Raw genomic sequence first — 72,089 nt, 5'->3', positions numbered from 1 at the left:
ACACACACACACACACACACACACACACACACACACACACACACACACACACACACACACACACACACACACACACACACACACACACACACACACACACACACACACACGCACACGCACACGCACACACACACACATACACACACACACACACACACACACCTATTCCTCCTAAGCTCATTCTTGCTGTCAAACTAGTAAACAGTGCTTGAAGCTGTCAGTTCAGAATGTGTGTATCAGTCTGTATCGATCCATATCTTCATGTTGTCGCATTCTATCCAACAGAGTGCAGTTCTAGGGCCCATAATGGTGGCTTACATCCGTGCTGAGCACAGCTGAGTGCTATGTCTGTCTTAAATAGCCCAGTCTGATTCCTCTTATCGGCCCCTTTTGTTCAGATAAGTCCTGCTCAGGTTGACGTGTGGAGCAGATGGGTGTCTGGGGGAACTCAGAGAGAGCTTAGACAGACCTACAGGTGTAGGATCTTAATTTGATTACCCTGTTGCAGGGTAATCAAATTATAATCCACACAACCTTTCACATTTCCTGTTGATGCAAACTGGCTCAAATTAAGATCCTACATCTGTTTTACAACTACACTGGATGCAGGGAATTGACGTTAAAGGTACTGGCTACTTGGAAAATAATGCAGGATGCCAAACAGATCCCTACAATCCACTCACTGTCTTGGCTAAAGTTTGCTTTAGCCAGCCTCTGCATCACTGCCCAACACTCTCCTTCTCATTCAACTTTCTTAACAAACGTTGGCTGACCCTGGCTGCGTCTGTGGCGGGGGCTCAGTAGCTTCTGACAGGGTGTATGATTTCCTCAGAGCCACTCGGATATGCCTGAGCCCCTCCGGAGCGGAGGACAGGACCTAATTAGTTCACCTCCGTCCCCCCAACTGACTCTAAACACTTCTGAAGGACCCCATATGCTACCAGCCCTCGAGTGCACACCTTTCACTCAGCCATTTAGACGGATATCAAAATGCATTACCTCAGAGATCTGGAGACATGTGTGTGCACGTGTGTGTATGTTTGTGTGTGTCCGTGCACATATAAAGAGATTAACTCCGTCTGCTGACTCAGAGGAACCTGTACAGTTTCTGACTGGCAGAAAACAGAAAGGAAAGGGAAAGGGGGATACCTAGTCAGTTGTACAACTGAATGCATTCAACTGAAATGTGTCTTCCGCATTTAACCCAACCCCTCTGAATCAAGGGTTGTTATGTGTTTATCCTCCCAGGGTTATTGAGTACGGCCCGTAGAGAGGCCAGGTAACAGCAGGCTATAGTTATGATTAAAATATCCTATTGTATCAATCTCTATTTTCATCAACCTTTTGCCTATCTGTCTGTCTGCTGGCTTTTCAGATTGACATTCTTCATGTTTAGAAAAATAGATACAGTATATTCCTTCTAAAACATAAGTCCATAAGTTTCCATAAGTCACATTTACATAGATCTTCTTCTGATTTATAGCTAAATTGACCCATAGTGGTGCAGTTAGGACCTTGTTTCAAGTGCTACGTAATAGAACTCCCATATACTCTCTCCCTTCCTCTCTCTCTGTCCATCGTTCCTTTTTCCTCTAAATTAGGTAGAAATGCTGCATGGCTCCTCCGGTCCTGAGCTAACGTTGGGTAAATGTGGCCCTAATGACTTCACAGCGGGGGTCTCAACACTTTATTGAGAGAGATCTCCTTCTCCGCCATGATCAAATGAGTCTAATTAAATTTTCTCCCCGCAAACAACAAAGCACAGGGGGATTGTTCAAAGGCCCACAGAGAGAGACAGAGGAAATCAAAGAGAATAAAGAGAGATAAAGATCAACTTTAATCAGATTAGAACTTTCTTGAAGATAGAAACTTTTCATCGTGTCAACATTATCTACACGAAGCGCACATGCACGCAAACACACATACACGCACATACAGGCATACACTTAATGGGTTAAGATAACAACATAGTCATTAAACAGCAACTAGAAGAACACATATGTCATACATATGGAGGTATATGTTTCTATAGACAGGCAACACACAGTCAGTCCTGTCATTAGTTGAGCTGCTTGCTTCAGGAGTGGATACCATGGCGACCACTTCATAACCAACCCTGTGACCGCGTTGTGACCGCGGCGTCACCAGCTAGGAAAACACAACATGGGTGTCTGGACCGGAGGCGACCGCCTCGCGTGCCGGTGCAACCACATCCAGAGGCCACATGTGCCTTCTCAGAATGATGTCATCTATGGTGAGGAAGGATTACCACCTCCTCCCTCTCTCTTTTTCCTCTCCTCTCTCCCCACTCTTCATGTTGCTCCTCTCCTCTCTCCCCACTCTTCATGTTGCTCCTGTCAGTGCTGCTGTAGGTGGGTGTGGTGGTGGAATCAGGCGCAGGACGCAGAAGTACAGTCCAAAGACTTTAGTGAAATATCCACAAGAGAAATGCACAAACTAGCCCGAAGGCGAAACTCCACACGCAGGCGAAAACAAAACGTGCGCACTACACAGGTGCGACAAAACACTCCAACACAATGGAGAACAGCTCAACCGAGCAAACAGTAATACGTCCAGCAAAACGCACGACAGTAAAACAATCACACACAACACTAGACAAACACAACGAGAACTTATAGGACACTAATTACACTAAACGATAACAGGTGTAACAACAATCAGACAAAAGCAAACGAACATAGAAACATGCAACGGTGGCAGCTAGTATTCCGGAGACGACGAACGCCGAAGCCTGCCCGAGCAAGGAAGAGAGGCAGCCTCGGCCGAAACCGTGACAGTACCCCCCCATTGACGCGCGGCTCCAGACGTGCGCCGACTCCGGCCTCGGGGACGACCAGGAGGACGCGGAGCAGGGTGCGTCGGGTGCCCACGATGGAATTCCGTCAGGAGAGACGGGTCCAAAATGTCTCTCCTCGGCACCCAGCACCGTTCCTCCGGGCCGTACCCCTCCCACTCCACTAGATATTGGAGACCCCCCATCCGACGTCTCGAATCCAAGATGGACCGCACGGAGTACGCCGGTGCCCCCTCGATGTCCAATGGGGGCGGAGGAGTCTCCCTGATCTCACTTTCTTGGAGTGGGCCAGCTACCACCGGCCTGAGAAGAGACACATGGAATGAGGGGTTAATACTTTTATACTCAACAGGTAGTTGTAATTTGTAACACACCTCGTTCAATCTTCTCAGGACTTTAAATGGCCCTACAAACCGCCGACCCAGTTTCCGACAGGGCAGGCGGAGGGACAGGTTTCTGGTAGAGAGCCAGACTCGATCACCAGGTGCGTACACCGGTCCCTCACTGCGGTGGAGATCGGCGCTCGCCTTATGACGACGGAGGGCCCGCTGCAGGTGGACGTGTGCAGCGTTCCATGTCTCCTCCGAGCGCCGCACCCACTCATCCACCGCAGGAGCCTCGATCTGGCTCTGCTGCCAAGGTGCCAGAAACGGCTGGTAACCTAACACACATTGGAAAGGGGTTAGGTTAGTGGAGGAATGGCGTAGGGAATTCTGGGCCATTTCGGCCCAGGGAACGTACCTTGCCCACTCCTCCGGCCGGTCCTGGCAGTATGTTCTAAGAAACCTACCCACATCCTGGTTCACACGTTCCACCTGCCCATTACTCTCCGGGTGGTAACCCGAGGTGAGGCTCACCGAGACCCCCAACCGCTCCATAAAAGCTCTCCAGACTCTGGAGGTAAATTGGGGACCTCGATCAGACACAATATCCTCGGGTACCCCGTAGTGCCGGAACACATGGGTGAATAGTGCTTCGGCAGTTTGCAGGGCAGTAGGAAGGCCCGGCATAGGGAGCAAACGACAGGCCTTAGAAAACGACCAGTATAGTGGTATTCCCCTGTGAAGGAGGAAGGTCAGTGAGGAAATCCACCGAGAGGTGAGACCATGGTCGTTGTGGAACGGGCAGGGGTAGTAACTTACCCCTAGGCAGATGTCTAGGCGCCTTACACTGGGCGCTCACCGAGCAGGAGGAAACATAAACCCTCACATCCCTCGCCAACGTGGGCCACCAGTACTTGGCACTAAGACAGTGCACTGTCCGGCCGATACCAGGGTGTCCAGAGGAGGGTGACGTGTGAGCCCAATAGATCAATCGATCCCGAACCTCGAGCGGAACGTACTTCCGACCCTCCGGGCATTGAGGTGGACTAGGGTCGGTGCGTAACGCCCGCTCGAGTTCAGCATCGACCTCCCACACTACCGGTGCCACCAGACAAGACTCCGGCAGTATGGGAGTGGGCTCCACGGACCTCTCCTCCGTGTCATACCGCCGAGACAGTGCGTCTGCCTTACCGTTCTGTGACCCAGGGATGTACGTGATCTTAAATGTGAACCGGGTCAAAAACATATTCCACCTCGCCTGGCGAGGGTTCAGCCTCCTCGCTGCCCGGATGTACTCCAGGTTACGGTGGTCCGTCAAAATGAGGAAAGGGTGTTGAGCCCCTCAAGCCAGTGCCTCCACACCTTTAGGGCCTGTACCACGGCTAACAGCTCCCTGTCCCCTACGTCATAGTTTCGCTCCGCCGGACTGAGCTTCTTGGAATAAAAAGCACAGGGGCGGAGTTTAGGTGGCGCGCCGGACCGTTGCGAAAGCACGGCTCCTATACCGGCCTCTGACGCGTCCACCTCTACCTGAAATGGTAAAGAGGGATCCGGATGCGCCAGCACCGGGGCCGAGGTAAACAGGTCCTTCAGCCTCCCAAACGCCCTGTCCGCCTCGGCTGACCACTGCAGACGCACCGGACCCCCCTTCAAAAGAGACGTTATGGGAGCTGCCACCTGTCCAAAACCCCGGATAAACCTTCGGTAGTAATTCGCAAACCCCAAAAACTGCTGCACCTCCTTCACAGTGGTTGGCGTTTGCCAATTACGCACGGCTGACACCCGGTCTACCTCCATCTTCACCCCTGACGCAGACAACTGATAACCCAAAAAGGAGACCGACTCCTGGAAAAACAGACACTTCTCTGCCTTGACATACAGGTCGTGCTCCAACAGCCTCCGCAACACTCGGAGCACCAGGGCCACATGCTCGACTCGGGTAGGCGAGTACACGAGAATGTCATCTATGTACACGACCACCCCCTGCCCCTGCATGTCCCTGAAGATCTCATCCACGAATGATTGGAAAACTGAAGGAGCGTTCATCAACCCGTATGACATGACAAGATACTCGTAATGGCCCGAGGTGGTACTAAAGGCTGTCTTCCATTCATCGCCCCCCCTAATGCGCACCAAGTTGTACGCGCTCCTGAGATCTAATTTAGTGAAGAAACGCGCCCCGTGCAATGACTCCGTCATGGTCGCAATCAGCGGGAGTGGATAACTGTACTTCACCGTGATCTGATTGAGACCACGGTAATCAATGCACGGGCGTAACCCACCATCCTTTTTCTTCACAAAAAAGAAACTCAAGGACGCAGGGGAAGAGGAGGGCCGTATGTATCCTTGTCTCAGAGATTCGTCTATGTAAGTCTCCATAGCTCTCTTCTCCTCCTGAGACAGAGGATACACATGGCTCCGTGGGAGCGCAGCCTTATCTCCCTGCCTATGGGGAGGCAACTGCGTCGCCCTCGACTTACTGAACACAATAGCCAAATCCCCATACTCAGGGGGAACGTGCAATGCGGGCACCTGGTTTGGACTCTCCACCGAGGTAGCCCCTACGGAAACGCCTAAACATCGACCCACACACTGGGCAGACCACTCCATCAGAGCCCTCTCCTGCCACGAAATAGATGGGTTATGGGTACTCAACCAGGGCATGCACAGCACCACCGGATACGCAGGCGAGTCGATCAGAAATAGCTGGATCATCTCCTGATGACCCCCCTGCGCACACATCCTAAGTGGCGCCGTGACCTCCCTGATCAAGCCCGCACCCAACGGACGGCTATCTAGGGCATGAACGGGGAAGGGGACGTCAACAGGGAGAAGGGGAATCCCTAAGGCTAAACAAAATTTCTTATCAACAAAATTCCCAGCCGCACCTGAATCTACCAGCGCCTTATGCTGGGAATGAGGTGCTACCTGTGGAAAACGCACAGGTATACAGAAGTGTGCAACAGAGAGCTCTGGGTGAGTGGGGCGCCTACTCACCTGGAAGGACTCCCCAGTGCGGGACCTGTCGTCTTCTCCCCTAGGAGGCCATCCCCAGCACCTAGCCGCGGTGTGTCCTCCCCGCCCACAGTTGGTGCAGGAGATGGACCCCCTCGTAATCCGACCCCACCTCTCTCTAGCGCCAGCGCCCCCGAGCTCCATGGGGCACGGCTCGGAGGCGCTGGAGGGTGAAATGGACGGACCCCCCTCGGGACGTCCGCGGGTAGCTAGCAGGGTATCCAGCCTGATGGACATGTCGACCAACTGGTCGAACGAGAGGCTGGTGTCCCTACAGGCCAGCTCCCTACAGACGTCCTCACGTAGACTACATCGGTAGTGATCGATGAGGGCCCGCTCATTCCACCCTGCATCCGCCGCTAGAGTACGGAATTCCAAGGCGAACTCCTGGGCACTCCTCTTCCCCTGCCGGAGGCAGAACAGACGCTCCCCCGCCGCTTTCCCCTCCGGGGGATGGTCAAACACCGGCCTGAAGCGGCGGGAGAACTCGTCGTACGTGATGGTGGTAGCGTCTATTCTCCTCCACTCTGCGTTGGCCCATTCCAACGCCTTGCCGGAAAGGCAGGAGATCAGGGCGGACACGCTCCCGTGTCCCGAGGGCACCGGGTGCACGGTGGCCAGGTAAAGCTCCACCTGGAGAAGGAATCCCTGACACCCGGCAGCGGTCCCATCGTAGGCCCTCGGGAGCGAGAGTCGAACTCCTCTGGGTTCCGGAGCGGGAATGGGCTGACTTGCCGATGGTGAGGGCAGGGAAGATGGCGGTGGAGGTGTCCCTCGGGTCTCCCAGCCTCGGATGGTGGTGATCACCTCCTGCAGGGCGGACCCCATCCGCAGGATCTGGTCATTCTGCTTGCGGACCCTGTCCTCCAGCGTCGCCTGTGCTGCTGCGGCTCCTGCTGATTCCATTCGAGCTGGTGTGTGATTCTGTCAGTGCTGCTGTAGGTGGGTGTGGTGGTGGAATCAGGCGCAGGACGCAGAAGTACAGTCCAAAGACTTTAGTGAAATATCCACAAGAGAAACGCACAAACTAGCCCGAAGGCGAAACTCCGCACGCAGGCGAAAACAAAACGGGCGCACTACACAGGTGCGACAAAACACTCCAACACAATGGAGAACAGCTCAACCGAGCAAACAGTAATACGTCCAGCAAAAAAACAATCACACACAACACTAGACAAACACAACGAGAACTTATAGGACACTAATTACACTAAACGATAACAGGTGTAACAACAATCAGACAAAAGCAAACGAACATAGAAACATGCAACGGTGGCAGCTAGTATTCCGGAGACGACGAACGCCGAAAGCCTGCCCGAGCAAGGAAGAGAGGCAGCCTCGGCCGAAACCGTGACAGCTCCTCTCCTCTCTCCCCAAACTCTCTCTTTTTCTTCCTCTCTCCCCAGCCCTGAGGCGTATGTTACTCAATCACTCTCTTCTCTTCTTTCCCCTTTTCCTCTCATTCCCTTTCCAATTAACAGCTGACCACCTCCCACCTGTTCATCCCCACGGGATCTTGGTGAACTTTCATCTCTAAATCGAGGTGCATCTAACTGGAGGAGATTGCGCTTCCATCGGGCTATATGAGATCCACCCCTGATATGAGTTTTCAAAATCAGAACCTGCATGCTACTCCTCTTTCACAATGTTGCTCCTTCTTCTCTGCCCTGCATCCCTATTGCCTTGCTCTTTTACAGTGCCGTATGGAAAGAATTCAGACCCCTTGACTTTTTACACATTTTGTTATGTTACAGCCTTATTCTAAAATGGATTACATTATTTATTATTTTATCTACACACAATACCCCATAATGACAAAGCAAAAACAGGTTTTTAGAAATTTTAGCAAATATATTACAAATTAAAAACAGAAATACGTTATTTACATAAGTATTCAGACCCTTTGCTATGAGCCTCGAAATTGAGCTCAGGTGCATCCTGTTCCCATTGATCATCCTTGAGATGTTTCTATAACTTGATTGGAGTACACCTGTGGTAAATTCAATTGATTGAACATGATTTGGAAAGGCACACACCTGTCTATATAAGGTATCACAGTTGACAGTGCATGTCAGAGCAAAAACCAAGCCATGAGGTCGAAGGAATTGTCCGTAGAGCTCCGAGACAGGATTGTGTCGAGGCACAGATCTGGTGAAGGGTACCAAAGAAATGTGTGGCCTTCATCACTCTTGATTGGAAGAGTGTTTGGAACCACCAACACTCATCCTAGAGCTGGCTGCCTGGCCAAACTGAACAATCGGGGGATAAGGGCCTTGCTCAGGGAGGGGAGCAAGAACCCGATGGTCACTCTGACAGAGCTCTAGAGTTCCTCTGTGGAGATGGGAGAACCTTCCAGAAGGACAACCATCTCTGCAGCATTCCACCAATCAGGCCTTTATGGTAGAGTGGCCAGACGGAAACAACTCCTCAGTAAAAGGCACATGACAGCCTGCTTGGAGTTTGCCAAACGGCACTTGAAGACTCTCAGACCATGAGAAACCAGATTCTCTGGTCTGATGAAACCAAGATTGAACTCTTTGCCCTGAATGCCAAGCGTCACGTCTGGAGGAAACCTGGCACCATCCCTACGGTGAAGCATGCTGGTGGCAGCATCATGCTATGGGGATGTTTTTCAGCGTCAGGGACTGGGAGACTAGTCAGGATTGAGGCAAAGATGAACGGAGCAAAGTACAGAGAGATCCTTGATGAAAACCTGCTCCAGGGCACTCAGGACCTCTGACTGTGGCAAAGGTTTACCTTACAACAGGACAATGACCGTAAGCACACAGCCAAGACAACGCAGGAGTGGCTTCGGGACAAGTCTCTGAATGTTCTTGAGTGGCCCAGCCAGAGCCCGGACTTGAACCCGATCAAACATCTCTGGAGAGACCTAAAAATTGCTGTGCAGCAACACTCCCCATCCTACCTGACAGAGCTTGAGAGGATCTGCAGAGAGGAATGGGAGAAACTCCCCAAATACAGGTGTTCCAAGCATGTAGCGTCATACCCAAGAAGACTCGAGGCTGTAATCACTGCCAAAGGTGCTTCAACAAAGTACTGAGTGAAGGGTCTGAATACTTATGTAAATGTGATATTTCTGTTTTAATTTTGAATACATTTGCTAAAATAAAATAAAAAACTGTTTTAGCTTTGTCATTATGGTGTATTGTGTGTAGATTGATGACGGGAAAAAACAGTTTAATCAATTTTAGAATAAGGCTGTAACGTAACAAAATGTGGAAAAAGTCAAGGGGTCTAAATACTTTCCGATTGCACTGTATTGCCTCTCTCACTCTAACCATGCTCTCTTTATTTCCATCCCTCTCACTCTTAGAGGAAAAGGGCCATCAAACTGTGTGCCATCAAACATTATCACTGAGTGGTTTCGTTCCCAGTGAACAGAGGAAACAGACTTTAAGCAAAAATAAAAACAAATGTCGGCTGAATGATGGAATTGAACCATTTCCCTCTGTGTTTTTACCGCCCTTGCAACAGTCCCCTGGCTCCTAAAAATAAGCACATCCTTTGATGTAGTCTACCATTAACTAGAGACTAGAGGGAGACTGAGGCAGGCTAAGGCAGTCTAAAATATGTGTGGTTGCACTCCCCTGCGTAAAAGCCCATATGTGATAATTACAAACACAAACCCGTTGCATCGTAAATAATTTTATTACGCAAGTCTGTTGAGTCACTGCTGTGGGCTGGCGGGGAATGAGTCAAGTTGGCTTCTCTGAAAAATAATAGATGTGATTGTGTTTGTTCGCTTTCATATGCAAACATCAGTAGGCCTATACTTCAGGAAATGCTATGAGGAACATGTTCAGTGTGTTGTCTTTTCTATATGCAAAATGTATGTGTTGTAGTTCCTTGCTTTGGACAGGAAAAGTTAGACCTAGACCTACAGTCAGGTCCATAATTATTGGCACCCTGTATAAAATAAATGTACAAATACTGAGCTATATTGCATGAAATTGTATTATTTTATACTACAATAATTGCCTAGAGAAAGAGATTTTGTTTCATAAATTATATTAAACAAAAACAGGGGTCAGAATTATTGGCACCCCTGTTTTCAGTACTCCAGCATCCTTCCCTTGCGAGGATAACGCCACTGAGCCTTTTTCTAAAATGTTTCATGAGATTGGAGAACACTTTGGGAGGGATCTTCAAACATTCCCCCTTACAGAATCTTTCCAGATCTTTGGATATTTTCAAACCATAGGTTTTCAATGGGGTTGAGGTCCGGAGACTGATGGCCATTGCAAAATGTTGATTTTGTGGTCAATTAATAATTTATTTGTGGATTTTGATGTGTGCTGGTGTGCGTGGCCAAAGAGGTCTACTTTCATGTCATCTGACCCTAGCACTTGGATTGGAATCAGTGCTATGGTCAGATGACATGAAAATAGACCTCTTTGGCCATGCACACCAGTGGTGGATTTGGCATAAAAAAATGGAAGCATAAGCAGAACAGTACCTCATACCTATGGTAAAATATGGTGGCGGATCTTTAATGTTATGGGGCTATTTTGCTTCCACTGGTCCTGGGGCGTTTGTTAAGGTCAACGGAATTATTACCTTTACCAAGTACCAGGACATTTTAGCCCAAAACCTGGTTGCTTCTGGCATGAGACTGACACGTGTGGATCTTCCAGCAAGACAATAACCCCAAGCACACTTTAAAATCCAAAAAGAAATAGTTGATTTACTACAAAATCAACATTTTGCAATGGCCATCTCAGTCTCCGGACTTGAACCCCATTGAAAACCTGTGGATTGAATTGAAGAGGGCAGTCCATAAGACCAAAGGATATCAAGAATCTGGAAATAATATGTATGAAGGAATGGTGGTCTAAGATCCTTCCCAAAGTGTTCTCCAATCTCTTTTTTTATTGTTGAAAAAGACTCTTGCAAGGGGAGGGTGCTAGAGTATTGAAAATAGGGGTGCCAATACACTTGACCCCTAAAACCTCTTTCTCTGAGCAATTGTATTAGTATAAAATAATATAATAATTAGCATATAATATAGCTCAGCATTTGTATAATTTATTTGATACAGTCTTTTTTGCTCTTATGAACTTTATCAAGGGTGCCAATAATTATGGACCTGCCTGTAGGCTACATATAGGATCAAAGGCGAGATAAATAAATGTATGCATTGCTTTGAATTGCCTTCTTCAAATATCTTTAATCAAGGCACTTTTAGTCTGGGAAAATGTGCATGATATGACCACAACCTATGTGCAAACTGTAAGCTGCCTCATTATTCGTTTCCTTGCTGAGATAACTGAAGGCATTTTCTCAGTCAGTGTCAACCCTTCCCACCCCAAACAAGAAGGAACAGGAGCAGAGACAAGCATGCTGATAAAAAATAAAAAATAAATGTTATTTTCAGCACAGTAAAAGCCTGACTTCTCTGCTTATCCCCTCGACGCTGCCTTTATCTGCAGTTTTATATAGTCTACTCTGTGGTTGCGTTGTAGGAGGACGAGAGGCGGATTCAAAAGTTTCAACCCGAGTTGGGACCGCAGTGGAGGCTTTCATGACACCTGCTGGTGTGTTGCCCCGCTATCCCCGGCCTTCCCCGCTCTGCTTGCATTTCCCCCGCCATCCATCTAGCTGTCATCCCAACGATAAACGCGCCCAGCGCGCCGTGTCTGTCCGCATCCATTGGACGGATCCGCAGGCTTTTATATTCTCATCTTCCGCCTGCGTATTCCTTTGAAGACTGAAATAAAGCGCGGAAGAACTTTGAAACAATGTTACAGAAGATGAAGTAGCATACCTCTCACAGGTTAGATAAAGTATCAATGAAAACGTGTGATTGCACCAACACTTCCTGTTTATCGATTCGTAGCCGACTTGTTTCTTGTTACACATCTGAGAAAACAACTTCCACACCTGTTTCAAAACGCTAATCGAGAAAATACGCAATTCTTAGACTTTTTCCCCTCCTGGAATGGAGGTATTGTTTCTTGTAAACCTCCATTAAGATGGATTTAATCAAGTATGTACCTTAGTATGAAGCTTAGTAGTATGACGCTTAGTAATCAAACATATTAATAAAGTGCTGAGATAAAGTATAGGTCTACAACATCACTAGCACACACTGCTTATGTCCCATGTCCAAGCAAGGCTCTTTTTTTCTCTCATATATCCAAGGGCTCAGAAGCGAGGGAGCTAGAGAGGGAGAGGCAGAAGGTAGAAAGAAAGGGGGTAAACAAGAGACTATACCCTACTTGAATATAATGAGAGGGGCAGAGGAGAGTGTGTGTGCGTGCATGTGTGTGTGTGGAGGGGGCTGAGAGGGGGAGAGAGAGATCATTTTAATTTCGAATAAAATAATTTAAAAGCTGGATTACTTATTGCGGGGGGGGGGGGGGGGGGGGGTCCGCGGCTGAGCAAACACACAGGCGGGTTCCAGCTAGAATGTCAAACGCGTCCCTCCATCACTGCAGCCATTGATAGAAATGTCTGTTTCCAGTCTGTTGGCTAGGTGCATTTAGGTCGTTGGGCTCATAGCCTGCGTCGGTGCCTTGGAGACAGCCGCGCTACGCTCTACACTGCTCCGCTATTTCCCCTGACCCTGTGTAGGCTCTCGCGCTCAGTTAAGCAAACACTAGACTCACTGATCATCAGCTGCTCTTCAACAAATCAGTGTGCGATTCTGCAAGAGCGAGTGCACATCGTAGGCTATTCTTTCTCTGCACTCTCTCTCTCCAGGATGGATTTACCTTAATAGCGGAGACAGCTACCTCGTATCCCGAGTGAGGGGAGTCTTATCAATTGCCAAGTTTAGTCTATTCCTGGAGTTTTGAGTGGTGAAGCAAGCGTTTTTTCCTTCCTTGAACCTCACTCGTATTTCACCACCTTTGCTCGCATCAGCTGGAGCGAGAGCTGCCGCTTCACGATGGCAGGAGCGGGAATATTTCTGTGCATTCTGCTGTTACAGTGTTTTATCTCCACTGCGCTGTGCAACGCCGGGTTCGCCTTCACGGAGGAGCCCTCGGAGAGAGCTGGGAAGTCAGACGGGTATTGTAGTCGGATATTACGGGCTCAGGGAACTCGGAAGGAAGGCTACAATGAGTTTCGACTCCGAGTCGAGGGGGACCCAGAAAATTATCAGCCTGGGAGCACTTACAGAGGTAGTGTATTGCGTCCTTTTGCGCGCACATTGTCTGACACACAATAGGGTATTTTTTGCCTTTACACTATTTCTCTTTTGTGTTTAGCTCATGTGAAGACAAGGACCAGTATTGTGATCATTTATAAGGAAGTGATAGCCTAGAAGTCAGAGCTGGGTTATGACAAGTCACACTCTCTTGTGGAAAGAGGAGTTGGACACAGACCAGAATGCCCTCATACTGTAACTTCATAGGCGTCTGTTTAACTTTTGATGGTCTAACTTCATTTTTGGTAACTCTATCTGCAAACTCATTGGTCATTATAGATAACATTTTGATTAATTAGTCTAACAAAGTCTAATTTTGGCTCAATCACTCATCACATCACAGTTTTATTCAAACACATTATCTCAGGGAAGCTACTGTATATCAGTACAGTAATGATAATGACACTAATAAGGACAGCAATTGCCAGTTGTGTCACCAAGTGAAGCGCTAATTTCTCTTCTGATTGGTATAGCTTATAAAGATATAATTCATATGAGGAACTGAACGAATCCAGAAGGGTTAGTACTTTAGGATTTTGCATACCTTTATTAAACCTATCAATCTGTTTCCAATCAGTTTGTTTTCTTCACTGACTGTGTGTTTGTGATCCCCAGTGACTCTGTACGCATCCAGTCCCGCTTACTTCAGAGGCTTCACCCTCATCGCTCTGAGGGAGGGCAGGGAAGGAGACAAAGAAGAGGACTATGCTGGACATTTCCAGGTAAGACAACAAGGAGACTGCCCATTATACAGTTGAAGTCGGAAGTTTACATTCACCTTAGCCAAATACATTTAAACTCAGTTTTTCACAATTCCTGACATTAAATCCTAGTAAAAATTCCCTGTCTTAGGCCAGCTAGGATCACCACTTTATTTTAAGAATGTGAAATGTCCGAATAATAGTAGAGAGAATGATTTATTTCAGCTTTTATTTATTTCATCACATTCAAAGTGAGTCAGAAGTTTACATACACGCAATTAGTATTTGGTAGCATTGCCTTTAAATTGTTTAACTTGGGTCAAACGTTTCGGGTAGCCTTCCACAAGCTTCCCACAATAAGTTGGGTAAATTTTAGCCTATTCCTCCTGACAGAGCTGGTGTAACTGAGTCAGATTTTTAGGCCTCCTGCTCGCACACACTTTTTCAGTTCTGCCCACACATTTTCTATAGGATTGAAGTCAGGGCTTTGTGATGGCCACTCCAATACCTTGACTTTGTTGTCCTTAAGCCATTTTGCCATAACGTTGGAAGTATGCTTGGGTCATTGTCCATTTGGAAGACACATTTGCGACCAAGCTTTAACTTCCTGACTGATGTCTTGAGATGTTGCTTCAATATATCCACATAATTTTCCTTCCTCATGATGCCATCTATTTTGTGAAGTGCACCAGTCCCTTCTGCAGCAAAGCACCCCCACAGCATGATGCTGCCACCCCCGTGCTTGACGGTTGGGATGGTGTTCTTCGGCTTGCAATCTGCCCCCTTTTTCCTCCAAACATATCGATGTTCATTATGGCCAAACAGTTCTATTTTTGTTTCATCAGACCAGAGGACATTTCTCCAAAAAGTACGATATTTGTCCCCATGTGCAGTTGCAAACCGTAATCAGGCTTTTTTATGGCAGTTTTGGAGCAGTGGCTTCTTCCTTGCTGAGAGGCCTTTCAAGTTATGTCAATATAGGACTTGTTTTTGCTGTGGATATAGATACTTTGTACCTGTTTCCTCCAGCATCTTCACAAGGTCCTTTGCTTTTGTTCTGGGATTGATTTGCACTTTTCGCACCAAAGTACGTTCATCTCTAGGAGACAGAACGCATCTCCTTCCTGAGCGGTATGACGGCTGTGTGGTCCCATGGTGTTTATACTTGCGTACTATTGTTTGTACAGATGAACGTGGTACCTTCAGGCGTTTGTAAATTGCTCCCAAGGATGAACCAGACCTATGGAGGTATACAATTGTTTTTCTGAGGTCTTGGCTGGTCTTGGCATGATGTCAAGCAACGAGGCACTGAGATTGAAGGTAGGCCTTGAAATACATCACAGGTACACCTCCAATTGAGTCAAATGATGTCAATTAGCCTATCAGAAGCTTCTAATGCCATGACATAATTTTCTGGAATTTTCCAAGCTGTTTAAAGGCACAGTCAACTTAGTGTATGTGAACTTCTGACCCACTGGAATTGTGATACATTGAGTTATAAGTGAAATAATCTGTCTGTAAACAATTGCTGGAAAAATTACTTGTGTAATGCACAAAGTAGATGTCCTAACCGACTTGCCAAAACTATAGTTTGTTAACAAGAAATGTGTGGAGTGGTTAAAAAATGAGCTTTAATGACTCCAACCTAAGTGTATCTAAACTTCCGACTTCAACTGTATGTCATTGAAATGATACAACATGCAAATGTAGATATTACAACATTAATATTTTTTTATTTCTAAATCACCTTTGGTTATTCAGGTGAAAGTAACGTTCTTTTAAGATGCAGTCAGTCATATCAGAAGCTAGCAGATTCATTACTTACTGTACCAACAACAGCTGCAAATTCCAATAAAACTACATCACGTTTTTAAGTTCACTATCCTTGCTTTGTCTATCATGAATCTAGCAACAAGGTTTTGTAGGACAGATTGCAGTATTTATTTAGTTTCATAGCAAAAATAGTTTGTTAGAACATTTCTCACACTGGCTTTAGCCAGGTAGGGAGCAGGCCTGCCCAGGCAAGCGCAGGGGGGTTGCCTAGCAACATGTGCCTCAGAGGGAGACAATGTCTTCATAGTTCGGCAGATTCCCATGTTTTGTGAATCTGTTCGGACCGAACAGCTAGCCGACAGCTAAAATGTCTATGAAAAAATAAGATTTCAGCTAATAGAGAGAAGTATCTGACAAAGTAACTACATTATGGCATTCATTAATCATAAACTATTTACATATAATAGAAATGTGGGTACATTTGTGGACCAAATTCCTACTTACTTAACCTTTAATAACAGAATTTAAGTTTATCCACAGTGTAAGTCAATTACATTTTGAATATACTGTATTTCAAGTTTGCATGACACAGGAACAAAAGAAGGCTGCTCTCAAAATTCACAAAAGCAGAGTAGGTTTTTATACCCTATTCATATTATGGTGTCACGACCGTTTACGTACGAGACGGACCAAGGCGCAGCGTGATAAGCGTACATTTTATTTAAGTACTTAACACACGACAAAACAACAAACAAACGATACGTGAAGTCCTAGGTTACACAAAACAAACCTTTACAGAACAAGATCCCACACCGACTAGTGCCAAACAGGCTGCCTAAGTATGGTCCCCAATCAGAGACAACGAGCTACAGCTGCCTCTGATTGGGAACCACCCTGGCCAACATAGATCTACATGATCTAGAAAACACAACATAGAAAATATGACATAGAAACTCCACACCCTTGCTCAACATTTAAGAGTCCCCAGAGCCAGGGCGTGACATATGGAGTCAGTCAGTCAGCCAATCAGTCACTGGGGGCACAGCAGTGCCAGCGAATAGGGAGTGTATTGATGCAGACATATGATATACAGGTGCACGGATATCCTCTCTCCCAGAGCAGAGCAGAGCAGAGCAGAGCCAACACACTTAACCACACCTGGCAGAACAATTACATCAACACCATATGCTCCCTCTGGACTCCCGTATCCTGCACACTGCTGTGCCGGCTCTCACCCACTCCACTCTGTGTGTGTGTGTGAGAGAGAACTCCCAACATAATCTGTTCCCCTCTCAGACCCCTCCTACCAGAGTCGTTCTGTTTCACACACCATCTTGGAGGAAGCACGATTACTCTCACCTCACTTCCTCTAATACCTCTATTTACGGCCCTCCTCTCTATTCCTGTGTGTGTGTGTGTGTGTGTGTGTGTGTGTGTGTGTGTGTGTGTGTGTGTGTGTGTGTGAAAAAGAGAGTGTGTGTGAAAATGGGAAAAGGAGCCTTGTGCCAGTCAGGGAGAGCCCAGGTGTGTGAAATGTGGCAATGCATGCATGTACGGTGTGCACACACACACAAATCTGGCCAAGTTCAGTGCCAAGATCGTTCCCAGCCTACACAGATGGCTCCAACTGGACTGGAAAAGGGAGGGAGCGAGAGAGGGAGAAGGAGGGATCGAGGGAGTGTTTTCACACTTAGGTGTCAGGGGATATTGTAGTACATCTCCAGCTCTGATTAGGCACTCCAGGTTCTAGTGTGGTGTGAGATGGGCTGGGGGAGACAGAGGTTTCAGGCCAAGAACACACAGCAGGTGAATTGGCCAAGAAGATGTTGTTTATAGGTTTCATAACCAGATTGCTGGGCCAGAGGACTGATACTCCTCCCTTACAGACACTATTTTAACCAAACAATGTTATGAAGCCATTTGTTAAACTAGTCACGCACAACCTGACTGAAATCTTTGAGTGATATGAATAAATCAATGAATACTGAGCTCAGATAATGCTGAGGTGCAACTTTTGCAATTTATATTATATTTATGACCTTTATATAAATTATATTTGCACCTTGTAACAACGGTAAATGTAAAAACACCGGTAAATGTAATAACTTCCTATTTGTAATAATTTTTCCATTTTGGGGGGGTAATACACCCGTTAAATGTAATATCTTGCCGATAAACTTAATAAAATGTTGAACGGTAAATAATTTTCTGCAATATTTCGCTGCAAACAATAATTAATTGTTAGGATGTCACAAAATGGTCACCTAAAGTCGCCAGGATGTTGTGTCATGGTCCCCTAGAGGTTTTTTTCTAGTTTCCAGTTGGTCCCGGGGATGTTCGTGGGACATTGTGTCATGGTCCCCTGAAGATTTTTTCTAGTTCCCAGTTTGACCCGGAGACGTCCCAAAGGCCATTGTGTCATGGTCGCCTGGAGGTTTTGTCTAGTTCCCGGTTTGTCCCAAGGATGATTTTGTGACGTTGTGTCATGGTCTCCTGGAGGTTTTGTCTACTGATCCATTCACAGTTCTTTGTCTTTTGGCAATGCTAGTCACACACACACACACACACACACACACACACACACACACACACACACACACACACACACACACACACACACACACACACACACACACACACACACACACACACACACACACACACACACACACACACAAGATCAGCATGCCCCAAATCCAGAGGTTGTGAGTTTAAATCCCAGGTGGGGTCATATTGAAAAGTCAGTAATAATAATAATAATAATAATAATAATAATAATAATAATAATAATAATAATAATAATAATAATAATAATAATAATAATATGCCATTTAGCAGTACTGAAGTTATCATGTCAAATGTAATCATATTGTTATTGATTAAATATTTTTACACTGTTTTAGCTAAACAGAGTACCACTAACCTTAAAACCCCCATACTATTCCATTACTTTACTTATAACAGTTTGGGACACCTAGGACAATCACGTGACAAATACCTTCAAGAACGTCCAGGGTAGCTTCAGAGCACCATGACACATCATCGCAAGAACATCCTAAATACGTCCTCGGGGAAGACCCGGGACCAACTGGGAACTAGACAAATGCTCCAGGGGACCATCATATAACATCCCAAGAACATCCTAAAAACTTTATCAAGGACGTCCCTGGGACAAACCGAGAACTACACAAAACCTCCAGGGGACCATATCACAATGTCCCAAGAATGTTCTAGAAATGTCCTCGGTGACGTCCCCGGGACAAACCGGGAACTAGACAATACCTCCAGGTGACCATGACACAACCCCCCATGAACGTCCTAAAAACGTTTTAAAGGGTCCCCCAGAGAACTTTCCCTTGGGACCATCACGCGACGTCCTAAGCACCATTAAAATGAACGTCCCGAAAACATCATAAAAAGGTCCTGATATGGTCCTCAGTGACGTCCTGGAAACTTTCAGGGAACTAGACAAAGGTCCCCCAGAGAACGTTCTAAGAACTAGTAAAAATAAATTCCTGAGAATGTTCTAAAAAGGTCCTGACATGGTCCTGGGTACTTACAGGAAACAGAGAATGTTCCCTTGGGACCATCACGTGACGTTCTTAGAATGTTCTCGGAACATCAGAGCGATAACGTCACACCGAAACCCTTAAGGGACATAATGGGAACGCTGCCGAATGTCCTTTAGGACGTCCTCTGTTTGCTGGGTTACTGCTGTTCAACTTTCATCTCAACGAAGGCATGTATGTGCATGTATTTTTTTTTTGCTCTTTATAGTGTGCAGATTCGTAAATTCTTTGTCGATATATTTCACCGAATCATTTTCCGGGTATATGTAAATGTCTTTGCAAATAAAGATGATTCTGATTCTGAATGTTATTGAACAATATAACTTTTTTATTTAATGCTTACAGAGCTTGGACGTCAGCACATCAGAATATACAATTGTTTTATTCCATACTCCAAACAATGTATATAGCCTCAAGCATGGTTTACTGAACCACTTTTGTTACACTGCACCCCACATTTCACCTCCTCACAGATACCTATCCAGGTCACAGCACCAATGAGACAGACTGGTGTCTAACCTAGGTCTCATGCAGGCCACAAGACTGTGTTACCCTGCTAAGCTTCAATGTAGGCATTAGCGCACTGAGTTTACAAAAAGTCTCATTACAACTACCCGTAATTTTCGGGCCTTTTTTCCAATTTTTCGACCCTGCGGCTTATATAACGGTGCGGCTAATCTATGGATTTTTACAGCTAACGGCCACTAGAAGACCTCCTAAATCTATGGATTTTACAGGTTGTTACAGTCCACCAACTTTAACTCTATGGGCTCTATGACCGGTCCGCGCACCCCACCTTTAAGCGGCGGGCTCCAGCAGGAAAAGCTGGAGGCCAGAAAAGAGTGAGACAGGTAGCGCGCAAAAGTAAAAGTGGAACCGAGAGTGGTACGAGAGACAGAACGAGAGCAAGACAGACAAACATTACGAGAGCGAGACAGTTTGTGCAAAGGAAGTTTTCATGCACAAACCCTCATTATGGAAAACAAACGTAGAAATGCATGTGATGCAGCTTTTAAGTTAAAGGCAGTCAATCTGGCTGTCAAAACATCCACGATCATTAACGGGTTCTGAAAGGCTGGACTGCTGCGTGATGAAGAGGAGGACGCCGCCACAGCTGAGGCCCTTCAGTTGCTGTTCGATTCCGACAGTGACGAAGAGGAGTTCGTTGGTTTTGAGAGCGACAACGAAGGAGAGAGGAGAGTGGCTGACGAAGCCACCCTGAGCCTGTTCGTTTCCGACACTGAAGATGAGGACTTTGGTGGTTTTAGTACGCAGGAAGAAGACGGAGATGAGGATTAATGACTTGACTTTTCTGGTTACAGCTGTGTACTGCACCTTAGCCTAAAAGATGAAGACGAGGATTAATGACTTTTCTGGTAGGCTGATTACCGTATATTTTAAGCAGCCGTGTTGCTGCAACTTTAGGCTTACGCGCTTACTGTCGTGTTACAGGCACTTTATTTTGCACTTTAAAAAAAAACAAATTTAATTTAGCCATTGATATTGCCTCGTCAAGCGCTGTAAGCTTTGTTTTTTGTTATGGTACTACTGTAGGCTATAATGTAGATAAATATTCAAAGATGTGCACACTTTTTCAAGGTTTTTCAAAAATTAAGTTAAGTGGTTAAATCAGGGGTGTCAAACACATTTTAGCTCAGGGGCCACATGGAGGAAAATCTATTCCCAAGTGGGCCGGACCAGAAAAATCATGGTATATATAACTTAAAAACAACAACTTCAGATTGTTTTCTTTGTTTTAATACGATCAACATACAACATAAAGCTGGAGCCTGAGGACAGTGTGTCCAAAATAGTACAAGTACAACATCACTATTAATCATAAAACACGTCAAGTTTATTTGAAAATTCTAAAGAAAAAGAACACACAAACACACAATGCCTCAGTGATTCACAGAACTGTTTCACAGATCACAGAACTATATCAGGGTGTCATTTCTTAGGCAAAAATGTAGATACAAATAATGAAATCCTGTTCCCCAAACAAGTGCAAGAACCCAAGAGTCAAGAATAGGTTAAATATACAAATAAAATAAAATCAATTAAAAACAATAGCACATCAACATAAAAACATATAAACATAAAGCTGGAGCCTGAGGACAGTGTCCAAAAGCACAACATCACTATTAATCATAAAACACCTCAAGTTATTTGAAAGTTCTGAGGACAAAGAACACACAAACACACAATGCCTCAGTGATTCACAGAAGTATATCACAGATCACAGAACTATATCAGGGTGTCATTTCTCAGGCAGAAATGTAGATAAAAATAATGAAATCCTGTTCCCCAAACAAGTGCAAGAACCACAGAGTCAAGAATAGGTTAAATATACAAATAAAATAAAATCAATTAAAAACAATAGCACATCAACATAAAAACATATAAACATAAATCTGAAAGCGTTGCTCAAACTCCCGTAACAGTCCCGTTATTTTATCTTTGAACTGCTTCATGTCTGCCACATGTTGGGTCGCGCACACATTTTTCAGACAGGGGAAGTGAGCTGCATCACCACCGGCAAGTTGCTTCTCCCACAATGACAGCTTCAACTTGAAAGAACGTATGCTGTCATAATACTGCGTGACAACTTTGTTGCGCCCTTGCAGCTGTTTGTTCAAGTTATTCAGGTGCTCTGTAACATCCACCATAAATGCAAGGTCCTGCATCCATTCTGCGGAATGAAATTCTAACACTGGTTTGCCCTTTTCTTCCATGAACTGTTCAATTTCTTCTCGTAAATCAAAGAAACGCCTCAGCACAGCACCTCGGCTTAACCATCTTACCTCAGTGTGGTATGGCAGGCCATAGATGTGGTCTTTCTCTCTGAGAAGGCTGTCAAACTGATGGTGATTCAGGCTTCTGGATCGGATGAAATTAACAGTTTGGATGACCACCTTCATGACGTTATCCATCTTTAATGACTTGCAACACAAAGCCTCCTGGTGCAAAATACAGTGAAAAGTCAAAAAATCACGTCCTCCATTTGCAGATTGCACTTTCTCTCTGAACTTTGTCACAACGCCTGCTTTTTTCCCGATCATTGAGGGCGCACCATCTGTAGCCAGGCTGACAGCGCGGGACCAGTCCACTCCGACCCTGTCCAGCGCGCCGACGAGTGCGGTAAAAATATCAGCTGCTGTCGTTGTATCTGTCATCGGCACCAACTCCACGAACTCCTCGGTGACGGTCAATGTGTCATCAACTCCGCGGATGAAAATGGCCAGTTGTGCAACATCTGTAATGTCCGTGCTTTCATCAATTGCAACCGAAAACGCAATAAATGACTTTACTTTTTGCTTCAACTGGCTGTCCAAATCCACTGAAAGATCGGAAATCCTGTCTGCAACTGTGTTTCTTGTCAGGCTGATATTTGCAAAAGCCTGCCGCTTTTCAGGGCACACAATCTCCGCTGCCTTCATCATGCATGTTTTTACAAATTCACCCTCGCTAAATGGTTTTGAAGCCACTGCGATTTCATTAGCAATGAGGTAGCTAGCTTTCACTGCAGCGTCACTGATGTCTCGGCTGTGAGTAAACACAGACTGCTGTTTCTTCAGACCCGCCAACAGTTCATTCACCTTCTCTCATCTCCGCTGTCCTTGAAAGTTGTCATATTTGTCGGCATGAAGACTCACATAGTGGCGACGAAGGTTATATTCTTTCAGCACTGCAACATGCTCTGAACACACCAAACATACAGCTTTCCCATTCAATTCCGTGATTAAATAGGATGACCATTTTTCTTGGAACACTCTGCACTCTGCGTCCACTTTTCTCTTTTTTGACAGAGACATATTGGGGCAATGAGGGTGCCAAAGCACATAATGTTAAAAGTAGAAGCCGTAATAAATATCGCGGGCAAAACAAAGTAGCTCATTGGCTGCACGTGCTTGACCTACTTGCTCTGCCCCGGTATAAACAGTTTGCTTGCTTAACACAATTGCTATTGCGCCATCCAGTGGACGCAATTGGAACAGCAGTTTATTTTATAGAAAAATTGCAGCGCATTTTTATACTTTACAAAAATATATATATATATTTTTTTATATATATATATATTTTTTCAAAATCATCTCGCGGGCCGGATTAAACCCGTTTGCGGGCCTGATCCGGCCCGCGGGCCGTACGTTTGACACCCCTGGGTTAAATGATTGTGACACTTTTAACTAATTTTGCTGGGGAACCCCTAGCACTCCCTCAAGGACCACTGGTTGAAAACCACTGCTGTAGATCACTGCCGGTATGTGCGCTGGGAGCGCACTGTTTAAGTTTGAAAGTTGAAAAGTTTGTGTGTCTGAAACGCTATGTGATACAGTACAGTTTACACAGCACAGTATATGTTCTGTAGCTACTATTGCACTAAATGGTAACACTTGAATACGTTATGCAAAAATGCAACTTGTTTGTTGAAATGTTAATAAATGGGAGCTTCCTCAAGCAGCCATCTCTTTCCCGACAATCCCCTCTGTGCACGAACCTTACATATGGTAATTAAACATTAAAACACCTGCGGCTTATAATCCAGTGCGGCTTATATATGTACACATCATTCAATATCATTCAATTTAGCTGCTGCGGCTTATACTCCGGTGCGCCTTATAGTGCGGAAAATACGGTACATCACTTTTCAGGAGCTATCCCCTACTGCCTTGGTGGCCATGAGTAAGGCACTTTGCCCCCTGCTACGGGCAAGGGCAGGGCTGACCGTGTTATGCTCCAAGCCTGTTCTGTGTTTGGTGTGTCATAGTGTTGGGTACAGTGACAACAAAAATACATGTCTCCATTATACAATAGGCTTTTATTTTTAAATCAAATGTTGCCTGAATATGTGTGTTTGTGTGTTATTTTGAGCCTATGTGTTCCTGTGAGTGTGTGTGTACATGCGTTTGTTTGTAATACTACATACTAAATACTATAATAAATACAATAATAAAGGGGGTATACATATGCAATGATAACACCTTTATGAAATCATTCATAAGCCCTTCATGAATGTTGCAGTATTATTAATCAACCTTCATACCACATTAATCATCAGTCATATGTAATCTTCACAACAAAAGTAATGTATTCATTACAGTATTATAGTAGAAATATCTGGTTGGATTGAGCTTGAAGCGTACTGGTGCTACTGACTGGGTTAGTTCTGCACAGGACAAGACTTTGATAGCCTCTGCTGAAATGAAGCCAAGGTGTTAGCTTGTGGCGCTAATGCAAGTCTCCAGGTTTCAGGCACGTTTACTCAACATGTTAATTTGACACCAATTGCCATTGTGTCATCCAGATTTGAAATCATTCAAATTCTGTCTGGAGTGCCAGATTGATGGGTTTTGCACTTTTAGGACTATTCCATGTCCATCAAAGTAAGGGAAGTAATACATGAAGACATGGATGTTTGGATGTTATTACATGATCGGTTGAAGTTATTATGTTATTCATCAAAGAAGTTGCTACTGACCTGATAACTTAATAACCACGGGATAACATAATAGTCCCGTGTAGCTCAGTTGGTAGAGCATGGCGCTTGCAATGCCAGGGTTGTGGGTTCGATCCCCACGGGGGACCAGTATGAAAAAATCGATGCACTCACTAACTGTAAGTCGCTCTGGATAAGAGCGTCTGCTAAAATGTAATAATAAGCTTGATTAATAATAATCAAGTAAAATGTTACCCAATTATGTTTGTGTGTGTGTGTATGTACAGTTGAAGTCGGAAGTTTACATACATCTTAGCCAAATACATTTAAACTCAGGTTTTCACTATTCCTGACATTTAATCCTAGTAAAAATTCCCTGTTTTAGGTCAGTTAGGATCACCACTTTATTTTAAGAATGTGAAATGTCAGAATAATAGTAGAGAGAATGATTTATTTAAGCTTTTATTTATTTCATCACATTCCCAGTGGGTCAGAAGTTTACATACACTCAAATAGTATTTGGTAGCATTGCCTTTAAATTGTTTAACTTGGGTCAAACGTTTCGGGTAGCATACCACAAGCTTCCCACAATAAGTTGGGTGAATTTTGGCCCATTCCTCCTTACAGAGCTGGTGTAACTGAGTCAGGTTTGTAGGCATCCTTGCTCGCACACGCTTTTCCAGTTCTGCCCACACATTTTCTATAGGATTGAGGTCAGGGCATTGTGATGGCCACTCCAATACCTTAACTTTGTTGTCCTTAAGCTATTTTGCCACAACTTTGTAAGTATGCTTGGGGTCATTGTCCATTTGGAAGACACATTTGCGACCAAGCTTTAACTTCCTGACTGATGTCTTGAGATGTTGCTTCAATATATCCATATAATTTTCCTTCCTCATGATGCCATCTATTTTGTGAAGTGCACCAGTCCCTCCTGCAGCAAAGCACCCCCACAGCATGATGCTGCCACCCCCGTGCTTCACGGTTGGGATGGTGTCCTTCGGCTTGCAAGAACCCCCATTTTCCTCCAAACATAACGATGGTCATTATGGCCAAACAGTTATATTTTTGTTTCATCAGACCAGTGGACATTTCTCCAAAAAGTACTATATTTGTCCCCATGTGCAGTTTTTATGGCGGTTTTGGAGCAGTGGCTTCTTCCTGGCTGATTGGCCTTTCAGGTTATGTCGATATAGGACTCAATTTACTGTGGATATAGATACTTTTGTACTTGTTTCCTCCAGCATCTTCACAAGGTCCTTTGCTGTTGTTCTGGAATTGATTTGCACTTTTCGCACCAAAGTACTCTAGAAGACAGAACGCGTCTCCTTACTGAGCGGTATGACGGATGCGTGGTCCCATGGTGTTTATACTTGCGTACTATTGTTTGTACAGATGAACGTGGTACCTTCAGGCGTTTGTAAATTGCTCCCAAAGATGAACCAGACTTGTAGAGGTCTAAATATTTTTTTCTGAGGTCTTTGCTGATTTCTTTTGATTTTCCCATGATGTCAAGCAAAGAGGCACTGAGTTTGAAGGTAGGCCTTGAAATACATCCACAGGTACACCCCCAATTGACTCAAATGATGTCAATTAGCTTATCAGAAGCTTCTAAAGCCATGACACCATTTTCTGGAATTTTCCAAGCTGTATAAAGGCACAGTCAACTTAATGTATGTAAACTTCTGACCCACTGGAATTGTGATACAGTGAATTATAAGTGAAATAATCTGTCTGTAAACAATTGTTGGAAAAATTACTTGTGTCATGCACAAAGTAGATGTCCTAACCAACTTGCCAAAACTATAGTTTGTTAACAAGACATTTGTGGAGTGGTTGAAAAATAAGTTTTAATGACTCCAACCTAAGTGTATGTAAACTTCCGACTTCAACTGTATGTACATTTCAATGTGTGCTTGTGAGTGTCTCTATGTATGAGTATTCCTGTATGATGTGCATGAGTTTGTTTTTGTTGTAATTGGCAGTGGATGCTGGTATGTGCATTAAATTGAGGTACTTTATTTCATGATTGGTTGAATATTACATTATTCATAAATAAGTTGATACTCACCGGTTATTGTAATAACCAACTGTTAATGTAATAACTTTTTACATTCAGTGGAAAAAGTGATTATGTTTACCGTTCAACATTTTATTAGGTTTACTGGCAAGTTATTACATTTACCGGGTTTGTTAAATAAAACATCAAAAATGTATTACATTTAGAAAAGTGATTACATTTACCGGTGTTATTACATTTACCGTTGTTACAGACCTCTCCACCTTGCTCTGCTTCACAACACTTCCCTCTGGCACAGCATGTTCGTTCACGTCCCTCTTGACCCTCTTGTTTTTAGACCTTTGAAAAGAAGAGTGCAGTTAGTTCAACACATCTCCGTTCACTGGTTAAGTGATAAAGGATTAGTGGATGAAGGGCAATATCAGACTTCCTCAATGTGAAGGAAACTGGAGGGTGAGGAAATAGTCCTCTGTCCCTGATCCATCCCATTCAACTACTGCCAACCAACCTCGCTGTGAGACTCTCAGCAGTCAAGTCAATCGTCCCCTGCGCCTTTTGTTTACTGACGTATCTCCCCTTTTCACCTCCCAAACTTGCTTCTCTGTTTGCACACCAGTCTTGTCTCCCTGTATTTTCTTACCTTATGTCTCTTACCATCATCCTTTAGGGGAATATTATTCATTCTTCCGCTCAACCTCACTCCTTACCCTCATACCTCTGGCAGAGGTAGAATACAGTGATCCAATCAGCAAGGGGTAAATGTATGTGTACAAGCCAGACCTCATCAATGAGAGCCTGTTACATTGGTTTTAAGAGCAGCCATAACTGTAGCAGTACCAGACGCAACTCCCCTTTTCTGACTCTCATGAACCTGTTGGTTTCATTCCCTTTCCACATAAAGCTGAATGTTTTACAGTTTACCGTTTCTTGTGTTGAGGCGAGTTTTACAGTATAGCACTTCAGTTACTCACAGTTACTACTATGCCATGACCGAGCGCACAACCCCCGAAGGATGAAGGATAAAATAGGGAGGTTTTATTTATTTTCCTTCTCCTGCCACATCTCATTACCCGCTTTTGCTGCTGTAAGGATTGTATGTTTGGCTGCTTTATTTTTCCCTGCCATTGATCTCATGCTGTTGTTATTTAGTACCAGCCTTGAGGTTTCTCCTTATTCGAGGCGAGGGGGGTGGGTGAGGGGTGTGGTGGGTGGGTTAGTGGGCGCAGCACGGCGTGACAGAGCACGGTAAATGTCATTGGTTGAAAAAGGGAAACGCTGTATCATCCAGTCAGCGACAATCACTCAGCTCTACACACACTTCTTCCCATCCTCTCTTCCTCCCCCGCTCTAGAGGAGTTCCTTTCACTGTCAACCTCAATTACATGCAAACAATCCACACAGACAACATTTCACATTTTAGTAATTTAGCAGACGCTCTAATCCAGAGCATTTGGAGTTAAGTGTCTTGCTCAAGGGCACATCAAGATTTTTCAACTAGTCGGCTTGGGGATTCGAACCAGCGGCCTTTCAGTTGGCCCAACGCTCTTAACCACTAGGCTACCTGCTGCCACATGCACACACGCACGCACACACACACACACACAGAGAGAGAGAGAGATCTGGTATGTTAGAACTCCCTTCCTCAGTCAAAGCCCATTTCTATGTCTTTCTCTGTAGTGTCTTCCCATCATCAGCCAGTCCTATGGGAGGCATGACACACAGCCCCTTTCAAACACAACTATCTGGTCCAGCCTTAGGACAGAAACTGTATCAGATTCAACACTGATTCAATGTTCCACTGCAGTTCACAGTTCACCCAGCATAAACACTTCTATCTGCCTCCTCACTTTCCTGACCTACCCTGTTGTTTGGTCGTCTCGCCCTGCTGTGAAGTGATGTGTAGTCAGAAATCATTTTCCCTTGAAAGCATTGTTGGCAAGTCGTGCACACACACACACACACACACACACACACACAAACACACACACACACACACACTCACACACTGCCAGCTGACCTCCCAAGAGAGCTCAATAAAAAGCGCTTTCATCGAGTCGGGAGCTGTCCAGAGACGGCTGAGATGGAGCACACTTGCAGATTTCAAATGAGCTTTGCGTCAAATAGACCCTGTTGTTTGTGTGTGTGTGTGTAACGTGTAATCACCTTTCATATTGGCCCACGTTAGTTTGGGCAGAATGTTGTTGAATGTTATTGTTCAAGTCTGACCAGCTGTTGCAAAAAAACACACTCTCTCTCACAGACTCTACCTCAAACAGTCTTCCCCTTTCTCTGTTTCTCACATTTAGTCTCTGTCACTCGCTCTCTCAAACACACACACACACACAAACACACACACACACACACACACACACACACACACACACACACACACACACACACACACACACACACACACACACACACACACACACACACAGTCAGAGCCATAGGTCAGTTGAATGGCTGCTGCTTTTCAAAAATGGCGTTTAATGCATTCCCCTGGGATATCAGACTCCAGTCAGCTCAGTCCGCCCCCACCCCAGGTATGCCTGTCAGAAACCATGGGAACCCAGCAAGGCTTTTATGACCTCTGGGTGTGATTCAGAGGGCTGGATACAGACGCAGCCAGGCCAGTCAAGCCCAGAGCACTCTCTCACACATACACACACACACACACACACACACACACACACACACACACACACACACACACACACACACACACACACACACACACACACACACACACACACACACACACACACACACACACACACACACACACACACACATACATACACACACACACACACACACACACACAGTCCAGTCCAGAGTAAATTCATTCATAACATGGCATGACTGAAGGAATTCTCCGCTGACAGCTTTATTGAGTGAGAGAGTTCCGAGTATTTATCGCCCTGATGTCACTTCCTGTCAAATAGAACTGTGGTTTCTGGACAGAGAGAATGTTTTCACACACACGCACACGCACGCACACACACGCACACGCACACGCACACGCACACATACACTCAACAAAAGCACTTGGAGCTAAAATGCGCACACACACACTGAAAATGACCCTTCAAGGACGGCACTTAAGCCCTTCATTCATTTGCTAAGAATCGTGGCTGGCCACATACAGTATGTCTGTGAAATGCACTATTGATCCTACAGTATAATTACTGGTGCATGACAAAGAGGTTGTGAGCGTATGTGTGTGTGTGTGTTTGCGTGTGCGTGTGTGTGTGCTTGTGCGTGTGTGAAATAACCATTATATATTTGCGGTCCAGCTGTAAAGCTGTCAATTTGCCACTATAGGATAGACTTATGTATGTATTCAAACACAATATATTCAATTGCATACCAGCCAGATGTATCCAGATGGCTTTACTTCCACACTGAGTCATAGTGTAAATGACGCAAGGATCTTAAAATGGATCGAATTCATTTATAGCATTCATTTAATTGAAAATAATTTGTGAAATGCCTAAATGTACTAGTACTTTGCAATGAACAGATGTTGCTAATGAATTAGATAATGTCTAATTGAAGCGTTCTAATTAGGCCTGGTAATGAAAGCTAATGGCAGTTAAATGAAGTTGCACTTGAACTCACATTGAGAGGGAATCATATGACTATAGTAAATACATAGTAATGAAATAGATGGTATAATACAGAGAGAACATAAGGTACCAGGCAATCAGAATTACAGGATTTTTCCTCATTTGCTTGTCCATATTTAAATCAATTCTAATCCATGCCGTGTGTGTGTCTGTCCGTCTTTGTCTGTCCGTCTGTGTGTGTGTGTGTGTGTCTGTTTTTATGTGTTGTCCAGATCATTGATGAAGAGGACACCCAGTTCATGATCAACTGTCCCCCGGCGGTGACAGAGAGTACCCCTCGGAGACGCACCAGGATCCAGGTGTTCTGGACAGCCCCCCCCAGCGCCTCTGGTTGTGTCACCCTCAAGTAGGTACCTGTACTTGGGGCTCTCTGAAGAACCCTAAAGTAAGGATCTATATGGCTGCGTCCCCAATATCCACCCCTCTTCTGAAGTGTGCACTTGTCTTGCACACTCCCCGGTATGGATTCAACAACGGTGGAAACTCCCTCCAGCCAATGCTTACATCAATCCAATGTGCAAGTGCACACTTTGGGAGTAGTGTGGAGAATTGGGATGCAGGCATATGTGGTCACCACCCATGGTACTGGAGAGCTACTGTGTTTAGAGGCTTTTGTTCTAGACCAAAGGCAATATTATCTGATTCAACTAATCAATGTTTTGATGGCTTGGTGATTAGTTTATCCAGGTGTGTTAGTGCTGGGATGGAACAAAACATTCACAACCTTTAGCTTGTGTAGAGCGCCAGAGTTGGTGACCATACTATGACGCAAATCCAATTGAGCTGTGGCAGTGTGTGGTTGATTGTATACTGTGAATAAGGAGCTGTATGTGGACCCTACCCCTCAGGCATGATTAGAGACACTATGGTTCTCACATGTTCCCTATTACTGTACATGTAAAGTTATTACTGTAGTCCACTCCATCAAAACACCCCTCCTCCCAAACCCGGCCTAAAGGTTTCACACAGAATATAGTATCAATGTTTCATCCAGAATGTATGTTGCATAAATAATTCATAATCACAAGATTAGCTGCAATGGCTTGTGGTGAAGGTAATTGATTCCTTTGCCGTGTCGTGTGCCTCCAGGGCTTGTTTAGGTACAGTATGTGTTAGTTACCTGTACCAAACATAGATCACAGTACACTCCCATGCATTGAGGCGGGATCTTGTTAGAGAGAGAGAGAGAGAGAGAGAGAGAGAGAGAGAGAGAGAGAGAGAGAGAGAGAGAGAGAGAGAGAGAGAGAGAGAGAGAGAGAGAGAGAGAGAGAGAGAGAGAGAGAGAGAGAGAGAGAGAGAGAGAGAGAGAGAGAGAGAGAGAGAGAGAGAGAGAGAGAGAGAGAGAGAGAGAGAGAGAGAGAGAGAGAGAGAGAGAGAGAGAGAGAGAGAGAGAGAGAGAGAGAGAGAGAGAGAGAGAGAGGGTCACAGACGTCAATTCAGCATCTATTCCACGTTGGTTCAACACAATTTCATTGAATTTGACGTTGATTCAACCAGTGTGTGCTCAGTGGGGGGAGAAGAGAGAGAGATACAAAGAAGAGAGAGAGTAACAGAAACATAGGGGTTGTGCCCTACATGGCATGCTAATGTCTGCATTATTAAAGTTCAGTTGGCCTGTCACTTTCTCTCCTGCCCCGTTTAAATCTCTCCCTGTGCCGTCGTTATGTGTGTAGGGGCGTAAAAAAGGCTTGCATTTCTTATTAATGTGCGTTATTATGTGCCTGTCAAAGTGAGTGATGAGATTTCCTTGCCTTCGTCTCTGAACTCCCCCTTTCTTTGGCTTTCTTTCTCCCTCTTAACTCTCTCACTCACTCTTCTCTCTCCTGTTGGTTTCTCTCTCTACTTCACATCCATTTCATTCCTTCCCTCTCCTTTTCCTCTTCACTCGTTCTGCCTTTCTCAACCAGGGCGTAGGTGTGTTGTTCCCACAGCAGACTAACCAGGCAGGCAGGCATCTTCCCCTACTTTACCTCTCAGCTATCTTATACAGTGGGGGAAAAAAGTATTTAGTCAGCCACCAATTATGCAAGTTCTCCCACTAAAAAAGATGAGAGAGGGCTGTAATTTTCATCATAGGTACACGTCAACTATGACAGACAAATTGAGGAAAAAAATTCCAGAAAATCACATTGTAGGATTTTTAATGAATTTATTTACAAATTATGGTGGAAAATAAGTATTTGGTCACCTACAAACAAGCAAGATTTCTGGCTCTCACAGACCTGTAACTTCTTCTTTAAGAGGCTCCTCTGTCCTCCACTCGTTACCTGTATTAATGGTACCTGTTTGAAATTGTTATCAGTATAAAAGACACCTCTCCACAACCTCAAACAGTCACACTCCAAACTCCACTATGGCCAAGACCAAAGAGCTGTCAAAGGACACCAGAAACAAAATTGTAGACCTGCACCAGGCTGGGAAGACTGAATCTGCAATAGGTTAGCAGCTTGGTTTGAAGAAATCAACTGTGGGAGCAATTATTAGGAAATGGAAGACATACAAGACTACTGATAATCTCCCTCGATCTGGGGCTCCACGCAAGATCTCACCCTGTGGGGTCAAAATGATCACAAGAACGGTGAGCAAAAATCCCAGAACCACACGGGGGGACCTAGTGAATGACCTGCAGAGAGCTGGGACCAAAGTAACAAAGCCTACCATCAGTAACACACTACGCCGCCAGGGACTCAAATCCTGCAGTGCCAGACGTGTCCCCCTGCTTAAGCCAGTACATGTCCAGGCCCGTCTGAAGTTTGCTAGAGTGCATTTGGATGATCCAGAAGAGGATTGGGAGAATGTCATATGGTCAGATGAAACCAAAATATAACTTTTTGGTAAAAACTCAACTCGTCGTGTTTGGAGGACAAAGAATGCTGAGTTGCATCCAAAGAACACCATACCTACTGTGAAGCATGGGGGTGGAAACATCATGCTTTGGGGCTGTTTTTCTGCAAAGGGACCAGGACGACTGATCCGTGTAAAGGAAAGAATGAATGGGGCCATGTATCGTGAGATTTTGAGTGAAAACCTCCTTCCATCAGCAAGGGCATTGAAGATGAAACGTGGCTGGGTCTTTCAGCATGACAATGATCCCAAACACACCGCCCGGGCAACGAAGGAGTGGCTTCGTAAGAAGCATTTCAAGGTCCTGGAGTGGCCTAGCCAGTCTCCAGATCTCAACCCCATAGAAAATCTTTGGAGGGAGTTGAAAGTCTGTGTTGCCCAGCGACAGCCCCAAAACATCAATGCTCTAGAGGAGATATGCATGGAGAAATGGGCTAAAATACCAGCAACAGTGTGTGAAAACCTTGTGAAGACTTACAGAAAACGTTTGACCTTTGTCATTGCCATCAAAGGGTATATAACAAAGTATTGAGAAACTTTTGTTATTGACCAAATACTTATTTTCCACCATAATTTGCAAATAAATTCATTGAAAATCCTACAATGTGATTTTCTGGATTTTTCTTTCTCATTTTGTCTGTCATAGTTGATGTGTACCTATGATGAAAATTACAGGCCTCTCTCATCTTTTTAAGTGGGAGAACTTGCACAATTGGTGGCTGACTAAATACTTTTTTCCCCCACTGTATCTATTGGGAGAACGGAGGTGAGACAGAGAGCGGGGGACAGAGGCAGAGAAAGAGAATGAAGGAGAGAGATAATACAAGAGGAAAAGTGATCAGTATAGAACAGATGAATGGACAGAATTTGAAAGATAGTGGCTGCATGTGAGATGAGGAGAGAGCGAGATATGGTTACTTGTGGAGGTTGTGGAGTGGGGATGTGATACTCAAATCAAATCAAATCAAATCAAATTTTATTGGTCACATGCGCCGAATACAACAGGTGCAGACATTACAGTGAAATGCTTACTTACAGCCCTTAACCAACAGTGCATTTATTTTAAACAAAAAAGTAAGAATAAAACAACAACAAAAAAGTGTTGAGAAAAAAAGAGCAGAAGTAAAAAATAAAGTGACAGTAGGGAGGCTATATATACAATAGAATAAAGTGACAGTAGGGAGGCTATATATACAGGGGGGTACCGTTGCATAGTCAATGTGCGGGGGCACCGGCTAGTTGAGGTAGTTGAGGTAATATGTACATGTGGGTAGAGTTAAAGTGACTATGCATAAATACTTAACAGAGTAGCAGCAGCGTAAAAAGGATGGGGTGGGGGGGCAGTGCAAATAGTCCGGGTAGCCATGATTAGCTGTTCAGGAGTCTTATGGCTTGGGGGTAGAAGCTGTTGAGAAGTCTTTTGGACCTAGACTTGGCACTCCGGTACCGCTTGCCGTGCGGTAGCAGAGAGAACAGTCTATGACTAGGGTGACTGGAGTCTTTGACAATTTTGAGGGCCTTCCTCTGACACCGCCTGGTATAGAGGTCCTGGATGGCAGGGAGCTTTGCCCCAGTGATGTACTGGGCCGTACGCACTACCCTCTGTAGTGCCTTGCGGTCAGAGGCCAAGCAGTTGCCATACCAGGCGGTGATGCAACCAGTCAGGATGCTCTCGATGGTGCAGCTGTAGAATTTTTTGAGGATCTGAGGACCCATGCCAAATCTTTTTAGTCTCCTGAGGGGGAATAGGCTTTGTCGTGCCCTCTTCACGACTGTCTTGGTGTGTTTGGACCATGATAGTTCGTTGGTGATGTGGACACCAAGGAACTTGAAGCTCTCAACCTGTTCCACTACAGCCCCGTCGATGAGAATGGGGGCGTGCTCAGTCCTCTTTTTTTTCCTGTAGTCCACAATCATCTCCTTTGTCTTGGTCACGTTGAGGGAGAGGTTGTTGTCCTGGCACCACACGGCCAGATCTCTGACCTCCTCCCTATAGGCTGTCTCATCGTTGTCGGTGATCAGGCCTACCACTGTTGTGTCGTCGGCAAACTTAATGATGGTGTTGGAGTCGTGCCTGGCCATGCAGTCATGGGTGAACAGAGAGTACAGGAGGGGACTGAGCACGCACCCCTGAGGGGCCCCCGTGTTGAGGATCAGTGTGGCAGATGTGTTGTTACCTACCCTTACCACCTGGGGGCGGCCCGTCAGGAAGTCCAGGATCCAGTTGCAGAGGGAGGTGTTTATTCCCAGGATCCTTAGCTTAGTGATGAGCTTTGAGGGCACTATGGTGTTGAATGCTGAGCTGTAGTCAATGAATAGCATTCTCACGTAGGTGTTCCTCTTGTCCAGGTGGGAAAGGGCAGTGTGGAGTGCGATAGAGATTGCATCATCTGTGGATCTGTTGGGGCGGTATGCAAATTGGAGTGGGTCTAGGGTTTCTGGGATTATGCTGTTGATGTGAGCCATGACCAGTCTTTCAAAGCACTTCATGGCTACAGACGTCAGTGCCACGGGTCGGTAGTCATTTAGGCAGGTTATCTTAGCGTTCTTGGGCACGGGGACTATGGTGGTCTGCTTGAAACATGTTGGTATTACAGACTCAGTCAGGGACATGTTGAAAATGTCAGTGAAGACACTTGCCAGTTGGTCAGCACATGCTCGGAGTACACGTCCTGGTAATCCGTCTGGCCCTGCGGCCTTGTGAATGTTGACCTGCTTAAAAGTCTTACTCACATCGGCTACGGAGAGCGTGATCACATAGTCGTCCGGAACAGCTGGTGCTCTCATGCATGCTTCAGTGTTGCTTGCCTCGAAGCGAGCATAGAAGTGGTTTAGCTCGTCTGGTAGGCTTGTGTCACTGGGCAGCTCGCGGCTGTGCTTCCCTTTGTAGTCTGTAATAGTTTTCAAGCCCTGCCACATCCGACGAGCGTCAGAGCCAGTGTAGTATGATTCAATCTTAGACCTGTATTGACTCTTTGCCTGTTTGATGGTTCGTCGGAGGTCATAGCGGGATTTCTTATAAGCGTCCGGGTTAGAGTCCCGTTCCTTGAAAGCGGCAGCTCTACCCTTTAGCTCAGTGCGGATGTTTCCTGTAATCCATGGCTTCTGGTTGGGGTATGTACGTACGGTCACTGTGGGGACGACATCATCGATGCACTTATTGATGAAGCCAGTGACTGATGTGGTGTACTCCTCAATGCTGTCTGAAGAATCCCGGAACATGTTCCAGTCTGTGCTAGCAAAACAGTCCTGTAGCTTAGCATCTGCGTCATCTGACCACTTTTTTATTAGCCGAATCACTGGTGCTTCCTGCTTCAGTTTTTGCTTATAAGCAGGAATCAGGAGGATAGAGTTATGGTCAGATTTGCCAAATGGAGGGCGAGGGAGAGCTTTGTATGCGTCTCTGTGTGTGGAGTAAAGGTGGTCTAGAGTTTTTTCCCCTCTGGTTGCACATTTAACATGCTGGTAGAAATGAGGTAGAACGGATTTAAGTTTCCCTGCATTAAAGTCCCCTGCTACTAGGAGCGCTGCATCTGGATGAGCGTTTTCCTGTTGATTAATGGCCTTGTACAACTCATTCAGTGCAATCTTAATGCCAGCATTGGTTTGTGGTGGTAAATAGACAGCTATGAAAAGTATAGATGAAAACTCTCTTGGTAAATAGTGTGGTCTACAGCTTATCATAAGATACTCTACCTCAGGCGAGCAAAACCTTGAGACTTCCTTAGTATTTGATTTTGTGCACCAGCTGTTGTTTACAAAAATACAGAGACCGCCACCCCTCGTCTTACCCGAGTCTGCCGTTCTGTCCTGCCGATGTAGCGTATAGCCTGCTAGCTGAATGTTGTCATTGTTGTCATTCAGCCACGACTCCGTGAAACATAAGATATTACAGTTTTTAATGTCCCGTTGGTAGGATAACCGTAATCTTAAATCGTCCATTTTATTCTCCAAAGCTTGAACGTTGGCTAATAGGATTGATGGGAGAGGCAGTTTACTCGTTCGCCGTCGGATCCTTACAAGGCACCCCGACCTACGTCCACGAAATCTCCGTCTCTTCCTCACGCGAATGACGGGGATCTGGGCCTTGTCGGGTGTCTGTAGGATATCCTTCGCGAACGCCTCGTTGAAGAAAAAGTGTTCGTCCAACGCGAGGTGAGTAATCGCTGTCCTGATATCCAGAAGCTCTCTTTGGTTATAAGAGACGATGGCATAAACATTATGTACAAAATAAATTACAAATAACGCGGAAAAACACACATAATAGTACAATTGGTTAGAGGGCTGTAAAACGGCAGCCATCTTCTTCCGGCGCTGTTCTGTGGGGAAGGTTGTTTTTCACTGTAGAGTGATGACACCAGGCGAGGAGAGGTTCATTGTTGAAAGGGAAATGTCTTTGCAAACTCAGAAGTTTAATTACAGGGTGATCACTCTTATTAAAGTTTTGTCAGTGAAGTGGGGCGGGTGCACCCCCAAACGTCATACTGCCAGATTATTATTCAGAAGCTGTTGTATATCGCTACCTAGAGCCCAAGTAGCAACATCCTCTGTTCCCTCTCTTCCTAAACAAATGCAAACACATGTTAGTCATATACACACACACACAACACACACATTCCTGCACATATGCATGCACGCATGGACGCACACACACAGGCACACAGGAGCACACACACACACACACAGACACAGACACAGATACAGACACGCACGCAGGCAGCATTGAATATGAAATGGTTGATTATAGTGTGGCGTTTACGGGTTTCCCGAACTTGTGACTTTACTAGCTTAAATAACAAATGGACGGGGAGGGAAATACGGTTAATGCCACCAGGCATTTTAATGTTACACTACACGGGGTAATGGAGAACTGCATAAAACAATCAACCTTGCCTGAACTAGCTAGCCATAAATCACAGTACAGCAGGAGGTATCTCCCCACTAGTTATATCCCCACAAACCTATGAGCGGCTCCCCCCTTTTCTATTACCATGACAACCCCATAAACAATGAACGTGACTGGTGCTGCCAGCCTGGTGCTGCCAGCCCACCCTACCCCCTGAGGGTCGCTACAATAGTATTTGCTTCATCAGAGAGTGGGGGATTTCATTATTAATACAAGCAGAGGAATGTTTGTTTTTCATTTCAATGCTCTCAGCCTGCTTGTCTGCCTACTTGTCAAATAACCTGGTTAGCTTAGACAGCAACACCTCTGGCTATAACTATTATGGAAAAACAGACTGTGCATGTGTCTGGTGCCTGTGTGTGTGTCTGTGTGTGTTTACGTGTACGTGTGCATGTGCATGTGCATTTGTGTGAGTGTGTGAGTGTGTGTTATACAACGTAATGCAACATATGTAGATGTGTACTGTATGTGTATTACCGTGTATATTGTCATCATTGCCCAGTGTGCCTGTGTGGAACGTGATCAGTTGAGGGCAACATCAGAGTTTTTGAGAGCTCCTCTAGTGCTGTGGGTAGAGAGGCAGTGGTGTGACGGCCTCTCTTCCCTGATGGTTAGCTGTAATTGAGGAGTAGCTGCTGTCTCCTGGTGGCTGGAAACAGTGAGTGTGGTGGTTTGGTCTGGCTCACCATGATTATGGGGGTCAAAAAGGGATGGACGTTTGTCTGATTTCTGGACCACACTCTCTGTAGAATCTTTATATTTTTGTTCATTTATACAGAAAAAGTTTTTTTTTCAGGCTCAAACACACACACACACACACACACACACACACACACACACACACACGTGCACGCACACACACATACATGCATGCATGCACACACACACGGACACAAAAGCGTGCGCACACACACATGCACACACACACACACACACACACACACACACACACACACACACACCTACCCACCACACACACCGGAGCGCTTTTGAGGCGATAACCATCGGCGGTGTGGAGCCAGGAAAGTGAATCTGGCTTTAATAGCATATCATTGATAGAATTTAAATTGGATGTTAAATAAGCATTACTGTGCCTGATTGTCTGGCCGGCCCCAGAAGGTGGGCAGCCAGTAAGGCAGTGTGTGAGCGGCTCGCTCAGGGAGAGATATCTGAAATTGGGGTGAGATTGAATTAAAGTGTGAACAATTAGAGATATGCTGGCGGTGCGTTTAGGAGCGCCTGGGGTGGGGTACCCCTGTTACCTCTGTACCTCTAGGTACACCCCTTAGACAGGGTTCTTCCTGTCCAGCTACTATCCCTTCCAAACCCATTCCTCGTTTTCGGATGGGATCTGTTGTGTTTATGCTTTGTGAAATAGAAGATTTGGGACAAAAGCTTTTCATTTTCTTCTCTTCTTTTTTATCTCTCTATTCTCTCTCTCTCTCCTCTCTCTTTTCTCTCTTTCTCTGTCTCTGTCTCACTGTGTGCCTTGGTGAGTAAAAGTAGCAAAAAAAACAAAAGCGAGAGAGGGTGAGAAAAATATAGATGGAGAGAGAGTTGTGTTATGTTAATAGGGGCATATAGCTGTCACTCCCTGTCACTGTAGAGATACTGTCCCTTCTCTGTCCGGCCTGCCTGACAAAGCCTGTAAAAAAGCCTCCTCTGCCACTGGTCCAGCCCTTAGATCATCAAACATAATCCCCCTGACAGCCTGCTCTGGAGACGGGCTGGAGAAAGACAGGAGCGTGGTAGGAGGTTTGCTTGGAGAATAGGTTGAAATCAAATCAGAATTGAGAGATAATGTAGTGTTCCAAAGCAGTGTCCTTCAAGGATAAGCAGGACCATAACAAATGAATGATTTGTCTTCTTTGTGTCTCTCTTTCTTCGTGCCATTTCTCCTCCTCACTACCACTGCTTCCTGAGATGAGCATATACTATACCTCTCTGTCTTTATTTCATTTTTAACCCCTTTTTCTCCACAATTGGTAGTTACAGTCTTGTCCCATCGCTGCAACTCCCCTACGGACTCGGGAAAGGCGAAGGTCGAGAGAAACACGACCCTGCCAAGCCGCACTGCTTCTTGACACACTACTCGCTTAACCCGGAAGCCAGCTGCACCAATGTGTCGGAGGAAACACTGTCCAGCTGGTGACCGAAGTCAGCTTGCAGGCGCACAGCCCGCCACAAGGAGTCGCTAGAGCGTGATGGGATGAGAAAATCCCGGCCGGCCAAACCCTCCCCTAACCCGGACAACGCTGGGCCAATTGTGCACCACCTCATGGGTCTCCCGGTCCCGGCAGGCTGTGACACAGCCTGGGATCGAACCCGGGTCTGTAGTGATGCCTCAAGCACTGCGATGCAGTGCCTTAGACCGCCGCGCCACTCGGGAGGCCCAACCTCTCTGTCTTATACATCTCCTCTTTCTCTTCTCCCTCCCTCCCTCTCTCTCTCTCTCTCTCTCTTTATTTTTGTGACTGTGGGAGAGGACAATGACAGCAGTGGGCTCGGCCCAGCTCGGACTCCTGCTCCATAAATAGTCCAGCTGGACAGGAACCACCTGGACCAGAACCAGACAGTCCAGAGCCTAGAACCTAGCACCCTGCTGCTACCCTCTGCCCACTATCACCATGGAAACCTGCAGCCTGTTGTGGGTAGCCAGGTCTGTTGTAATGCATGGCACCTGAACGGAGTTTGTTAGTGACAGCTTTTGGGACCTGAAAGTAATTTGTTTGCGATCGTTTCTGGCCCGCACGCCGGCCCACTTCTGGCCCTTGAATGGGTTTGTTTGTGTCTGATTTGCATGTCAAGGCCCCACTAAGACCTGTGTCCCCCCAGAACTCATTGGCTCTGCCCTCAGACAGCTCTATCAGAACAGTCTCTCTGCCAGGACCAGGAGCAGGACTTTAGCTCTGGGAAACTTCACTGTTGGCCTGTCACTCAGTCTTATCTCTGACACACTGTGGTTCCTCTCGCCTGAGTGTGTGTGTGTGTGTGTGTGTGTGTGTGTGTGTGTGTATGTGTGTGTGTGTTCTCTCTCACTCTTGATCGTTTCTCAAAAGGGAGGCTTACTTTCTGTATTTTTTCACTCCTTTTTCTCTTTCTCTCTAGGTTTTCAATCTCTTTTCCGATCTTTATGTTAATAAATACTTTCTGTAAGAGCTAGCAAATCCCTCCGGTCTGAGAGTGCTTGTGATTCAGCTCCCCTGTGTGCTCTAGTAGCTGATCTCAGACCTGTCTGTAAGCATAGGAACATGTTGATGAATAACACAGCATCTGCTCTAGTAGCTGATCTCAGACCTGTCTGGAAGCACAGGAACATGTTGATGAATAACACAGCACCTGCTCTAGTAGCTGATCTCAAACCTGTCTGGAAGCACAGGAACATGTTGATGAATAACACAGCACCTGCTCTAGTAGCTGATCTCAGACCTGTCTGGAAGCACAGGAACATGTTGATGAATAACACAGCACCTGCTCTAGTAGCTGATCTCAGACCTGTCTGGAAGCACAGGAACATGTTGATGAATAACACAGCACCTGCTCTAGTAGCTGATCTCAGACCTGTCTGGAATCACGTTAACATGTTGATGAATAACACAGAACCTGCTCTAGTTGCTGATCTCAGACCTGTCTGGAATCACATTAACATATTGATGAATAACACAGCACCTGCTCTAGTAGCTGACCTCAGACATGTCTGGGAGACCTGTCTGGAAGCACAAGAACACTTCCTCCCAAGGTTTTATTAATTCAGACACTCAACATTCATCCTGAGTTCACCATTACTCCCAATGCTCCCTGGTGACTCCCTGTGCTAAAAGTACTGTATGAGTGTTTAACTCTATTCTCTTCTTCTCATCTCCTGCTTCTTTCCTCCCTTATTCCACCTGATCTCCACTTTATCCTCATCTTTTCATCTCCTTTCTCTTACCCTGAAACTCCCTCTTTTCCTCTCACCTCATCCCCTCATCCTCCCCTCCTTCCCCCTTCCTCCTCCCCCCTCCTTCTTTCTCTGCAGGGCCAGCATTGTCCAGAAGAGGATCATCTACTTCCAGGATGAAGGCTCTCTCACCAAGAGGATGTGTGAAAAAGGTATGTCCTCCATTACTGATATGCAATAAAAAGGGCGCTACATATCTTCCACTCCTCTCTCTCCCTTACTATATCTCAATATCTCCTGTCTTACTCTCTCTTCCCTTACTAGGTCTGGATCTTTACGCTTGTGCTGTATCTCCCAAGCTGTGCCTGACATTGGATAGCGAACTTACGGAGACTGATCAAAAGAACAGCTTTACACCTCCCTCCTGCCATCCCTCCCACCCTCCCTCACCCCTACCCCTCCCTCACTCACCTCTCCCCCTACCATCCCTCCCTCCCTCCCTTCCTCTATCTCTTCACCACATCATCATATAAATAACCAGGCAAAATCAGGAGCCTATATCCATCCTCTCCTCTCCATCTGAGCCAACCACACAGTTGTGGAAGAAATTGGACATCTAAGGCAACTGCACTTCTCATATTTCTCAACTCAGTGACCTTCTCATAGCTCTGTAGCATGTATTTATTTTCAAAAGACAGCTCAATATGAAAGCCCAATATATCTTGTTTCCCCTCATTCTGTTGCTTCAAACCACAGTAAATAAGCCCATATCCTCTCCTCTCCTGTGTCCCCTACCTATAACAACCCTATACCTCTCTCTGCTGTCAAACTCTCTCTCCTCCATTAACCTCTATCTCTCTCTCTCTCTCTCTCTCTCACTCTCTCTTCTCTCCCTTCTCAGAGTCGTTGTATGGGGAGACCACAGAGAGGCCTCTGCTGGATTGCTGTGCCTGTGGAACGGCCAAGTACAGAGTCACCTTCTACGGCAACTGGTCAGAGAAGGTGCACCCCAAAGACTACCCTCGTAAGTACCCCATAACAACTTCCAAATTACCCAGGTACATACCCCATTTAATCCCTGAAAGACTACTTTAGTAGTGTCCTATTTCACCCCAGTGCTTCCCTAGTTGGTGCCTCCATTGCCTCAAAAATACCCCTTTACAAAAAAAGTTGCCCTACTGTTCAAGTACCCAGCATCACAGTCTACTGAGGATACTACAACCTCCATGGCCACCCCAGGATACCCTCTCCCCAGGGTGGTGTGCCCCTGTCTCATTCCTCCCCCAGCTTGGCCCTGGGCCTTGGTCTGTGGTGCTGCACTGTATAACCTTGAGCCTGACTCCCTGGCAGGCAGGGTGTGAATGGAGATGGGGATTACTGGTCTCTGCCCTTCTTCTAAGATGCTCCTCTCTCGCTCGCTCGCTCGCTCTCTCTCTCTCTCTCTCTCTCTCTCTCTCTCTCTCTCTCGCTCTCTCACAGCCCAGATCAATATACTGATTAGAATGGAATCCCACAGTAAGATAAACCTGCAGATCGAGCGACACCCTAATTTATTGGCTTAGGAGAGTCAGGAGTGTCTGTGTGTGTGTGTGTGGGGGGGGGCAAAAAGCCCCACACACTCACAGGGAGATAGGGTTAGCCAGCGCTGCATGCATGAACAGCGTTTCCACCCGGTTTTGTGGTTTTTAGAATTGACTTCTCCTCACCACCACAAAGTCATAGCCAAGGTAACCATCCCTGGTTGACATACATACAGCAGATCACCATCTACAACTGCCTCCCCAAGCATCATTAGTATCTGGTAATTGTTCGTTAATTGCGCCTGTGTTTTTTCTATAACAACCGTCAATCAAACACAGATAGAACCATTGCTAAAAGAGGTTTTAGCAATGGCTTTCACACTCCATCCACGGTCATGATGGTCTGTGAGTCTGCTTCTTCATTGCTAGCGGCAGGAGTGAGAGAGAGAAGAGAGAGGGAGAGAGAGAGATACAGCACAATGTCTGCTATTTTTACAAGGCGTCCATTGAGGCACACGTGAAGTGGCGATGACATACATTCTAATGTTGAAGGTTACTCTAAAAAAGGCTAACAGGTTTTTTATTGTCCTCGCTCCCTCCATGGTCACATGCACAGCTTTATTTCCCTCTATGTGTGCCTATAGTAAGTAATACACCACTGAGAAGCTATTCAACCATTATCTGTGTACTGCTTACCTGAACCTATTCAGACAGACTTAGGAAAGAGACAGGTAGAGAGAGCCCAGTCAACATAGCCGTGACTGGTACTCAGGTGGCTAAGTGTACCAGAGAATTGTCCTGTGGTTTGGATGGATCTGATGTACATCCAGGGATTCACAGCTCAAGTGTCATTTCATGTCTACTGTGGGTATGGATTCTCAATAGCATTTCTATCAGACTCACACAAAGCTGAAATATAAGCAATATGAGCAATCACATTGCTGTTAGGATAGGACACAGACTAGACCAGAATTTCAGCAATACTGTTATTAGACTGAGAGAAAGAGAAAGAGATGGAAGAATAGAGAAAGAGATGGAAGGAGTTTGCAGAGAATATGAAAATAGGCTGTGGAACATCAGAGTTTATGACTGAGATTGGATACAGTTCTGATGAAAATAGGCTGTGGCACATCAGAGTATATGACTGAGATTGGATACAGTTCTGATGAAAATAGGCTGTGGAACATCAGAGTATATGACTGAGATTGGATACAGTTCTGACGAAAATAGGCTGTGGAACATCAGAGTATATGACTGAGATTGGATACAGTTCTGACAAAAATAGGCTGTGGAACATCAGAGTATATGACTGAGATTGGATACAGTTCTGATGGATATAGAGGGATTAACCTTAGTGAGTTAGTGGTGACCCCTTCCCCTATTTGTGTGTGTACACCCCATCATGCCAGAGTAGTGTTATAAACTGCAAAAGGAAATGAGACAGGAGGGATTTGAGTGGTTAGATAGAGAGCCTCCCTTTGCTGAACAAAGACTTTCCGATAATATGTGAGTTGGATTTGAGTTTATTTTGTAGCAATAAAGAATACAATTATCCACTCTGAGGTCTTTGACCTTGGGAAGTGAAGAGAGGACAATACATTGCATCAGCAGGCCAAAGTTTGACTTTATAGTTGGAATCTCTAGCATGCTATTTCAAGTTTCAAGTTTCAAGTTTTTAATGTCACCTGAACAAGTACAGTGAATTGCCTTTCTTGCAAGCTCTAAACTCAACAATGTAGTAATCAATAACAATGTAATACTACAAATAACAAGGTAGAACAAAACACACGAGAAATAGAAATAAGAAGAACAGGAGAAAGTAAGTCAGCATACTATATACAGGGTCAGTCAGTTCCACTACCATATTTACAATGTGCAGGGATACTGGAGTGATGGAGGTAGATATGTATAGGGGTAAGGTGACTGGGTATCAGGATATATGATAAACAGAGTAGCAGCAGTGTATATTATGATTGTATGTGAGTGGGTGTGCGTGTGTGTAGAGTCAGGATAAATGTACAGTGGGGAAAAAAGTATTTAGTCAGCCACCAATTGTGCAAGTTCTCCCACTTAAAAAGATGAGAGAGGCCTGTAATTTTCATCATAGGTACACGTCAACTATGACAGACAAAGTGAGAAAAAAAAATAAAAAATTTATGAATTTATTTGCAAATTATGGTGGAAAATAAGTATTTGGTCACCTACAAACAAGCAAGATTTCTGGCTCTCACAGACCTGTAGCTTCTTCTTTAAGAGGCTCCTCTGTCCTCCACTCGAGCTCTGGCGCCTCTCTTGTTCAATAAATATTAAATATGAAAATATTGTTTAGCAGTTTTACCTCTAGTAAAAATCTTCCTCTGTTTCAGTTTCACACCATATTTCAATGTCTTCGCATGTCTTTTGCACTCTCTCCCACTCCCTCTGTTTCTTGTCCTTTTTCCATCTACAGTGGGGAAAAAAAGTATCTAGTCAGCCACCAATTGTGCAAGTTCTCCCACTTAAAAAGATGAGAGAGGCCTGTAATTTTCATCATAGGTACACGTCAACTATGACAGAAAACCACATTGTAGGATTTTTTATGAATTTATTTGCAAATTATGGTGGAAAATAAGTATTTGGTCACCTACAAACAAGCAAGATTTCTGGCTCTCACAGACCTGCAACTTCTTCTTTAAGAGGCTCATCTGTCCTCCACTTTTTACCTGTATTAATGGCACCTGTTTGAACTTGTTATCAGTATAAAAGACACCTGTCCACAACCTCAAACAGTCACACTCCAAACTCTACTATGGCCAAGACCAAAGAGCTGTCAAAGGACACCAGAAACAAAATTGTAGACCTGCACCAGGCTGGGAAGACTGAATCTGCAATAGGTAAGCAGCTTTGTTTGAAGAAATCAACTGTGGGAGCAATTATTAGGAAATGGAAGACATACAAGACCACTGATAATCTCCCTCAATCTGGGGCTCCACGCAAGATCTCACCCTGTTGGGGTCAAAATGATCACAAGAACGGTGAGCAAAAATCCCAGAACCACACGGGGGGACCTAGTGAATGACCTGCAGAGAGCTGGGACCAAAGTAACAAAGCCTACCATCAGTAACACACTACGCCGCCAGGGACTCAAATCCTGCAGTGCCAGACGTGTCCCCCTGCTTAAGCCAGTACATGTCCAGGCCCGTCTGAAGTTTGCTAGAGTGCATTTGGATGATCCAGAAGAGGATTGGGAGAATGTCATATGGTCAGATGAAACCAAAATATAACTTTTTGGTAAAAACTCAACTCGTCGTGTTTGGAGGACAAAGAATGCTGAGTTGCATCCAAAGAACACCATACCTACTGTGAAGCATGAGGGTGGAAACATCATGCTTTGGGGCTGTTTTTCTGCAAAGGGACCAGGACGACTGATCCGTGTAAAGGAAAGAATGAAAGGGGCCATGTATCGTGAGATTTTTAGTGAAAACCTCCGTCCATCAGCAAGGGCATTGAAGATGAAACATGGCTGGGTCTTTCAGCATGACAATGATCCCAAACACACCGCCCGGGCAACAAAGGAGTGGCTTCGTAAGAAGCATTTCAAGGTCCTGGAGTGGCCTAGCCAGTCTCCAGATCTCAACCCCATAGAAAATCTTTGGAGGGAGTTGAAAGTCTGTGTTGCCCAGCGACAGCCCCAAAACATCACTACTCTAGAGGAGATCTGCATGGAGGAATGGGCCAAAATACCAGCAACAGTGTGTGAAAACGTTGTGAAGACTTAAAGAAAACGTTTGACCTGTGTCATTGCCAACAAAGGGTATATAACAAAGTATTGAGAAACTTTTGTTATTGACCAAATACTTATTTTCAACCATAATTTGCTAATAAATTCTCATCTTTTTAAGTGGGAGAACTTGCACAATTGGTGGCTGACTAAATACTTTTTTTCCCCACTGTATGTGCATATTATGTGTTTGTGAGCAAATGATAAAGTGAGTGTTTGTGTGTGTGTTGGAGTGTCAGTGCGCGTGAGTGTGTAGGGAGGGCGCTGTGAGTGTGCAAAAATAAAATATAACACAAGGGTCAACTCAGATAGTCAGTGTAGCCATTTAGTTAGCTATTTAGCTAGCTATTTAGCAGTCTTATGGCTTGGGGATAGAAGCTGTTCAGGAGCCTGTTGGTGTCAGACTTGATGCACCGGTACCGCTTGCCGTACGGAAGCAGAGAGAACAGTTTATGGCTTGACTGACAGGAGACTTTAACCATTTTCCAGGCCTTCCTTTCACACTGCCTGATATAGAGGTCCTGGATGGCAGGGAGCTCGGCCCCGATGATGTACTGGGCTGTCCGCATCACCATCTGTAGTGCCATGCGCTCGCGGGCGGTGCTATTGCCATACCTAGCAGTGATGGAGCCAGTCAAGATGCTCTCAATGGTACAGCTGTATAACTTTTTGAGGAGTTGAGGGCCCATGCCAAACATTTTCAACCTCCTGAGGTGTGTGTGGACCATTTTAAGTCCTTAGTGATTTAGACACTGAGGCATTTGAAGCTGGGTCTAGGGTGTCTGGGATGATGGAGTCGATGTGTGCCATAACCAGTCTCTCAAAGCACCTCATGATTACAGATGTTAGTGCTGCAGGGCGGTAGTCATTGTGGCATGAAGCCTTAGAGTTCTTGGGAACAGGAATGATGGTATCCCAGACATGTCTGAGGTCAGCTACTAGAGCAGCCTGCCAGCTGTTCTTCGCATGCTCTTAGAATGCGCCATAGAATACCATCAGACCCCGCGGCCTTGTGGGTGTTGAGCTGATTAAAGACCTTACTAACGTTGGCCTAAGAGAGCGATGGTGGCGGCACTCACAGCCGGCACAATGTTGTTATTGAAAAAACGTGCATAAAATGCATGGAGTTCGTCTGGTAGAGAGGCATCATTGGGCAGATCATGGCTGGGTCTTCCTTTGTAATCCGTACTGGACTGTAGCCCCTGCCAAATGTGTCGAGCGTCGGAGCCTGTGTAATATGATTCCACTATATTCCTATATTGTCCTTTTGCTCATTTTATTACTCTGCGGAGGTCATAGCAGGATTTCTTATATTTTTTCCGGTCCTCAGCTGTAGCCTCAGGGTTTTCTGCAATATCCCTGTCTGAGGTAGCCCTGTCCTCTAGTTTAGCACCAACCTTGGTGTTAATCCAGGGCTTTTGATTGGGGAAGCAGCGAACCTTCACTGTGGGGACAACGTCGCAGATGCATTTCCTAATGAAGCTGGTGACGGAGGTGGTTAGCTTGTTGATTTTATCGGCGAAGTCTCGAAACACATTCCAATCAGCGCTAGCAAAGCAGTCCTGTAGCATAGTATCTGATTCTGGTGACCATTTCTCAATGGAGCGAGTCATGGGTACTTCCTGTTTGAGCTTCTGCTTGTAAACAGGAAGCAGGTGTATGGAGTCATGATCTGATTTGCTGAATGGCGGACGAGACAGGGCCTTGTATGCTTGCTTGTGGGTAGAACAGTGGTCTAGGACTTTATCGCCCCTAGTGGCGAAGGAGACTCGTTGATGGAAGTTGGGCATCGCGTGTCTTAATGACGCAGAATTAAAATCGCCGGCAACTAGAAAAGCAGGCTCCGGATATAAGTTTTCCTGCTTGTTTATAGTCTTGTACACATCATTATTGTTTCTCACTGAACATTGCAATAGACTGTATGGGCCAATTGCAATCATTGAAAGTCACCAGATTATTGCCATTTTATCTCTCGTTAAACCATCAATACACGCTAAAGTCACCCGCACAACTGATCTCAATTGCAACCAACATTGGCCAGCGATTTACCGCTCCCTAACGTAGATGTCAAGGTTATCTTTTAGTCTTGATTGCAGCCAACATTTTTCAAGACTATTTCGCCCACTGGTTGGTATTATCATCAGAACAACTTAGTCCAAGTTTATGAGCAGACTAACGGCAATTTATCTATTTGACAATAATTCTGTACAACTGAAATAAAGTATTTCCTCGTTTACCACTGCAAATCTACTGTCTACTGTTTAACTGACATGTTGTATGAATAGAAAACCTACGTTGATGGTCTACCCTAATATTCTTATACTCAAATAAGTATTTATTTTTACATTCATCAGCCTTACAGTTTTCCGATGCTACTGATAGGTCGATATTTCATTGGGGGCAGGAGTAGAGAATCTAGACTGGTATCATAATCACTTGACACGGTAACGGAGATCAACTGATCTGATGGTTTATCCTTGTGGGTTTTCATTGCAATGAAGCTTAGTTTAGCCCGCAGTTGCATTTAATCTCCCGTTAGTAGTGGTAACCTGTAGGAGCGTGTTAAGATCTACCTGTTCATTTCAATCGAGCCTAAAGGTCTACAGAGATTTACTGAGAGTTAGGTACTGAGCCACTGATGTAAAAAAATCTGTGATATAATAATATAATTACTGTGTCACGATCTGATATGTAGAGTACTTCCATATGAATCATTATCTGTAATTTTCAAAGTGAATAAGAAACAGAACATTTCGTAACCTTAAATTCATCTTAATTACACTTTTTCACACATACCATTAACTTTTACTTATATACAGTTGAAGTCGGAAATTTACATACACTTAGGTTGGAGTCATTAAAACTAGTTTTTCAACCACTCCACAAATTTCACCTGAATAACCAAAGGTGATTTAGAAATAAAAAAAGATTATTGTTGGAATATCTACATTTGCATGTTGTATCATTTCAATGACATACAGTTGAAGTCGGAAGTTTAGATACACTTAGGTTGGAGTCATTAAAGCTCGTTTTTTAACCACTCCACACATTTCTTGTTAACAAAATATTATATTATATTAAAAAACAAACTATAGTTTTGGCAAGTCGGTTAGGACATCTACTTTGTGCATTACACAAGTAATTATTCCAACAATTGTTTACAGACAGATTATTTCACTTATAATTCACTGTATCACAATTCCAGTGGGTCAGAAGTTTACATACACTAAGTTGACTGTGCCTTTAAACAGCTTGGAAAATTCCAGAAAATTATGTCATGGCATTAGAAGCTTCTGATAGGCTAATTGACATCATTTGAGTCAATTAGAGGTGTACCTGTGGATGTATTTCAAGGCCTACCTTCAATCTCAGTGCCTCGTTGCTTGACATCATGGGAAAATCGAAAGAAATCAGCCAAGACCTCAGAAAAAAAACAATTGTAGACCTCCATAGGTCTGGTTCATCCTTGGGAGCAATTTACAAACGCCTGAAGGCACCACGTTCATCTGTACAAACAATAGTACGCAAGTATAAACACCATGGGCCATGCAGCCGTCATACCGCTCAGGAAGGAGACGTGTTCTGTCTCCTAGAGATGAACATACTTTGGTGTGAAAAGTGCAAATCAATCCCAGAACAACAGCAAAGGACCTTGTAAAGATGCTGGAGGAAACAGGTACAAAAGTATCTATATCCACAGTAAAACGAGTCCTATATCGACATAACCTGAAATGCCGCTCAGCAAGGAAGAAGACACTGCTCCAAAACCGCCATAAAAAAGCCAGACTACGGTTTGCAACTGCACATGGGGACAAAGATCGTACTTTTTGGTGAAATGTTCTCTGGTCTGATTAAACAAAAATAGAACCGTTTGGCCATAATGACCATCGTTATGTTTGGAGGAAAAAGGGGGAAGATTGCAAGCCGAAGGACACCATCCCAACCGTGAAGCACGGGGGTGGCAGCATCATGCTGTGGGGCTGCTTTGCTGCAGGAGGGACTGGTGCACATCACAAAATAGATGGCATCATGAGGAAGGAAAATTATGTGGATATATTGAAGCAACATCTCAAGACATCAGTCAGGAAGTTAAAGCTTGGTTGCAAATGGGTCTTCCAAATGGACAATGACCCCAAGCATACTTCCAAAGTTGTGGCAAAATAACTTAAGGACAACAAAGTCAAGGTATTGGAGTGGCCATCACAAAGCCCTAACCTCAATCCTATAGAAAATGTGTGGGCAGAACTGAAAAAGCATTTATGAGCAAGGAGGCCTACAAACCTGACTCAGTTACACCAGCTCTGTCAGGAGGAATGGGCCAAAATTCACCCAACTTATTGTGGGAAGCTTGTAGAAGGCTACCCGAAATGTTTGACCCAAGATAAACAATTTAAAGGCAATGCTACCAAATACTAATTGAGTGTATGTAAACTTCTGACCCACTGGGAATGTGATGAAATAAAAGCTGAAATAAATAATTCTCTCTACTATTACTCTGACATTTCACATTCTTAAAATAAAATGGCTAAGGTGTATGTACACTTCCGACTTCAACTGTACATATAATTTGCCTTGCGGAATGGGAATAGGTGCAAACCTTTCACTGGAACAAATGTTTGGCCAACCTGCCTCCTGGATAGTAAGAGATTATGATAATTCTGTTGTTGTTTTGTTTCTTAATCTCACCAGGGCGTGCTAACCACTGGTCGGCCATCATCGGAGCGTCCCACTCTAAGAACTATGTGCTGTGGGAGTATGGTGGCTACGCCAGCGAGGGCATCAAGAAGGTGGCCGAGCTGGGATCACCTGTCTCCATGGAGGAAGAGATCAGGCAGAAGGTAAGACTTGGCATGGCCTTATGTACATACACCTGCTATTGATATTGCAGCACGTTTGAGAGTCCAGCGATTGACAAGCCAACACCTTATCCGTTACGCCAAGAGATCTGCATCCCTTGCTGATGTTGCTGGGTGTTGGGTTAAGGCCCCTACATTTGTCACTTTTTATCTGACCAAGATGATCGGATCACTCTCCAATTATGCTTCACTGCGTCTTCACATGGAGTCCTGACGAGCTTTTATTCTGAGTGGGGATGCAATGTTGTTCAAATGTGGTTGAGAGCTTGAGAATCCATTATAAACATGTTGGTAGTGCTATTGCTACTGCAGTGGAGGATCTATTAGTCTTTTAGGGATGGCAAGGATGGCAAGCCCATAAAAATAATTTTAATCACCAACCCCATTCAAGTCATTGTTCAACTTGCCATGGTTTGAGGGGCTTTTCCCATTCTAGTAATTATATCTATATGGGCCAGCCAGTGGCTCTACTCTCTGGATAATCCAGGTGGCTGTGATATCACTACAGTAAGTAATGGCGTTTACATATCTCAGTAGGCATTCTGATCGATCCTTGAGCTACAGAGTACTGTAATTAAATACATACAGTAAGTCTCTCAACCTGCCCCTTTATGTGGTTTTATACTTCACAGCTGTGAAATGCATGGTGGACACTGTTGCATTATCTACGTCCTTTGGATATTCACAGTAGATAGTGTCTGCTTCATATTTACAGTATAAAGCCATGGAATTGGAACATGGAATGTTTTCCAAAGTGTGGTGAAGCATTCAATACTTTTTGCATAATGATTTCCACAAGCGATTACCTAAATGAGAGACAAACATCTGTACTCTAAGTATCAATGCAAATTTTGTTTAATGGTCAGCTAAATGGTCTGTGTCCCTTGCAAAAGATGATGACCTCAAATCCTAGGAAATTCACATTCATGCAAGGTTAATAGATACATTCATGTTGGTAGGTATGAGAGCTCTGGCGCCTCTCTTGTTCAATAAATATTAAATATGAAAATATTGTTTAGCAGTTTTACCTCTAGTAAAAATCTTCCTCTGTTTCAGTTTCACACCATATTTCAATGTCTTCGCATGTCTTTTGCACTCTCTCCCACTCCCTCTGTTTCTTGTCCTTTTTCCATCTACAGTGGGGAAAAAAAGTATTTAGTCAGCCACCAATTGTGCAAGTTCTCCCACTTAAAAAGATGAGAGAGGCCTGTAATTTTCATCATAGGTACACGTCAACTATGCCAGAAAACCACATTGTAGGATTTTTTATGAATTTATTTGCAAATTATGGTGGAAAATAAGTATTTGGTCACCTACAAACAAGCAAGATTTCTGGCTCTCACAGACCTGTAACTTCTTCTTTAAGAGGCTCATCTGTCCTCCACTTGTTACCTGTATTAATGGCACCTGTTTGAACCTTTTATCAGTATAAAAGACACCTGTCCACAACCTCAAACAGTCACACTCCAAACTCTACTATGGCCAAGACCAAAGAGCTGTCAAAGGACACCAGAAACAAAATTGTAGACCTGCACCAGGCTGGGAAGACTGAATCTGCAATAGGTAAGCAGCTTGGTTTGAAGAAATCAACTGTGGGAGCAATTATTAGGAAATGGAAGACATACAAGACATCTGATAATCTCCCTCGATCTGGGGCTCCACGCAAGATATCACCCTGTGGGGTCAAAATGATCACAAGAACGGTGAGCAAAAATCCCAGAACCACACGGGGGGACCTAGTGGATGACCTGCAGAGAGCTGGGACCAAAGTAACAAAGCCTACCATCAGTAACACACTACGCCGCCAGGGACTCAAATCCTGCAGTGCCAGACGTGTCCCCCTGCTTAAGCCAGTACATGTCCAGGCCCGTCTGAAGTTTGCTAGAGTGCATTTGGATGATCCAGAAGAGGATTGGGAGAATGTCATATGGTCAGATGAAACCAAAATAGAACTTTTTGGTAAAAACTCAACTCGTCGTGTTTGGAGGACAAAGAATGCTGAGTTGCATCCAAAGAACACCATACCTACTGTGAAGCATGGGGGTGGAAACATCATGCTTTGGGGCAGTTTTTCTGCAAAGGGACCAGGACGACTGATCTGTGTAAAGGAAAGAATGAATGGGGCCATGTATCATGAGATTTTGAGTGAAAACCTCCTTCCATCAGCAAGGGCATTGAAGATGAAACGTGGCTGGGTCTTTCAGCATGACAATGATCCCAAACACACCGCCCGGGCAACGAAGGAGTGGCTTCGTAAGAAGCATTTCAAGGTCCTGGAGTGGCCTAGCCAGTCTCCAGATCTCAACCCCATAGAAAATCTTTGGAGGGAGTTGAAAGTCCGTGATGCCCAGCGACAGCCCCAAAACATCACTGCTCTAGAGGAGATCTGCATGGAGGAATGGGCCAAAATACCAGCAACAGTGTGTGAAAACCTTGTGAAGACTTACAGAAAACGTTTGACCTGTGTCATTGCCAACAAAGGGTATATAACAAAGTATTGAGAAACTTTTGTTATTGACCAAATACTTATTTTCCACCATAATTTTCAAATAAATTCATAGAAAATCCTACAATGTGATTTTCTGGATTTTTCTTTCTCATTTTGTCTGTCATAGTTGATGTGTACCTATGATGAAAATTACAGGCCTCTCTCATCTTTTTAAGTGGGAGAACTTGCACAATTGGTGGCTGACTAAATACTTATTTTCCCCACTGTATCTCTCTCCCGCTCTCTTCTCCAAACCTTTCCCCTCTCTCTCCTTCTCCTCTTTCTGTACAATCTCTCTCTCTCTCTCTCTCTCTCTCTCTCTCTCTCTCTCTCTCTCTCTCTCTCTCTCTCTCTCTCTCTCTCTCTCTCTGTCTCTCTCCCTCTCTCTCTCTCTCTCTCTCTCTCTCTCTCTCTCTCTCTCTCTCCTTCTCCTCTTTCTGTACAATATCTCTCTCTGTCTCTTCTTTTCTTCCTGTACAAAATCTCTCTCTGTCTCTCTGTCTCTCTCTCGCTGTCTCTCTCTCTCTGTCATTCTTTAAATAGCCTGTGGTAGTTTGTAGCAGATGGGCACATAGTGTATTTATTATTGTAGGGTAATATTGAAGACCTGGAGTCACAGCACATAATGAGAGCACACTGTGAGAGCTGGGCAGTGTGCGTCATCACCACCACCTATCCACAAGGCTGTATTATCCTCAATACTGTCTGCTATAGTATCTGTATCAGTCCTCCTGGACCGTATCCAAACGATTAGAGCAAATAGAGGATTTATGGAGAGACGGACGCAAAGCATGGTTGGTGTCAACCCTACAGTGCAGAGTAGTTACAGTACTGTTGAGTGACAAGATAATTTATGACATAAAAATGGTTGATAGTTCTATTCACCCACTTGTGTTAGCTATTACAGTAGGCTTCCATTGCTATTCTAGGTAGCTCTCTTTAGCATATTCTCCCAGTGGGGGGTGGTAAACGATTGTCACGAGAATTTATATCTCTAATTAATCAAACGTAATGCTCTGAATAATTCCCAGAGGGTGTAAATTCTCTGGTTTAATCATGAATTAAACAAAGGTCCGCAACCAGCAAGAATGATCTGTATTTTTAATCATGGAGAGCTCTGGCGCCAAAAAATACATACACAGCCTTTATACCCCCTGACACACAAAGGCACTTTGCTCCGCCCACCTTTAAACAGCTTCTCAGTCCCCTTCACCCTGGAATGCTTTCTCAGCAGTTTCTAACTCCTCCCCCTCTGTTAGTGGGTTGACACTACATTATAACTCTAACACCGTTCACACATTTATATTGTATTTGGGGTGAAATCCTTTAGTCATTATTCTTAAAATACAAATGAATCTATCAACGATCCAATCCCCCCCACCCACTGAACAGACCTCAATTTAAACCAGGTAGAAAGCAACAGGATCAAACCATTACCTTCTCCCGAAGGAGGTGTGAAAATCTTACATGGAATATTGCACAGTACTCTACATGGCAGAGGAGAGAGCAATGCGATTTATGTATCCTGTGGTGTTCAGTCGAGATCGCTGAGAAAAGTAAATATGATTGGCTGTCACCAGATCCCATGGTGATAATGGCCGCCACTTAAGCTTTGTTCACACTGCAGGCCTTAATGCAGGACTGTAATACATGCACTGACCGGCTGGCAAGTGTCTTCATTGACATTTTCAACCTCCCTGACCCAGTCTGTAATACCTATGTTTAAAGCAGACCACCATAGTCCTTGTGCCCGAGAATGCCAAGGTAACCTGTCTAAATGACTATCGCCCTGTAGCACTCACATCTGTAGCCATGAAATGCTTTGAAAGGCTGGTCATGGCTCACATCAACACCATCATCCAAGACACCCTGGACCCACTATAGATTGTACTCGACATTGACCTTTCCCACCTGGACAAAAGGAACACCTACGTGAGAATGCTGTTCATTGACTACAGCGCAGCATTCAACACCATAGTGCCCTCCAAGCTCATCACTAAGATAAGGACCCTGGTACTGAACACCTTCCTCTACAACTCGATCCTGGACTTCCTGACGGGCCGCCCCCAGGTGGTGAGGGTAGGCAACAACACATCCACCATGCTGACCCTCAACACTGGAGCCCTGCAGGGTGCGTGCTTAGTCCCCTCCTGTACTCCCTGTTCACCCACAACTGTGTGGCTGTGCACGACTCCAACAACATCATTAAGTACTGATCACCGACGATGATGATAGTGTGATGCCAGGACAACAACCTCTCCCTCAACGTCAGCAAGACAAAGGAGCTGATCGTGGATTACAGGAAACATGCCCTCATTCACATCGACGGGGCTGTAGTGGAGCGGGTCGAGAGCTTCAAGTTCCTCGTGACCACATCTCTAAAGACCTACGATGGTCCAAACACACCAACACAGTCGTGAAGAGGGTACGACAACGCCTCTTCCCCCTCAGGAGGCTGAAAAGATTTTACATGGGCCCTCAGATCCTCAAAATGTTATACAGATACACCATTGAGAGCATCATGACTGGTTGCATCACTACTTGGTATGGCAACTGCTTGGCATACGATTGCAAGGCGCTACAGAGGGTAGTGCGTACGGCCCAGTACATCACTGGGGCCGAGCTCCCTGCCATCCAGGACCTCTATACGAGGCGGTGTCAGAGGAAAGCACTAACAATTGTCAAAGACTCCAAATCATAGACTGTTCTCTCTGCTCCTGCATGGCAAGTGGTACCGGAGCGCCAAGTCTGGGACCAAAAGGCTCCTGAACAGCCATAATACTGCTGAACAGTTAATCAAATGGCTACCTGGACTATTTACACTGACTCTCTTGCACTGTCTCTATGCACACACTCACACATACTACACTGACACTCCAACACACACATATACACACACACTACATACGCTCACACACTCACAGGCATATGGACACCACACACACACTACATTCACTCACACACACACAAAACACATATACACACGCATATTGACGACACACACACACACACACACACATAGACAAATGTTCACATTCTTTCACGCTCTTCACATACACTGCTGCTACTGTGTTAATTATCTATCCTGATTGCCTAGTCACTTTTACCCCTAAATTACCAAAATTACCTCAACTACCTCGTACTCATGCACATTGACTTGTATATAGCCTCATTATGGTTAGTTTATTGTCTTACTACACTGAACAAAACGCAACATGCAACAATTTCAATGATTTTACTGAGTTGCAGTTCAAATAAGAAAATCAGTCAATTGAAATGAATTCATTAGGCCCTAATCTATGGATTTCACATGCCTGTGCAGGGGTACAGCCATAGGCCCACCCACTTGGGAGCCAGGCCCACCCACTGGGGAGACAGGTCCAGCCAATCAGAATGAGTTTTTCCCCACAAAAGGGCTTTATTACAGACAGACATACTCCTCAGTTTCATCAGCTGTCCGGGTGGATGGTCTCAGACGATCCCGCAGGTGAAGAAGCCGGATGTGGAGGTTCTGGGCTGGCTTGGTTACACGTGGTCTGCGGTTCAGAGGTTGGTTGGACGTACTGCCAAAGGTTATTTGTTAATGTAAAAATCTACATTTACCAATTTTTCTAATTGTATTTTTAAGGTTGTGCCTTCATATTTGGGGCGGGGTCGCGAGAAATCCGAAAAAAAAAAGAGGTCTCCTCAAGTTTGAACACCACTGCACTAGTGGATAGATGAAGAGTCAGATTGGCTGGTTCAAAACATAGCAGCATGGTGATTACCAACTGATTGCCAACTATGATTACCAACTGCCTTGTAAAACAGGTTGGAAGAACATGGCTGAAAGAGTGTGTGTGTGTGTGTGTTATTAGTGTGTGTGTGTGTTTGTGTGCTGTGGAGGAGATGAGCATGTAGTCACACACAACCTCTCGTTATCTCAGAGGGCGTACAGGGCACTAGCTGGTGAGCTCCATACAGCGCAGTGGCTTGCGAAAGTATTCACCCCCCTTGGCATTTTTCCTATTTTGTTGCCTTACAACCTGAAATTAAAATTGAATTTTGGGGGGCTTGTATCATTTGATTTACACAACATGCCTACCACGTTGAAGATGCAAAATATTTTTTTTGGTGAAACAAACAGGTTTCCCTCAAGAATTTCCCTGTATTTAGCGCCATCCAGCATTCCTTCAATTCTGACCAGTTTCCCAGTCCCTGCCGATGAAAAACATCCCCAGAGCATGATGCTGCTACCACCATGCTTCACTGTGGGGATGGTGTTCTCGGGGTGATGAGAGGTGTTGGGTTTGCGCCAGACATAGCGTTTTCCTTGATGGCCAAAAAGCTCAATTTTAGTCTCATCTGACCAGAGTACCTTCTTCCATATGTTTGGGGAGTCTCCCACATGCCTTTTGCCGAACACCGAACGTGTTTGCTTATTTTTTTCTTTAAGCAATGGCTTTTTTCTGCCCACTCTTCCGTAAAGCCCAGCTCTGTGGAGTGTACGGCTTAAAGTGGTACTATGGACAGAAAGTCCAATCTCCGCTGTGGAGCTTTGCTGCTCCTTCAGGGTTATCTTTGGTCTCTTTGTTGCCTTTCTGAATAATGCCCTCCTTGCCTGGTCCGTAAGTTTTGGTGGGCGGCCCTCTCTTGGCAGGTTTGTTGTTGTGCCATATTCTTTCCATTTTTTAATGATGTATTTAATGGTGCTCCGTGGGATGTTCAAAGTTTCTGATATTTTTTTATAACCCACCCCTGATCTGTACTTCTCCACAACTTTGTTCCTGACCTGTTTGGAGAGCTCCTTGGTCTTCATGGTGCCGCTTGCTTGGTGGTGCCCCTTGCTTAGTGGTGTTGCAGACTCTGGGGCCTTTCAGAACAGGTGTGTATATACTGAGATCATGTGACAGATCATGTGACACTAATTATGTGATTTCTGAAGGTAATTGGTTGCACCAGATCTTATTTAGGGGCTTCATAGCAAAGGGGGTGAATACATATGCATGCACCACTTTTCCGTTATTAATTTTTTATAAATTTCACTTCACCAATTTCGACTATTTTGTGTACGTCCATTACATGAAATCCAAATAAAAATCTATTTAAATTACAGGTTTTAATGCAACAAAATAGGAATAACGGCAAAGAGGATGAATACTTTTGCAAGGCACTGTATATGCTGTGTTAACTAGGAGTTGACGACTCCATTGCCCCGGGCTGCTTTGCTGTTGCCTGAATTCACTGTGTTCCCTTTTAATATGTCTCAGTGAACACACACAAAGTCTCTCCTTGTCCTTGAGGGAAAGTTAGCCTCTGGGATGAAGGAGCTGCTCTGTTTTTGAGCAGCGGAGCAAGAAAGCACTCCTTGGTATAAATGCTGACACAAACAAAAAGGCGCTTTGCTTTTGTGTCAGGTGGGGTGTTGGGGCTAGCAATGTAGCGATGAAGGCAGTTATAAATTGATATTCATAGAACGCAGAAATTGATATTCATAGGCAAGCTCAACACGAGCCAAGGGGTGCACTGATCTCAATGTTCATACAAAGTTTCATTTGGCAAGCCAAGCAGGCTTTGAGTACGCACATTCACATACTGTATACACACACAACTCAACGCATGTGCATTCACACATGCACGCATGCACATGCACACACACGCACACACACACGCACACAGATTCGTAAATACACAAAAACGCAACCCATCTCTCCCTCCTCAAGTCAGCACAATGCTGTGCATGATGTCTTCCTTTTACTGCCGGGACCGAGATGTACTGTGCCATCTGTCATCTGTCTAACCCTGTCTCTCCACGTAGGGTTCCTTTTGATGTACGCCGTGCGCTCTTTACCGACGATGTCTCTCTCCTGGGAACTGAACAACAAGTTTCCAGTCTGCATACAAAAGTGAAACCCATATCGATTGGTCATCTCTCTGTATGAACCAATAGGAAACACTCATCAGTCATACATTGTGCATTACAAACACAGAATGGGCCAAAGATAACCCTGAAGGAGCTGAAAAGCTCCACAGCGGAGATTGGAGTATCTGTCCATAGGACCACTTAAAGCCGTACACTCCACAGAGCTGGGCTTTACGGAAGAGTGGGCAGAAAAAAGCCATTGCCTAAAGGAAAAAATAAGCAAACACGTTTGGTGTTTGCCAAAAGGCATGTGGGAGACTCCTCAAACATATGGAAGACGGTACTCTGGTCATATGGGACTAAAATGTAGCTTCTTTGCCATCAAGGAAAATGCTATGTCTGGCGCAAACCCACACCTCTCATCACCCCGAGAACACCATCCCCACAGTGAAGCATGGTGGTGGCAGCATCATGCTGTGGGGATGTTTTTCATCGGCAGGGACTGTGAAACTGGTCAGAATTGAAAGAATGATGGATGGCGCTAAATACAGGGAAGTTCTTGAGGGAAACCTGTTTCAGTTGTCCAGAGATTTCAGACTGGGACGGAGGTTCACCTTCTTTGGTGACTTTGGGGGGTTGAATAGTTATTTTGCATTTTCAAAGTGTTGTTGGGTAAATCAAATGATACAAAACCCCCAAAAAACTATTTTAATTCCCGGTTGTAAGGCAACAAAATAGGAACAAGGGGGGTGAATACTTTCGCAAGCCACTGTATGATAACCAAGCTTGGCTGGATTCAAATTGTCCATCCCACACAGCCTGCATGTTTTACAGCGAGCCAGCCGGATGCTTCTGCCTAGCGCACTCGTTACAATCTCTCCCATGTTTATTTTTTAAATATTTTTTTTATTTCACCTTTATTTAACCAGGTAAGCCAGTTGAGAACAAGTTCTCATTTACAACTGCGACCTGGCCAAGATAAAGCAAAGCAGTGCGATAAAAACAACAACACAGAGTTACATATGGGGTAAAACAAAACATAAAGTCAAAAATACAACAAAATATATATACAGTGTGTGCAAATGTAGCAAGTTATGGAGGTAAGGCAATAAATAGGCTATAGTGCAAAATAATTACAATTAGTATTAACACTGGAATGATAGATGTGCAAGAGATTATGTGCAAATAGAGATACTGGGGTACAAATGAGCAAAATAAATAACAATATAGGGATGAGGTAGTTGGGCGGGCTAATTTCAGATGGGCTGTGTACAGGTGCAGTGATCGGTAAGGTGCTCTGACAACTGATGCTTAAAGTTAGTGAGGGAGATAAGTGTCTCCAGCTTCAGAGATTTTTGCAATTTGTTCCAGTCATTGGCATCAGAGAACTGGAAGGAATGGCGGCCAAAGGAGGTGTTGGCTTTGGGGATGATCAGTGAGATATACCTGCTGGAGCGCATACTACGGGTGGGTGTTGCTATGGTGACCAATGAGCTAAGATAAGGCGGGGATTTGCCTAGCAGTGATTTATAGATGGCCTGGAGCCAGTGGGTTTGGCGACAAATATGTTGTGAGGACCAGCCAACAAGAGCGTACAGGTCACAGTGGTGGGTAGTATATGGGGCTTTGGAGACAAAACGGATGGCACTGTGATAGACTACATCCAATTTGCTGAGTAGTGTGTTGGAGGCTATTTTGTAAATGACATCGCCGAAGTCAAGGATCGGTAGGATAGTCAGTTTTACGAGGGCATGTTTGGCAGCATGAGTGAAGGAGGCTTTGTTGCGAAATAGGAAACCGATTCTAGATTTAACTTTGGATTGGAGATTCTTAATGTGAGTCTGGAAGGAGCGTTTACAGTCTAACCAGACACCTAGGTATTTGTAGTTGTCCACATACTCTAGGTCAGACCCGTCGAGAGTAGTGATTCTAGTCGGGTGGGTGGGTGCAAGCAGCGTTCGGTTGAAAAGCATGCATTTAGTTTTACTAGTGTTTAAGAGCAGTTGGAGGCTACTGAAGGAGTGTTGTATGGCATTGAAGCTCGTTTGGAGGTTTGTTAACACAGTGTCCAATGAAGGGCCAGATGTATACAGAATGGTATCGTCTGCGTAGAGGTGGATCTGAGAGTCACCAGCAGCAAGAGCGACATCATTGATATACACAGAGAAAAGAGTCGGCCCAAGAATTGAACCCTGTGGCACCCCCATAGAGACTGCCATAGGTCCAGACAACAGGCCCTCCGATTTGACACATTGAACTCTATCTGAGAAGTAGTTGGTGAACCAGGCGAGGCAGTCATTTGAGAAACCAAGGCTATTTAGTCTGCCAATAAGAATGTGGTGGTTGACAGAGTCGAAAGCCTTGGCCATGAAGACGGCTGCACAGTACTGTCTATTATCGATCGCGGTTATAATATCGTTTAGGACCTTGAGCGTGGCTGAAGTGCACCCATGACCAGCTTGGGAACCGGATTGCATAGCGGAGAAGGTACGGTGGGATTCGAAATGGTCGGTGATCTGTTTTGTTAACTTGGCTTTCAAAAACGTTCGAAAGGCAGGGCAGGATGGATATGGGTCTGTAACAGTTTGGATCTAGAGTGTCACCCCCTTTGAAGAGGGGGATGGCCGCGGCAGCTTTCCAATCTCTGGGGATCTCAGACGTTACGAAAGAGAGGTTTAACAGGCTAATAATAGGGGTTGCGACAATTTCGGTGGCTAGTTTTAGAAAGAAAGGGTCCAGATTGTCTAGGCCAGATGATTTGTAGGGGTCCAGATTTTGCAGCTCTTTCAGAACATCAGCTGTCTGGATTTGTGTGAAGGAGAAGCGGGGGGGGGGGGGGGGGGGGAATGAGCAAGTTGCAGTGGAGGGTGCAGAGCTGGTGGCCGGGGTAGTGGTAGCCAGGTGGAAAGCATGGCCAGCCGTAGCAAAATGCTTGTTGAAATTCTCGATTATTGTAGATTTATCGGTGGTGATAGTGTTTCTTAGCCTCAGTGCAGTGGGCAGCTGGGAGGAAGTGCTCTTATTCTCCATTAACTTTACAGTGTCCCAAAACTTTTTGGAGTTAGTGCTACAGGATGCAAATTTCTGTTTGAAAAAGTTAGCCTTTGCTTTCCTAACTGCTTGTGTATATTGGTTCCTAACTTCCCTGAAAAGTTGCATATCGCGGGCGCTATTTGATGCTAATGCAGTACGCCACAGGATGTTTTTGTGCTGGTCAAGGGCAGTCAAGTCTGAGGAGAACCAGGGGCTATATCTGTTCTTAGTTCTGTATTTTTTGAATGGGGCATGTTTATTTAAGACTGAGAGGAAATTACTTTTAAAGAACAACCAGGCATCCTCTACTGACGGAATGAGATCTATATCCATCCAGGATACCTGGGCCAGGTCAATTAGGAAGGCCTGCTCGCTGAAGTGTTTTAGGGAGCATTTGACAGTGATGAGGGGTGGTCGTTTGACCGCGGACCCGTTACGGATGCAGGCAATAAGGCAGTGATCGCTGAGATCCTGGTTGAAGACAGCGGAGGTGTATTTAGAGGGTAAATTTGTCAGGATGATATCTATGAGGGTACCCATGTTTACGGATTTAGGGTTGTACCTGGTAGGTTCGTTGATAATTTGTGTGAGATTTAGGGCATCTAGTTTAGATTGTAGGATGGCCGGGGTGTTAAGCATATCCCAATTTAGGTCACCAAGCAGTACGAACTCTGAGGATAGATGGGGGGCAATCAATTCACATATGGTGTCCAGGGCACAGCTGGGGGCTGAGGGGGGTCTGTAGCAAGCGGCAACAGTGATAGATTTATTTCTGGAGAGGTGGATTTTTAGAAGTAGAAGCTCAAACTGTTTGGGCACAGACCTGGATGGTATGATAGAGCTCTGCAGGCTATCTCTTCAGTAGATTGCAACTCCACCCCCTTTGGCAGTTCTATCTAGATGGAAAATGTTATAGTTGGGGATGGAAATTTCAGAATTTTTGGTGGCCTTCCTAAGCCAGGATTCAGACACTGCTAGAACATCAGGGTTGGCGGAGTGTGCTAACGCAGTGAATAACTCAAACTTAGGAAGGAAGCTTCTGATATTTACGTGCAGAAAACCAAGGCTTTTACGGTTACAGAAGTCAACAAATGATATATCCTGGGGAGTAGGAGTGATACTGGGGGCTGCAGGGCCTGGGTTAGCCTCTACATCACCAGAGGAACAGAGGAGGAGTAGAATAAGGATATGACTAAAGGCTTTAAGAACTGGTCTTCTAGTGCGTTGGGTACAGAGAATAAAGGGGGCAGATTTCCGGGCGTTGTAGAAAAGATTCAGGGCATTATGTACAGAAAAGGATATGGAAGGATATGAGTACAGTTGAGGTAAACCTAAGCGTTGGGTAACAATGAAAGAGATTGAGCCGGTCTCGGCGTGTATGGGGGGTGGAACAAAGGAACTATTTGAGGCAGTTTGAGAGGGACTTGGGGTTCTACAGCGAAATTGTATAATAAGAACTAACCCAAACAGCAATAGGCAAGGCATATTGACATGGGAGAGAGGCATAAAGCAATCACAGGTATTATTATAGAGAGCTAAGACAACAACTGGTAATAGCGATAAAGTTTGGGCTGAGGCTAAACAGAATAAACAGGACAGGGTACCGTGTAAAGGAACAGTCCAGCAGGCATCAGCTGTGCAGCTGAGTGATCATAAGGTCCAGTGAACAGCAATATGTGAGTCAGAGAGCAGTTCAAATTGGTGCTTCAGCACAGCTAGCAGGAAGCACAGTTGTAGTTTGCGTGTGCTAGCGGGCCGGGGCTAGCAGATGGATCTTCGTGGTCGTCGCAACGGGAAGCCTGTTGAAACCACATCAGACGATTTCGTCGGCAAACCAGTCGTGTTGGATCGGCAGGGCTCAGTGTCAACACTAGGAGGTCCCGTCCGGTTGACAGAGAGGTAGATAGCCGGGAGATGGGCCTGAGGCTAGCTCAAGGATAACTGGTGCTTGCTATGGGGCAATGGTAATTAGCCAACAACAGGTTGCAGCTAGCTGGTTGCGGTGATCCGGCGCTAGGGTCCAGTGATTCCGGCAGAAAGTCCGATATGCTCTGGGTCGATAGCACGCTGTGCAGACTGGCCGACGAATTGTCCAGGCTAGAGCTAGAGCTGGCTGGTGGATAGTGTAGGCCACGGACAATGGTGAAGATGCTAACGGTGACTAATAGCAAGTAGCCATTCAGTTGCAGCTAGACTAGTTTCAGCTTAAGGTTCTTGATGAAAGTTATAAGGAAATAATATAATCCTTTCCACGTTGGGTGAGGCGGGTTGCAGGAAAGTATATTTAGTTAAAGAATGAAAAGTAAAATTGAGAAATATATACAAAATAGACAAAAATAAACAAGAAACTGGATATTTACACTAGGACACAGAATAAAACCACGACCGCACTGCTACGCCATCTTGGTAATGAAAATATGATTGCATGTAAGAGCCTCCTCAAACAGAGCCCTCGCCCACACTCTCTCAGCACCCCTGCTCCACCATATTGAGTCAGACATGACACAGGGCCACTTAATCACATTTAAATGATCTGTTAAAAAAATTCCAAGGGTCACCATTGTTGCTCCATTAAGAATTATTGCATTTTAATGGACGGGTGAAGGTGGGAAAGGGCAATGTGTGAGGAGGTTTGTTGAATAGCTGCACCTCTTGACAGACCACAGAACCAGAATACATCTGTAACGGTGTGTGTGTGTGTGTGTGTGTGTGTGTGTGTGTGTGTGTGTGTGTCTCTCCACATGATATGTTCCTGCTTGTGTTCTTAATGTACCGAATGAGAACATTTTCTTCACATGACCTCTTTGGTCCCCACACAATACGTGTCTTTACATTTCATTATCCAATTGCAAATCTGATTATCTGGAAACTTGGTATTATGTAGTGTTCGTAACTGAAGACATTGCTGCCCCCCTCCTCACACACCACCATACACACATACACTGAGGTGATTTGTGTGTGCGGTCAGCCATTACAAAGGCTCAGTGTGGCACTAATGACAGTGTGATGAGAATACTCTCCCTCCACCGATGAGCGGTGGAAATGTGGCGAAGGGACTCCGATGTTTCTCGAACGCATTGTGAAATCTTCCATTTCCTCTAACAGTATGGGTGCGTTTCATTACTGCACAGTAGCTTACAGACGCCCACAGAATGCAGAATTATGTGAAACTACAGAGCAGACAGCTGCAGATGCCACAGGCTGGACCAATGAGGGATGGTACAACATGAGTTGGAGGAGATAGAGGAGATGGTCTTCTACTCAGGATAAGATTTCTAGGAGTATGATTGGTCTGGGCATTTTAGTAAGTCACAGATCCTACTAATGTGGCCCTATTCTCTCCAGCTGTTCATCATGCTAGAGTATCAATCAGTCTGCATAATTATAACGGAATTGGAGCCTCAAATAAAGAGACTAGCTACCACCTGTGTGTGGGAGAGGATCAGGATATTTGAACTGGAAGACATACAGGTGAGAGAAAGTGAGTGGGAGAAAGCAGGTCAGTTTGAGACAGCAGGTCAGTTTGAGAGAGCAGGTGAGTGGGAGAGTAAGTTTATTTTTTTAAGTATTATCTTTATTAAGGGAGTGTAGACTCAAGCTTTTACTCTTCCTGCCATGAAAGAGATTAGGTTGTGTGTGTGTGTGTGCGCGCGCGCAGTGTTTTTCGTAAGTACATGGAGTAGCCAGCCAAACAGAAAAAGTAGCTAGCCAGGGAGTTCCTTTCTGCAGAAAAAAATGCTGAACTAGCTCTATTTTGGTGTCCCCTGGTACATCCTGATGTTTTAATTCCAACCAAAATACACAGCTAAATTATTGAATACTTTAACGACTTTACCTCTAAGATTGGTAAAATTAGTTGTGGTATTAAGTAGAAAGACATGACTACAATTAAAATGACTGAAAATGTATGAATTCAGTGTGTTAGTTGTTTTGGATATTGTCTAGGCCCATATTTAAGGTTTTACTGCAAGATATGAATTGCCACGATGTCTGTTCTTCAAATTATGTATGTTATTGGCTCTGCTGCTGTGGACACTTAGGGTAAGGAAACCAACATGTCATTTTGTGATTTCAGTCAACTATCCCTTTAACATTTACATTTACGTCATTTAGCAGACGCTCTTATCCAGAGCGACTTACAAATTGGTGCATTCACCCAATAGCCAGTGGGATAACCACTTTACAATTATTATTATTATTTTTTATTATTTTTTTTGGGGGGGGTATAAGGATTACTTTATCCTATCCCAGGTATTCCTTAAAGAGGTGGGGTTTCAAATGTCTCCGGAAGGTGGTGAGTGACTCCGCTCTCCTGGCGTCGTGAGGGAGCTTGTTCCACCATTGGGGTGCCAGAGCAGCGAACAGTTTTGACTGGGCTGAGCGGGAACTATGCTTCAGTTTGGCCTGTCAGTTTATCTTCAGTTTAACTGCTTTAACAGTTTGGCCTGTCAATCAATCACTGGGGTGGGATTGTAAGGGAAGAGGGCAGGATGTTTGTGAGTCACAGAGTTGGTAGGGATTCAGACCTGTCAATCTTTCACTGTGGGTGGGACTTTGAGCGAAGGCGTTAGATTTGTAATCTAGTCAGAAAAACAAGTCTAGTCTACCTTTTCAATTTAATTTATTGTGGCAGAAACTAAATCTACTCTTTCAATTTAGTTTGAGTAAACATGGATTCCCTGTTGAGAAACAATATAGAATTGCAGGAAAATGGTTTTTAAAATGCAATAGTTTTCAGGGGGAGGACCCAAGACCCCCGCCAGATTGTGCACCCCCACTTTTATACAAAGTTAGGCGTCCATGAATAGACCTACAGATACGATTGAAGAATGAAGCAGGTGTTAAACATGGGCTTTGCTAGACAGAAAGCAGCAGTTGACTACTCCATTGTTGACACTAATCAAATCAGTAGTTCTATATCAGTAACCTTCATAATACCATATAGCGTAAGTATTATGACATTAGCTTTTAAACCTTCAATCTGTTTTATTTTGTCATATTTTGGACCAGAATGAGGCTCTCTATCCACTACCTATTGTTCCTGCAGTGAGGATTCAACATCTTCATTTAATATTTTCATAATTTATCTGCAGATAATCAACAAAAAGCAGAAGTAGTCTACCAGTATGCAAATTAGGGAGCCAAATGAATGCTCTCACCGATGTGATTCGGTTCCGTTCAACTAAAAGAACCGTTCAAACAGAGCCGTTCGTTCTACTAAGCTGACATATATAATTGTTTTAAGAATGATCATTTAGCTGTTTGATTTGGAATTTGGAATATATATATAAAAAAATTGTCCTTTACTACTATAGCCCATTAAAACACATTCATGAATGGCAAAAAAGACAGTTACAAAATGTATCATAAGGAATAATGTTTTGAAGTGTCTGTCCTATACTGTATCTAGGAGATTTAAGAAAGCTCAGTAATTTTATATATACATTTGACATATACTTAACTCTCTTTTTTGAGGGGCACAAAACTACTTCCATATTTCCAATAGTTTTTTTAACCGGTACCAGGTTACCTTCAGACGAGCCCTGGGAAACTTGTGGGGGTCATAGAACAAAACAGAGAATACCATAGTGGGGTCATATTAGTTTGTAGCCCACACAGTTTGGATGATACAGACGTTTTCGCGAGAAGACCGATTTTCGGGATGTCTCCTCGTCTGCCAAACAGCGCTGTAGCTCTGCCACTTTCCACCTCAGATGCGGAAGCCTTCAATCGACTCTAGGGGTTTTTAATGTCATAATAGCCTCTGAAAGCTTTACTCTCTGTGAAACAAAAGTACAGGAGAGTGTGTACATCAATTAGCCCGCATAATTATAACTGTGAGACTAAATAAATTGGAGCCTCAATTAAATAGACTAGCTACCACCTGTGTCAGGATCAGAAAATTTGGACTGGAAGACATACAGGTGAGAGTAAGGGAGTGGGAGAGAGCAGGTCAGATTGAGACAGCGGGTGAGTGGGAGAGGTTTATTTTTGGAAGTATATTAGGTGAGTGTGTGTAGACTCAGAAATAGGGTTGCAAAGGGAGGGTATGTTACTGGAAACTTTCAAAGTTTACCTGTAAACTACTAGAAATCTGGTAACATTCAAGGATTTTATGTAATTTATCACAAGATATCTAGTGGCCATTTTGGGTACTTCAGATTATCACAGGTGTATGTAATTATCTATGGCCCTCTCAGTGGCCTAATCACATGTAAAATATATAAAATAATCAAATAAGATTTTAAAATAAAAAAAATGAATGACAACACTGTAAAACATTATCTTGAATATAGCCTTGTCGTGAAACAGGCTTCTCTCTGGGAAGCCTGGGGAAGTTCCATGGCAGAAATCAGCTAAAGAGGGGTCAGGACCCGGTGTAAATCAGTACTGCCTCACAACACGTCAAACCAATCAAATTCCTTGCTTGGGCGGAGCTTCAAAGGTGCTCACCAGATTAGTGCCGTAGGAGCAACAGTGCGTGATGACTAAAAATTTTTACCAAACAAGCACTTTTCTATTTATGTTTCTGAAGGGCTATTTGGCTGTAAAAGTTAGCATAAGGGACAAGAAGTAGCAAGCCACAATGAGGTTCGTTTTGAGAAAAGTCAGCTAACCTTATAAGCTACATAGGTATAACTAACTAGCCAGCTACTTGCTTGTTCAATTTGTGTCACGATTATAAAGCAAACAAAATGTTAATAAAAACAGTATATTATTGACCTAAAGGGATAGCTGTGTTATCCCAGTCGCTAGCTTATCCAGGGTCAGTGATACATAGAGGTTTGCCTCATACAGTGGGGAAAAAAAGTATTTAGTCAGCCACCAATTGTGCAAGTTCTTCCACTTAAAAAGATGAGAGAGGCCTGTCATTTTCATCATACGTACATGTCAACTATGACAGACAAATTGAGAATTTTTTTTCCAGAAAATCACATTGTAGGATTTTTAATGAATTTATTTGCAAATTATGGTGGAAAATAAGTATTTGGTCACCTACAAACAAGCAAGATTTCTGGCTCTCACAGACCTGTAACTTCTTCTTTAAGAGGCTCCTCTGTCCGCCACTCGTTACCTGTATTAATGGCACCTGTTTGAACTTGTTATCAGTATAAAAGACACCTGTCCACAACCTCAAACAGTCACACTCCAAACTCCACTATGGTCAAGACCAAAGAGCTGTCAAAGGACACCAGAAACACAATTGTAGACCTGCACCAGGCTGGGAAGACTGCATCTGCAATAGGTAAGCAGCTTGGTTTGAAGAAATCAACTGTGGGAGCAATTATTAGGAAATGGAAGACATACAAGACCACTGATAATCTCCCTCGATCTGGGGCTCCACGCAAGATCTCACCCCGTGGGGTCAAAATGATCACAAGAACGGTGAGCAAAAATCCCAGAACCACACGGGGGGACCTAGTGAATGACCTGCAGAGAGCTGGGACCAAAGTAACAAAGCCTACCATCAGTAACACACTACTCCGCCAGGGACTCAAATCCTGCATTGCCAGACGTGTCCCCCTGCTTAAGCCAGTACATGTCCAGGCCCGTCTGAAGTTTGCTAGAGTGCATTTGGATGATCCAAAAGAGGATTGGGAGAATGTCATATGGTCAGATGAAACCAAAATATAACTTTTTGGTAAAAACTCAACTCATCGTGTTTGGAGGACAAAGAATGCTGAGTTGCATCCAAAGAACACCATACCTACTGTGAAGCATGGGGGTGGAAACTTCATGCTTTGGGGCTGTTTTTCTGCAAAGGGACAAGGACGACTGATCTGTGTAAAGGAAAGAATGAATGGGGCCATGTATCGTGAGATTTTGAGTGAAAACCTCCTTCCATCAGCAAGGGCATTGAAGATGAAACGTGGCTGGGTCTTTTAGCATGACAATGATCCCAAACACACCTCCCGGGCAACGAAGGAGTGGCTTCGTAAGAAGCATTTCAAGGTCCTGGAGTGGCCTAGCCAGTCTCCAGATCTCAACCCCATAGAAAATCTTTGGAGGGAGTTGAAAGTCCGTGTTGCCCAGCGACAGCCCCAAAACATCACTGCTCTAGAGGAGATCTGCATGGAGGAATGGGCCAAAATACCAGCAACAGTGTGTGAAAACCTTGTGAAGACTTACAGAAAACGTTTGACCTGTGTCATTGCCAACAAGGGGTATATAACAAAGTATTGAGAAACTTTTGTTATTGACCAAATACTTATTTTCCACCATAATTTGCAAATAAATTCATAAAAAATCCTACAATGTGATTTTCTGGATTTTTTTTTCTCATTTTGTCTGTCATAGTTGACATGTACCTATGATGAAAATTACAGGCCTCTCTCATCTTTTTAAGTGGGAGAACTTGCACAATTGGTGGCTGACTAAATACTTTTTTCCCCCACTGTATACTGTTCACTGTCTACTGGTTTCATTTTTAATTGACATGTAAACAATGTGTGAGTTTAGCTATTCTCTGCTTCAGATGACAGATGCCCATAAGGTCAGTAATGCCA

The 72,089-nt window shown here is 44.6% G+C and overlaps 1 protein-coding gene across 1 annotated transcript; it reads left to right on the top strand.

The window, feature by feature from the left end:
• Positions 1–29,303: 29,303 nt before the first annotated feature.
• LOC311111364 (spondin-1-like) lies at positions 29,304–52,857 on the top strand (the record flags this gene model as incomplete). The annotated part of the gene is made up of 6 exons (XM_084154081.1): positions 29,304–29,375; positions 30,666–30,799; positions 42,222–42,295; positions 42,985–43,107; positions 52,053–52,201; positions 52,852–52,857. 6 exons carry the CDS (start codon positions 29,304–29,306, stop codon positions 52,855–52,857), a joined length of 558 nt encoding a protein of 185 aa, XP_084010207.1.
• Positions 52,858–72,089: the final 19,232 nt, after the last annotated feature.

Source organism: Coregonus lavaretus (assembly GCF_964263955.1).
Source record: "Coregonus lavaretus genome assembly, chromosome: 37".
In the NCBI taxonomy this organism is placed as follows: Eukaryota; Metazoa; Chordata; class Actinopteri; order Salmoniformes; family Salmonidae; genus Coregonus; species Coregonus lavaretus.
Note: the sequence above shows the minus strand (reverse complement) of the source record. Positions and strands in the feature narration are given on the sequence as shown.